The 72,089-nt window shown below is 34.5% G+C and overlaps 3 protein-coding genes, 2 non-coding genes and 2 pseudogenes across 8 annotated transcripts; 2 read left to right on the top strand and 5 right to left on the bottom strand.

Annotated features, from left to right (window-relative positions):
• Nucleotides 1-3,907: 3,907 nt before the first annotated feature.
• LOC113768061 lies at nt 3,908-13,320 on the bottom strand (annotated as a pseudogene).
• Nucleotides 13,321-16,870: 3,550 nt separating this feature from the next.
• On the bottom strand, nt 16,871-29,316 carry LOC113768070 (annotated as a pseudogene).
• A 3,101-nt stretch (nt 29,317-32,417) lies between these two features.
• LOC113759189 (MDIS1-interacting receptor like kinase 2-like) lies at nt 32,418-34,774 on the bottom strand. 2 transcript variants are annotated; one of them, XM_027301787.1, is made up of 3 exons: nt 33,285-34,774; nt 32,890-33,192; nt 32,418-32,749 (listed from the first exon to the last, which is right to left on the bottom strand). In XM_027301787.1, the coding sequence occupies exons 1-3, from the start codon at nt 34,768-34,770 to the stop codon at nt 32,742-32,744; spliced, it is 1,797 nt and encodes a 598-aa protein (XP_027157588.1). In that variant the 5' UTR covers nt 34,771-34,774; the 3' UTR covers nt 32,418-32,741. The 2 variants fall into 2 exon arrangements, with proteins under 2 accessions (XP_027157588.1, XP_027157580.1); XM_027301779.1 differs by having other exon boundaries at nt 32,881-33,192.
• A 61-nt stretch (nt 34,775-34,835) lies between these two features.
• Nucleotides 34,836-40,636, bottom strand: LOC113768080 (probable leucine-rich repeat receptor-like protein kinase At1g35710). The gene is made up of 7 exons (XM_027312318.1): nt 40,508-40,636; nt 39,400-39,427; nt 39,223-39,303; nt 38,945-39,141; nt 36,098-36,206; nt 34,937-35,870; nt 34,836-34,851 (listed from the first exon to the last, which is right to left on the bottom strand). The coding sequence occupies exons 1-7, from the start codon at nt 40,634-40,636 to the stop codon at nt 34,836-34,838; spliced, it is 1,494 nt and encodes a 497-aa protein (XP_027168119.1).
• On the top strand, nt 37,797-37,902 carry LOC113753058. Its single transcript, XR_003464961.1, has one exon. It is a non-coding gene; the product is annotated as a U6 spliceosomal RNA (small nuclear RNA).
• A 6,959-nt stretch (nt 40,637-47,595) lies between the features above and the next one.
• Nucleotides 47,596-47,703, top strand: LOC113753064. The gene has a single exon (XR_003464962.1). It is a non-coding gene; the product is annotated as a U6 spliceosomal RNA (small nuclear RNA).
• Nucleotides 47,704-48,318: 615 nt separating this feature from the next.
• Nucleotides 48,319-51,636, bottom strand: LOC113778302 (MDIS1-interacting receptor like kinase 2-like). Of its 3 annotated transcripts, none has more exons than XM_027323673.1 (3): nt 50,412-51,636; nt 48,821-50,333; nt 48,319-48,744 (listed from the first exon to the last, which is right to left on the bottom strand). In XM_027323673.1, the coding sequence occupies exons 1-3, from the start codon at nt 51,618-51,620 to the stop codon at nt 48,428-48,430; spliced, it is 3,039 nt and encodes a 1,012-aa protein (XP_027179474.1). In that variant the 5' UTR covers nt 51,621-51,636; the 3' UTR covers nt 48,319-48,427. The 3 variants fall into 3 exon arrangements, with proteins under 3 accessions (XP_027179474.1, XP_027179481.1, XP_027179465.1); XM_027323680.1 differs by having other exon boundaries at nt 48,821-49,972; nt 50,174-51,636; XM_027323664.1 differs by having other exon boundaries at nt 48,821-51,636.
• Between the last annotated feature and the right edge of the window lie 20,453 nt (nt 51,637-72,089).

Raw genomic sequence — 72,089 nt, forward strand, 5'->3', positions numbered from 1 at the left:
TCAATTCATATTATTTAGCCATAAGTTTCATTTACTCCTTAGATAAAGAAGTTTAGCTACTCATGAATGATATAAAAATCAAACTCACAAGTTTATTAATGCAAAACATCATAAAGTACAAGTACAATAAAGATAAAAGAAAGCTTAGCCAATTGATGATGAAACCCTCCAATTTCTGCTATGTTCTTGTACAAGATGATTACAAGTGAAAACTCCAAAAATGCCTTTCAAAGAACTAGAGAGAAACTAGTTACAAGAACGAAAACTAGCTACGTAAGGTCCTTTTTGCTTTTTCCCTGTGTTTCTCCATAAAATGTGGTAGAAAGACACCTTTTTCTCCTTCATGATTCCAACAACTCAGATTTTGTAAAGAAAGTCAAAAGAAATGTTGTTTTGACTTGTCAATAATCATTTTGTCTTCCCTTTTGTTGCAGAAGCATGTGCCACCGAATTCATTCACTCAAGATAGCTAGAAAGTTGTATGAAAAATGAGAAAAAAAGGCTGTGCCACTTGCAGAAGAGAGAAGCAGATCCGAGCCTCGGATCCGAGGGGTGCAGAACGATCCGAGTTCGGATCTTATCGATCCGAGGACTTTCTCTGATGGATCCGAGCTCGGATCATTTGTCTTCGGATACACTGCTCCAGAAGTACAGACGAGGGTTCGGATCACCCTTTATTCACACGGATCCGAGCTCGGATCCGTGCTTATCATTTTTCAGTTTTCACTTTTTTTTCTTATTCTTCATTTTTGCTCCTAGTTTCTTTTGTACTTTATCCTCTGGACGATCCTTACATTTCCTTCATCTCGTGCATGAATTTCATACATCAATATCTTTCACAATTTCACAAAATTAACGTATTAATTCACTCATTTATCAAGTTTTGAACACTTAAATAATATTTAAGCAATTATCACCAAAAGAGTTCAAATATGGCTTTAATCTTCTCAAAACATACCAAAAGTTCATGCCAAACTTGTACAAAATGTACGTTAAATATTCACTTATCATCTGCTCTTCTGTAATGCCCAAGGGCTTCATGCTGTTGCAAACAACATCAAATTCTTACAAGTGCTTATACGGCTCTTCACCTGGTAAACCATGGAAAGATGGCAAGAGATGAATTAGACCAGATTTTAACTCAAATGGAGCGTTATCATTTAAACTTAGGAAAGTAATGCATAAAGGCTGCTGATTTAAATCAGGAGCAGCCAACTCCCTTAGTGTTCGTGCATTAGCCATAGTGACTTCTTCTCGATCCGAGTCACTCGAAGTATCACTAAGTGAATCTGTTGGTTCAACTTTTGGTTCAGGTATCTGAGATGCAGCACCAGAGTGATCCTCTATGAGTTGTCTGATATCTTTCCTTGTTTTACGCGCAGTCTTCTCTACCTTGGGGTCGAAAATTAATTCACCTGTACGAGAAGAACGAGACATACACTCGAAAGCAATAGAAAATTAGAGCAAAAATGAATTTAAAAAGAAACAAATAACTGACGCCAGTCCCCGACAACGGCGCCAAAAATTGATAGGTTGTCTATGCCTGTACAATAATAAAAATAAATCTAATTGTCAATTGAAGTAACCAAAACCCAATTTCAAGTACTGGAGCAGGGACTCTAAGTGTGCAATGGATCACTTGATTCATCCTGTTCCCGAAGAGTTTGCTTGATCTAATATACCCGAATTGGATGACTTTTTCACAAATAATGATTAATTTGTAAACAAAGCAAGTAGGGTCGTATCATCAGGGATTGGTGATATTTATCTCTTTTGAAATTCAAAATAACACGGGGAATATTTTTGTATAAAGTATGATAATTAAAGCAACTCAACTAAAAATAAAATAGCCAACTAAAAATTAAATGACAATTCACTAAAATCAGGGTAATAATAATTAAAGGTCTAGCCAAGAGATAACTTCAGCAATGGTTCACCTAATTGATCATCGATACAAAGGCAATTCCAATTATTTACTAATAAATAGGTTATAACTGTCAAACAGGCGGTGACAGTCAACCCCTCCTTACTGTGTCGATGATTAAGGTACGCTCGTGAATCACTACTCTAATTGAGAAATAATTCAAAGTACGCCCGGAAGATTTAATTCCCCAATTGCCTTACGTATTAGAATAGCCCTATTCTAACCAAATAATGCACTACTAGGGTTATTTTAGATTAGCCCGCGTATTCCCCTGACACAAACCCAATCATGCCAGTTGTCACTATTTTAAGGCAATTAAACAATTACGGATTTAATGCCCCAATTGACAATAGATTACCAAATTAACTAATTATCCGAATCCTAAACAATCGATTAATTGAACAACCATAAGCATTGTAATCAAAGAATATGCGAATACCAATAAATAAAAGAAAAAGATAAAATTAAATCGATTTCACAATTTTTAGACGAACCAAAGCATCCGTTATTCCTTGACTAGAAAAAGGGGTTTAGCTCATTGTTGATGAGAAAAACCCATACAAAACTGAAGCAATAGTCGCGGCCATTGTTTGTGTTTGGGAAAGCCCAATTCGTTCGAACAAATGAAAGGAAAACGAAAGTTACAGAGAATGCTTGAATCTCCTAATTGCTCCTGACATCCGAGAAGAAAAGCTACTAAGAACCAAAAGAAAAGTCAAAACTAAAAACTAAAGGTAGTCCTTTCTTTCTGCCCAATTTCTCCTATCTAAATAATGCTTCCCTCTTCTATGCGGCTACCCCCCAAGGAAAAGAAGACTCAGCCGTCCTCCCCCCTTGGTCCTCGGTTCAGCAGTTGCCAAAAAAGGGAAAAGTTTTTCCTTTTCCAAAAATGCCCCTGGAATAAAGGCTGCTACCCGAACTGTCGAATTGGCACTTGTTTTGGGTATTTTTGCTCTACTCCCCGTAATAAATGCAAATTTTCAAAAGTGAGTAGAATCTAACAATTAATCCATATCAGGTCAGGTCATAGGGGAAATTAATTATAAAATAAATGATAAAATTGTAACTTATCATTATCCATTGTAATTTCACAAATGAAACCCATAAAAATAATTAAACAAAATTTATTTAAATACAATTCAACATGATGAAACAAATATAACTAAAATAGTCAAGTTTTCATTTTTTATACAAATACAATTACTAAGCCATTATTTTTTTTAAAAAAGTGTTATTCTATTAAGTGTAATTAGAAATTAATATAAATGTATTAGTAAATTTAATATAAATAATTAATAATTTCTATTAGGTGACATGCATAATTATTAGTATAATTGATAATATTAATTATATTATATATACTAATATCCATTATATAATATATATAACTAATAAGATCATTATTATAAGTTTGTAATTAATCAAATTAAATATGATATATACATAATTATATACATACATTTATTTATTTATTTAACGGGTGGCGCCCACCCCATTAACTCACGGTCACCCACCCCAATTGCCATCCCTAATCTAGAGTATTTATTTGTCAACAATTAATCATATCCTTTCTCACCCATTATTTGCAACTCAACTTTTAGGTTTATATTTTTGACAAATCTCAACCTTCAGGCAATTTGGTAAGTTACAATTATAAAGGGTGCAATTAACATTATCTTTTCCTTTATGCACTTTAATCAAAACAAAATCAGATTTTTTAATTTTCTTTTATGCTGGAGATCTCTCATTTATACTCCTTGCCCCCATACCATCCAATCCATTCATCCTCCCAAAAATCAAGTTATTAATGTATAATTTTGAAAGAAAAAAAAATAAGGAGAGACAATATTAGCTAATTAAAGACATAATGCCATAATACAAAAGGGTATAAAAGAGTTTAATTATTGGATGATCGTTTTCCTGCACGAAATAATCCACATTCAAGACTCATTTTCCTGTCACGTAATCTTCATCTTAACAGAGTCAAATTTTCAAAGCATCTAAAGGGCTTCTGATCCCATGTTGAATGCGCTCTTCAAAGTGTCGAGCATAATCTATGACATTCTTGTACAACCTCGGATTTTTATCATCAATGAGTCCCTCCGCTGGTTTGATTTCGATCGAAGGTTCAGGACCTAAGAAAAAAGCAAGAGATATTCTCTCCCTTTTGTTGTTTGTTGGAACTCTGTGTACTGGACTTCTAAATATCCCATTACTCATTGTCTGCAAATCAAATAGAACAGAAGTTAGAACTAAAATTCTCCTAGAAAATGGATAAAACTGACTACGTTGATTGGAGATGACCAAATTTCAAAATTTACCTCTTTTGCTATGTTTAAGAGGTCTTTCGAAATACATGGGTAGAACAAAATATAACTGCAAAGTTTAACAATGATGTCGTTGACGTTTTAGTTACTCCGGGGATGTATATGTTATCAGGACATCGTAAGGAAGCCAGATGGAAAATTTTTTTCTTTATTTGTTTGTTTTAAGGTGAGACTCCAAGCAATTTTTTTTTCAATGTTTTTCGTTCAAGAAGAGACTCCAAGCAATTCTTTTGTTTATTTTTTTGATTCAAGAAGAGATTCTAAACCTCACAAGGAAATAGGGGAAAAGTAGAAAACTTAGGAGTTCCGAAGACCTCAAGGACAAGGATAATAATCCTACCTGTTAAAATAGATCTTTGGAACAAGTTTGATGCAATTTACCCCTTAAAAGGCGATGATTGCGACTTCATATGGAACTGTTGTGCTTCTTGAATTTACTAAGTTATGCAGCTAAAGACACAATTCAAGTTTTCTTTTATTTTTTCTTGCTTTTGGGGTAATTTTTTTTTTTTTTCTGTTAGTCTGTTTAATTAGAAAGTGCATGTATGGTAAAAAAAAAAGAACAAAAAGATCTAGTCACCTCAACTTGATCACCAATATTGAAGACAATGGCATCCGGAGTAAGTGGAGTTCTATGCCACTGATTATTTTTCAAGACTTGAAGGCCTTCCACTTCTTTATCTTGCAAGATAAAGGTAGTCATAGACGCATCTGAATGGGGCTTGGCGGCATAAAGAAAATCCGACATCAATGGACATGGAGGATAGAATTAAAACTGGACAGAGCTCTCGGATTTTCTCCAAATTGATTCAGAAAACAATTCTCCTCCAAGTTTAGTGACTTTGCCATAGCTTTGAGAATGATTTCATTCATCACCCTCAGTTTTTCTGTGTATTCAAGCAAAACCCTCCTACAAATCGAGTTAAAAGTTCTTGTAACATCAAGAATTTGACCAACACAACGGATTTTGTTTAATGAACCTCATAAAACTAGATGCATATTTCGAGAAATCATATTTTATTTTAAATATTAAGAATTGAATTACCTTTTAAATAGAGAGAATTGAATTTTCCCTGGAGAAATGTGTACATACATACATATGGAATACAAAGGGTCTAAAATTATGGGAAACAATTGTTTCTGTCAAAAAATATGCAAAAATTACCTGAAATTTTCAGGACTTTGTGGCCATTTTTCAAAGTTCCTCTTACTCTCAGGGAGCAGATGAAGATAGAGATGTTCATTCCATCCAATGGTTTGATGGTTTTTGTGAGTGTTACACAGATAACCCTCATAGTCATTGACAACTCTGGGATACTTCTGTTTCTCTTCCAATGGAAGGTTAAAGAATGTTCTTGTGACTTCCAGCACTTCATCTAGGAATGAATTACTCATTCCATGATTAATTGCCTACAGTTAAAATTAAGAATAATAAAAGAGAATTAATTTACTTGTAATGTGACCAAAGTATTTTCCAGCCAGCTAATTGAGAGTACCAATTGCATGAGAAGGTGTAAATAATCAAATAATAAGCATAGCTTCTAAACCATTGTAGAAACTAAAACTAGAAATGGTAGTTTGTAGTTTTTATCTACAGGACCTACAAGACATTACAAATTCTCTGTAAGCTTTAATCTCCACCTTCTTTTTTTAAAATGGTAGAATTACCACCTTGAATAATTGCCCTAACAATTGTTCTGACTCCAATCCTGTGGAGTTACCATACCTAGGTTTAATTTTATTTTTTTAAAAAAACCCCAACAAAAACAAAATGAAAACTAGGAATACAACATAAGAAAAAATGATGTGCTTAGCACTAATCTAGAGGGTTAAACTGGTGCTGGAACAAACCTGAAAGTAACCAGATGAACTCAGAGCTGAGCGCAGCTTCCTTAGTTCCACCCCCAGTTCAGGTGAAAGAGAAGAATTAAGAAGGCCAAAATTGATGGTTGGAATCTCCAAAGTGGAAGGGTGGCATGATTGATGCTTTCAACGCCTTTGATGGGAAGTTTTTGTTGGAAGCTATTGGAATTGATGGCCAATTCATCAGGTTTTAGTGCATCAGCCATGGTTTCTTTGCCAGACACAAGTTTCTTGATTGACTCGGAATAAATAGAAAGTCACATCTTAATGAATTTCGGTGATGAGTTGTTTTAAAGATTCTTTGGTTCGGTAGCTTCACCGATTCTCACCTAATCAGGAATATAGAAACAAAATAATTTCAGCGTGAAATATTTTTTTGTGAACTTGATAGATATTAATATAAACAAAAAGGTAGATCTGCTTCAATAAAACAAAGCTCCCAGTTAAAATACCAGTTTACTTTCTGTAAAGAGGACAAAGCTAATTCTTTTTTCTAATATACCTCAATTTATTTCCTGCACTTATGACAGACCTCAATTGTCAGCTGCAATTCACTCGGAACAAGAAAACAGCTACAATTCCAGAAAAATTTTTGGGCTGCATGCCCTCAATTGAAATTTTGGCTCTTATATATATATATATATATATATATATATATATATATATATATATATATATGGGGTTTAATCATACTTAGTGATTTTGAATTTCCAATACTAGAAAATAAAATGCTATGGATACTCTAATTTTGAAAGTTACACATAACCTTTTGCCAGTAACTTTTTCCATGTCCATCCCTGGTTATCCATTTATTCCTATATTTTAGGTAAATTCAGTGACCAGATGAATTAAAGATTCTTTAATTTGATAGCTTCACCTAATCTAGATTATAAAAACCAAATAATTAGAGCTGGCAGAATCGTTAATCCAGTATGTATGCCCATACGTACCCTGTCGGTGACCGTCTTCGAAGCGGACAGAACTCGGAAGTTGCTATTTCTTTTTTCTAAGATACTTCAATTGTTCAATTAATTTTGACAAAAAAAAAGTTCAACTAATTTGCTATAGTTGTGACAGACCTTTGTATCACCTGCAATAGAGTCCAAACAAGAAAAGAACATCAAATGAAAGAAATTTTCGGTCCACATATGATCGAAATTTTGCCACATTTACTAGTGCTTCAAATATATCTAGTCTCAAGGAAAATATACTTGGTTGTTATAAGTTTATTGTATTTTGAGATAGAATTTATTTTAAAAAAATGGTGATTTATTACTATACATTTAAGCAATAAAGACGAGTAGAAATCTGCAAAAATAAAAAAATGTGAATCATTTTTAAGCGTTTAATCTGAAAGCAAAATAAGTGCACTATTATTTGTGACACAAAGCCCAATATCTGAGAACTTGGATTGTGACTTTAGCCAAAAGAATGAAAAATAACTGCTATAGGTTAAGAAAAAGCATATAGAGTAAATATACCTAAATTCTAGACATCAAAGTTATCAAAGAAACTAACATTTCATACTCTCTCCGTCCCACTTTGATAGTCCTATTTTCCTTTTTCGTCTATCCCAAATTGTAGTCCAGTTTTCAATTGAAAATGTAGTTGTATTTTAATTTTCCTAAAATACTCTTATTCAATGTAAGTTATTGTTACTATAAACCTAATCCATTTAATGAGAGTTGATTCTTTTTTTACCATCAATTCAAGTTCCCATAAAGTTATACTCTAATTAATGTGAGGGTATTTTAGGAAAATAGTACCTAAATTGATTGTTCCAATAAAATTAACTACTTTTTCTTAAACTGTGTGAAAAAACAATCAGAACTATCAAAGTGGAACGGAGGGAGTACATTACAATGGCATAGCAATATTGTTAACATTTCAGTTATAAGTCTCTCTCTCCCCCCCCCCCCTTTTCTTTTATTTAAACAACTTTTTTATAAATAAAAAATCTTGAATTCAAGATCTTCTACTTATACTCTCTCCTTCTTATTATCTAACCCAACTCTCCCCTTTATTTAAGCGTTTTAGGTGCAAGTCAAATAGCGTCATATACTGCAAATCATTCTTTCATTTGTTCAAGCATTTTGCTAAACCATCACGGGCTATGCCTAAAATTATCACTACTGTCATTACTGAATCTGAAATTCTTATTGTGTCGATCCACTTAGAGGAAACGCCCACTAGATTTTGAGTTTGTGCCTTCATTCTAGCCTTTCACTACCAATTACAAAGTGGTCTCCTATTTTGGGCATTTTTTTTTAAAAAAAAGAAGTCTGTTTAAAATACTATTTACAATAATACTCTAAAATACAAATAAGTTTTGGTCCACTGGATCTCACACACCCTCACATGGATGAAGTGAATACTTACCATGTGAGGCAAATTCTTCCTTGACTATCAAGTGACGTAGAATTTTTGGTCATCCTCTTTATATCACAGTAGGAACCGCGCCACTACCTTATAAATTGGACACTTTCTTAGGCTGTGTTTGATAAAAATAAAATTTGAAAATTGAAATATGAGATCTAAATTTATTAAATTAATTTAATTATCAAGTACTAAATTTAATATATGTGAGTGTATATCACATTCAATGATAAGTTAATAGTTTATCACTTATTTTTGGGAGACAAGTTTTACCTAGAAAATTTAGTGTCACTTAATTAATTCATATGTTCAATTTTTTATTATCAAATATGTTTGAAAATTGATAGGTTGCAATTTTATCATTTATTTTATTATTAATTTTCCCTATTATCTGACCTTATGTGGATTAATTGCTAGATTCTACTCACTTTTCGTAATTTATATTTATTTCAGGGAGTAGAACAAAAAGATCACAATAAAGGCCAATTTGATAGTTATCAGGAAAGAGTCCAAATAGCAGGCAATCAAGGGCATTCGTGGAACAAGGAAATGCAAGACCTTTTTGGTAATTTTGATCGAAGACAGCAACTAGAAAAAGGGCAAAGAAAGCAAACCTCGGGGGTCTGCTTGCTCTGGTGCGGCGTCCGCCGCACAGAGCACTGAGCTACTTAGATAGGATTTAGAATTAGAATTGCAGAGGTGCACTAGGATAGATTTGCTTTTCTTTTGACCGTTTGGTCTCCTTCGTCTTGTAGTAGAGAGCTTTTGACTTTTCCTTTGAGTCTCTTGTGGCTGCCTCCTACGTGAGTCAGGAGCATGGAAGACTAAATCATCAACTTTACTTTGCTTTATCCCTTCAATTGAATTGAAGTTTCCTAAATTTCTAGACTATGGCCGCGAGTGATGCTTTGATTCTGCATGGGTTTTCCTCATCAGCAATGAGCTAAACCCCTTTGTCTAGTCAAGGGGACAACTGAAGATTTGGTTCAACAATTACTGTGAGATCGAATTTATTTTAATTGTTTCCTCCATTTATTGGTATTCATATGTTTCCTGCTTTTAACTGTTATAGCTCTTGTGTATGATTGATTAGTGCGCAATAATTAATTATTCATATGGGCTATTTTGCTAAATAGGGGTAATTGAATCCGTAATTGTTCGTTATCTCTACCTCAGTAGCAACTGGCGTAATTGGGTTTATGTCAGGGGAGCATATGATCTAGTTTAAACAAACCCTCGTAGCGTGTTTGTTGGTTAGGATTGGGCCTTTCTAATTATTAATGCAATCTAGAGATTAAATTCCACGGTCGTACCTGGGGTTATTTTTGGGTTAGAGAAATAGCTAACGGTCGTACCTTAGCTATCGAGAAATTAAGGAAGGGTTGGTTGTTTATCGCGTGCATGGCAACTATAACTAATCTATTACTAAATGTTGGAATTATCTGTGAATCAATGATCAGTGCCTGAACCATTTCTGAAGTATACCCTTGGCTAGAGGTATCTTAATTATTTCTTTTACTTAATTATTTTCTGCAGTTAATTAATTTAGTTACTCTCATTTTCCAAAACCCCCCATACTTTGGACTCTAGAAGAAACGAATTATCCCCAGTCCCTGTGGATTCGACCCTACTCACCGCTATATACAGAATCTGTATTTTATTTGAGCAGGTATTTATTATTGCACAGGTTCGGCACCTGTCAATTTTTGGCGCCGTTGCCGGGGACTGGCGCTAGTTATTTGTTTCTTTTTCAATTCATCTTGTTTACATTTTTTTTTATTTAGTTTATGGCTTCTTACACTCCGTATTTTGGTGATATACTGGATTTTATTTCCGGGGAAGGCAATGAGGCTAGTTTTTTTGTGAGGTCTGCATATGCAGAGGCACTAAACTCTGTTAGAGAAAGAATGGCTGCTGCAACCTGTGAAATTTGTTATGCCAGGGATCATTCAACCGGTATGTGCCCCGAATATCAAGACTACCTGAGTGACTATCTCAAAAAAAAATTTGGAGATTCTTCACCTCGATCTCAAACGTGGTATGACCCTTATTCAAACCGGTATGATCAAGGATGGTGGGATAACTCTAACGTTAATTATGAAGAGGGGCCAATGAGTTTTCAGCTGCAAGAGTCTCAACAATCGTCATTCATGTCAGACTTGCCCTCACAGACCATCAATGACTCTAAGAAAGGTGAGAGTGCAATTATCCTGACAAGTGATATGGAACTGCAAGAGTCTCAAGAAGGAGGATCCAAAGATACAGTTGAAAAGGAAGTTGAAGCGGAAGACATGAGACTCCAACATCAAATTATTCAAGTGAATGAATCCAGTGAACAATTTCCAAATGCGGTGACATCTTCTCCACTCCTTAATCAATATTTTCCTAATTCCTCTTCTTCAATTCCTGTTACTGAAATTGATTTTATTATACCAGAAAATTTGAAATTTCATGACAGGAATAAGTTAAGAGTGGCAATGGAAAAATATCTTGAACCGATGAATGCGTGTGGTGGAGGAGAGAGTGGAGAATGCAGATCATTGTTGACTTGTTTAGCGCCATTTACTAGTCCATGGAAGCCCGTAGCTCGTGTGTTGAAAAATTACTCCATCTATGAGGGTTACCAGGATCACATTGAAGATGAAGCATTGAAGCGAGCCACAAGATTTTATCCCCCATGAGCAAAATATGATAATGTCTAGCCAAAGACATTAAAGAAAGGCGCTCATTGGGAGGCAACCCAATTGTTTCTTTTAATTGTTTGTTTTGATTTCGTGTGATAGTTTAAATATGTTTTCCTTGAATTTGACTGATTTTGGGTGTTAATTTTCGTTTTTGCTGATTTATAGGTGCCCTTCAGTCATGACGCGCCCGCGTGATGACGTGCAGGAAGCTCACGATCAGGAATTTCTGAAACTTCTGGGAGCTCTCTTGCTCTCATGACGCGCCCGCGTGGTGACGTGCAGGAAGCTCACGATCAGAATTTTCTGAAACTTCTGGGAGCTCTCTTGCCCTCATGACGTGCCCGCGTCACGTTCGCAGGAAAGGTAAGGATTCAAAAAAAAAAAAAAATTCTTATCGCCAATAGCTTTAGTTTCCAATAATAAAAAAAAAAATTTTTAAAAAATTAATTTCGGAAAAAAAAAAAAAATAAAAATAGAAATTTTTTAAAATTTTTAAAATTTAAAAAAAAAAAAACTAAAAAAAAAGGTTTTCCTTTTTTCACCGTAGTTTAAATTTCCAAAAGAAAAAAAAAATCCTTTCTTTTTCCTTCTTCTTCTTTCTTCTCTTTTCTTTCTTTCTTCTCCCCTGTTTCTTTCTTCCTCTCTGTTGTCGGTCGAGCACGGCCTCATGCCCGCTGCCATCTCCTCCATCCGCGACCACAACCACCATCGCGCGCCGCCTGGAGCCAGCGCCGCGCGGCATCAGCCGCGTCACAGGCTCACCGCCTGCCGCCACTCTCCCATCTTTTCTCCCCCAGCTTCACCGCGCGTCACATCCAGCTCGGCCCACTCCTGTTTCGTCCGCTGCCCAGGCCGCCCGCGGCTCCATCTCCCTCGCGCGCAGCTCCTGAGCTCACGCACCACCACCAGCCCTTCAGTCCACCTCCTCCACGAGCCGACGCCCGCCGCTGACCAGTCCACGCCGCCACCAACCTCTTTATCGCAGCTGCTGTCCACCTCGCGCGCGCGCAACTGCAGCCGACAGAGGGACCCCATCGCGAGGCAGTGCGACCCCATCAACTCCAAAGCTCACGGCCACCACCATCGAAGCTCCTCAGCTCGTCCGCTGCCCCTGCTTTCCCCTGCTTGCCCCAGCGCGCCGCTGATAAAGCCCGAGCTGACAGCCCGCAGCCGCAGCTCCTCCTGTGCTGCACGCCACCTCTACCCCAGCGCGTTACCACCTGTCAATTTTTGGCAGGTGGAGGTATTACGATTCCTGCCTCACTTTGTCTTCTTCTGAACCATAAATTGCGCAATTTTGTACATTTGCTTGGGTTTTTTTTGCTTGAAGAAAACGGCAGGCAGTGATTTTGGTCATTTTCTGGGGTTAATTTTGGGTAGAGTTGAGTTAAACTGCTGCGATATTTGGGGGTACTTTGGGAGGTAGTTGACCATTGCTTCTGGCTTTAATTTCCGCTCATTTTTGGCGCTGTTTGGGTGTTCGAATCTATTTTGTTCACTGGATTGGTTATTTGCTTTAATTTCTCCCTATGCACTCACCAGTGGTACTGGTGATGGTAGTTGTTTAACATCTGATAATCCTGTGTTCTGGATTGCCTAATTAAGCGAGTTGTGCCTATTGGGCGTTTTTGGTTGAGTCGTTCCAGTCCACCCTGTGTTTGAGTTTCTTTATAGCTAATAGCAGGGGTGATTTAGGCATATTCTGGGGGTGCTTTTTGGACAGAATTGGGTTTAATTGCTACCATAAGTGGGGGTATTTTTTGTTATTTATTGGATTATTGGCCGCTTGATTATTTTTCCCTGTGACTCACCAGTGGTACTGGTTGATTAATTTTCCAGTTTAAGTTCTTACGGTTGAGTTGCTGCCATTGAATTTAATTCTTTCCTGTCTGTGCACCAGTGGTACTGGTTGCAGTGTTGCTTTCTATTTCTTAATCCTCTGTACTAGCCTGCCTATTTGATTCTTAGGTTTTGGTGCCTGAACTGTTCTCGAATTCTAACCATTGGTTGTTGCCATTGCCTGTTGCTTGGCCCAATTGCTAAGTTTTGATCGTTTGAGTTGTGCAATTTCTTGTCCAATTGGAGGCATTTGGACAGATTTTGGGTGGGCAAGTTTTGCCGCTCTTTGTTGATCTTTGGGAGGCATTTCTGACCGTATTCTACGTATTCAAATTGGTTGAATTCACTGCTTTGTTAAGGTTATTTTTGGTATCACTTGGGTTCTACTTTGCTCCTTTCTGTCTTGCGGGTCCCTTTGAAGTGCATTTGGTTGGGATATTTCTGCATTTGTTTGTTGAATTGGAAGGCTTACTGTGCCACTTTCCATTTGGCTTTATTGCTGTTTCGTGGCGGTCTAATTGACTTGCTGGGTAGTATTTTACTATTGATTTCAATTGCTAAATCTTTAGAGCATTTGTTGCCGAAATTTTAGGATGCCTGCATTTGAGTAAATTAGGACCACTACTGATTATTGATTGCAATCGCTGCTTTGTATGGGACATTTGTATAGACCTTGGGTGCCTCACATGTACATTTTGTTGATTGGGTTTGCCATTTAAGTTGCTTCATTATCTGTGGGGTGCACCAATGGTACTGGTTGGGGTATTTTGACTAGATTTGGTAATTCCATCTGATTGGCTGTCTAATTGACAGCCAAGAACTTGTGACTGAATTGTTATTGTCAAATACCTAAACTCTCAATGTTGAAATTTCTGATTCTGAGTTAAGGCATTAACTGACCAACTGGAGCTATTTGTTGAGATTTTGGGAGGACAGAGTTTTGCATTTGCTGGTTGAATTGAGTATGATGTCTCGGAACTTGGGCGCGTACTTCCACCACATTGGTTTCCTCCACCGTCCCCGCCTACCTCTTGGCCACTCAAAGAGGGAAGTTTCGTTGTCCTCTTCATTGCTTTAATTCCTCCATTGAGGACAATGTACGATTTAGGTGTGGGGGGAGCAGTTATGGTGCTAGTATCTTTCGTTCATTTTCATTTTCTTCTTTTTAGTGATTGGCTCGTAAGTGCATGCCAAAATTTGATGTTGGATTGTTGCCTCTATTTCTGCTATTGCCAAATTTTAATAATAAAAGGGTATCAAGTTAATATGGTTGAGTCCAAAAATATCTCTTTGGTGAATATCGATGATTGTTTTACTCTTATAATTTTTGGTTAACTTTCCTAGGCATAGGGAATGATTATTGGCATTTTCATGTGAATTGGTCCGGTTATTAACTTTAGTTCTCCATGTTTGAAAATGAGGCTAGCTGATGCAAGTTTTCTTTTGGTTCTTGTGTTATATTGAGTTTTTGTGATTTTTAGCTATGAATAAACTTGACTGTACTCCGCTATTAGTTACTACTGAGTAACCGGGGATCTGCACCTAAAAGTGTTGATTCTCGCGTCAAAAGGTAGTAGTTCCTATGAGTACGTGGTCACGTGGCGATAGAAGCTGAGTAACCGGGCTCCTTCATCTGGCCAATGTTGGAGTTTGCGTCAAAAGGCTCAAATGGCTAGCGACTAAGTCTTTTGTTACAAAAAAATTAAAAAAAAAAGAGGAGAGAAAAGTAAAAAAAAAAATGTGAAAAAAAGTGAAGGTTGTGTTAGTGTGTAATAAAAGTCAGCTTGCCGAATTATGGATTTAATGTTGAGATTTTGGTTAATAGTTGGACCATTTGCTGATAAATGTTATGCGTCATTCCTTTTTCTTAGATTAGTTAACCTGAAATTAGAGGAGTTTGTGGTTTAGAAGCTAACCGGAGTGATGTTTCTTGGATCTTGACCATTGATGCTTGATTATTATTTTTCTTGGTATCTTGGCAATTTTAGAAGAGCAATAGCCGCTATCAAATATTTGTGTTTGTTTGCTGTACTCATGCTTGAGGACAAGCATGGTTTAGGTGTGGGGGAAATTGATAGGTTGCAATTTTATCATTTATTTTATTATTAATTTTCCCTATTATCTGACCTTATGTGGATTAATTGCTAGATTCTACTCACTTTTCGTAATTTATATTTATTTCAGGGAGTAGAACAAAAAGATCACAATAAAGGCCAATTTGATAGTTATCAGGAAAGAGTCCAAATAGCAGGCAATCAAGGGCATTCGTGGAACAAGGAAATGCAAGACCTTTTTGGTAATTTTGATCGAAGACAGCAACTAGAAAAAGGGCAAAGAAAGCAAACCTCGGGGGTCTGCTTGCTCTGGTGCGGCGTCCGCCGCACAGAGCACTGAGCTACTTAGATAGGATTTAGAATTAGAATTGCAGAGGTGCACTAGGATAGATTTGCTTTTCTTTTGACCGTTTGGTCTCCTTCGTCTTGTAGTAGAGAGCTTTTGACTTTTCCTTTGAGTCTCTTGTGGCTGCCTCCTACGTGAGTCAGGAGCATGGAAGACTAAATCATCAACTTTACTTTGCTTTATCCCTTCAATTGAATTGAAGTTTCCTAAATTTCTAGACTATGGCCGCGAGTGATGCTTTGATTCTGCATGGGTTTTCCTCATCAGCAATGAGCTAAACCCCTTTGTCTAGTCAAGGGGACAACTGAAGATTTGGTTCAACAATTACTGTGAGATCGAATTTATTTTAATTGTTTCCTCCATTTATTGGTATTCATATGTTTCCTGCTTTTAACTGTTATAGCTCTTGTGTATGATTGATTAGTGCGCAATAATTAATTATTCATATGGGCTATTTTGCTAAATAGGGGTAATTGAATCCGTAATTGTTCGTTATCTCTACCTCAGTAGCAACTGGCGTAATTGGGTTTATGTCAGGGGAGCATATGATCTAGTTTAAACAAACCCTCGTAGCGTGTTTGTTGGTTAGGATTGGGCCTTTCTAATTATTAATGCAATCTAGAGATTAAATTCCACGGTCGTACCTGGGGTTATTTTTGGGTTAGAGAAATAGCTAACGGTCGTACCTTAGCTATCGAGAAATTAAGGAAGGGTTGGTTGTTTATCGCGTGCATGGCAACTATAACTAATCTATTACTAAATGTTGGAATTATCTGTGAATCAATGATCAGTGCCTGAACCATTTCTGAAGTATACCCTTGGCTAGAGGTATCTTAATTATTTCTTTTACTTAATTATTTTCTGCAGTTAATTAATTTAGTTACTCTCATTTTCCAAAACCCCCCATACTTTGGACTCTAGAAGAAACGAATTATCCCCAGTCCCTGTGGATTCGACCCTACTCACCGCTATATACAGAATCTGTATTTTATTTGAGCAGGTATTTATTATTGCACAGGTTCGGCACCTGTCAAACATGTTAAGATCTGAATCCATTAATCTTAAGTGTTGAATTATAAAACAAGACCTTAGTTATCAATCGATGTACTTTGGGCCTTCTCCTTACATTACCATAAGCATCCTATCTTAGAATGTTTCTTACTATCAATTAATGTGAGATCTTCGCAGTAATCATGTTTTCAAAGTAATTCGCAGATGATTGACATACAAAGATGTTATATGCATGGAACTGCTGAATTTTCTTAGATGAATTTAATTTGTAAATAATAATCAATCTCATAACGACGACAAGTAAAATAGTATAGGCAATTACATTTTTCAACTATTATATCTGATGAATATTGAATGCATATTGAACCGAAGATAAAAGGGGAATCTAAAACTACCTGACAACTAAAATAAATTCTTCTCGTTGTCTGTGTCAAAGTTTCATTGCATCAAGGCATTCTTCCCTGCTGAACATACTCAACATAGTTTCGCGAATAATCTGTGACATTTTTGTACATCCTCCGGTTTTTGTTGCTGATTAGACCTTCAACCGGTTTGATTTCCCTTGTTGGTTCAAGAGCAAAGAACAAAGCCAGAGTCTTTCTCTCTCTTGTTCTGTTTGTTGCTACTCTATGTATGGGGCTCTTATATATCCCGTTAGTCATTATCTGCACAATAGTACAAGCCAACTTAGCAAACAAGAATGTAGATTTTTAAGGAAAGCAATGTACAGTAATATTTATACCATAAGCATATGACGAGTATCATTTTGTATTCTTTTTTTTTTTTTTTACGGAAACGATAGGAAATATATTGATTTCAAAAACAAGCTATATAAACTTGAGCAAAGGCCCATCACGAGCTTTACAATTGTGTCGTTTGACACAGAGGACTTAGATATTCCTCATCTTGCACTAATGTAGTAGCATACTTGCTAATTCTTCTCCCTAATCTATTACATTGGTTTTCAACCAAGCTGAATGAGCAGTTCATAAACAAAGCTTTGAGCATGTGAATGTCTTCCAATTGAGCAAAAAGTCTGATGTCTTGTGTCTTGTGAGTTCGCAGCATTCATAACAACTGAGCGGATGAAACTAGTAGATTAACATCTGGCCAAGGCTTTTCTCTGATTTTGCACAATGCTAATTTGAGCGCAGCAGTATAATCCAGTAAAATGTCACTTGCACTTCTGTCTTGCATGGCCCATGCAACGTGCACATTGTTGTCTTTTGTTGCCACTATGCCAATGCCAACAGTTTTGCTTTCCTTCAGCTGGCTCACCTCCACTTCAATTGTCATCTTGTTGCTGTGTATAATGTCACACGGTCCCTCTTCATCACTAGCTGATGTTTCCTGGCTGCTCACCCACTTCTCTCTACTTTTCACTTCAATGTACTCTATCCATTCTAGATGAGCTTTCTGTACAATGTCAAAAGGAGTCCTGCACTTGTTGTTAAAGACCTTCTCATTTCTGGCTTTCCACAGTTGCCAGAGGATGTTCACAGTAAGAGCTTGGTGCTGGTGACCTTCATTTCTGCTTGTTGCTTCCATTAGTCCACTCCACCATTTGTTGAAATTGCCTCTACTGTCAGCAATGCCATCCCACTGCACTGGTGCGAACCTTCATACTTCCTTTGCTGCATTGCAAAAGAAAAACAAGTGTTCTATGGTTTCCTCTCCTGCGCCACAGACTTGGCAAATTGGTTCCCCCATTCTGGTTCTATAGTATATGAGCTCGTTCACTGGTAGAGCTTGGTTCAGACATTTCCAAAGAAAGGTCTTGTGTTTACCCTTAATGTCCATTCTCCACATTTTGCTCCAATCTTTCTCCTTCTGTCCATTAAAGCTGGTTTCCCCTTGCCCTCTAGCTACTCCCCTTCCAATATTAGTAGTTTTCTCCTCCCCTACCAACATCTTGTAGGCTGACTTCACAGTGTAGTTTCCATTGGTGCTTGCTATCCAGTAATTGCTATCTGCCCTTCTTGCCATGCTTATTGGGATTTTGAGGATTTATTCAGCATCTTTGCCATTGAAAATACTGAAAATCAGTAGTCTATTCCACCTGAAGTTTGTTATCAGTTCTTTCACTTTGTTTAGGCAGCAGCTTTGGGGTTTAGGAGTAGTAGGTGTCCCTCCTTTGTTATTTGGGATCCAACAATCCTTCCAAATGTTGGTACTGCTACCATCCCCAATTTTCCGCCAAATTCCTTTCCCCACTTCATCTCTAACACTGGCCATACTCTTCCAAACCCATGAAGCAGTTGGGCTCACCTTACACTGGAATAATGATCTATCTGGAAAGTACTTTGCCTTCATAATTTTACTTAGCAATAAATTTGGGCATGTTACCAGCCTCTAGAGTTGCTTGCCAAGGAGAGCTTTATTAAAATTTTGCAGGTCCCTAAATCCCATTCCCCCTCTGCCTTTGTCCTTCGTAAGTTTTGACCAGGAACACCAATGCATCTTCTTTTTTCCCTTGTCTTCTCCCCACCAGTACCTTGCCATCATAGCACTAATATCTTTACAGAGTTTTCCTGGAAGTTTGAAATAGGACATGGCATACGTAGGCAAAGCCATTGTGATGGCTTTTAGTAGCACTTCCTTTCCTGCATTGCTGAACATTTTGTTTTTCCAGCTTGCCATCCTTTGTTGGCAATTATTTCTGATAAAACCAAACAGCTGCTCCTTCGTCCGTGTAATGACCATAGGCAGTCCAAGATATTTACCTTGGTTTACCATTTGGACATTTCCTAACTTTCTACACACAGCAACTTTCTCCCCCTCCGTTGTGTTCTTACTGAAGAACACGGATGATTTGTCATAGTTTACCATCTGACCAGAGCCTCTTTCATATATGGCTAGGATGTTCATGAGTTCCTCAGCTTGATCTGGGCTTGCCTTGCAAAAACTAAAGTATCATCAGCAAAAAACAAATGTGATATTGATGGGCCTCTTCTACTGATACTAATACCTGACATCAGTTTGCTTGCCTCGGCTCTTCACAGTAGGTTTGATAGACCCTCAGAACAAATTAAGAACAAATAGGGGGATAGAGGATCCCTTTGTCTTATACCTCTCTTGGGAGTGACATAGCCTTTCTGATCACCATTAATCTTGAACGAATATGAGACAGTTGACAAGCATTTCCATATCCAGTTTATCCATCTCTCTGAGAATCCCATTTTCTGCATGATTGCACCTAAGAATTTCCACTCAATCCTATCATAGGCTTTTGCCATGTCAAGTTTTAATGCCATACACCCTACTGAACCTTGTCTTTTGTTTTTCAGATAATGGAGATATTCATGGGACACAATGACATTATCTAATATTTGTCTCCCTAGGACAAAAGCTGCCTGGTTCTTACTTATACAACAGTCCAGATTATGTTTAAGTCTGTTGGCAAGCACTTTGGAAATGATTTTATACAACACATTGCAAAGACTTATGGGTCTATACTGTTTAAGATTGATTGGCATCTCAACTTTGGGAATCAAAGAGACAACCGTGTGGTTAAGAGACTTTAGCATGAAACTTGAGTGGAAAAAACTCTGGATAGCTGGAACAACATTAGACCTGATAACCCTCCAGAATTTTTGGAAAAATAGAGGTGTCATCCCATCAGGCTCAGGGGCTTTGTTGGGATGCATAGAAAAAAAATGCAGACTTACTCTCAGCCTCAGTGACAGTTCTAGTCAGATTTGCATTCGTTTGATCAGAAATTGTGTTTGGTATTCCCCTCAAGATATCCTCAACGCCTTCAGTGTCTTGACTATTAAAGAGTTTTTAGTAGTAGCTAGCCACTTCCTCTCCTAGTTCCTTCTCATTTGACGTCCATGATCCATCATCTCTTTGTACATTAACCATCCTATTCATTTTCCTTCTACCTTTGACACTAGCATGGAAAAACTGTGAATTTTTGTCTCCCTCCTTCAACCAAGTAACTCTAGATTTTTTAGACCAGTACATTTCCTCATTAGAGTAAGCTCTCTTAAGTTGAGTCTTAAGGTCATCCATAGCTCCTTTGTGAAACTCAGTAAAATCTCTAAGCCTCTCCATGTCTGCCTTGATTCTGTTAATCTCTTTCCTAGAGTTATGCTGAAAACTATTTTTCCACTTCAGAAGAGCCACTCTACAATTAGAAATCTTTCTAGTGACTTGGTACATTCTTGATCCTTCCACTTCAAATTTCCAAGCTTCCTCAACCACCTGTGTAATCCCTTCTTGCTGTATCCATCTTTTGTCAAAAATGAATTTTTTCCTTCTTTTGTCCTTTTCAGGTTCAGTATCAACCATAATCATACTATGATCTGAGCTGTAATTGTCGACATGTTTGCACCTTGTTTTGTCAAACATCTGGAACCAGGTATGAGTACAAAGCATTCTATCCAACCTTTGTTTAATTTCTCCTTCGTTTTCCCAGTTATTACACCAAGTCCAAAGATTTTCATCAAAACCTACATCGATCAGCTCATTATCAGGAATGAATTGCTTAAAATCTCTAAAGGTCCACTCTTCTCTTCTTCTTCCTCCCCATTTCTCTTCATTGGACACTATATCATTAAAATCTCCTGCAACTATCCACCTTTGTCCCCATAGTCTTTTTCTTTCATTCAACACTTTCTACTGATTCTTCCTAGTTGCTGCATCACAACTTGCATATACACCAATCAGCCACAAGTCGGAATGTTGACTGTGGTCCACTATATGAGCCTCAATGGTGAACGTTGTCTTATGTATTTCTGTAAATTTCACTTCCTGCTTCCAAAATAAGGCCATCCCCCCAGACCTATTCATAGACTCTACAATCGCACTATGATCAAAATTCAGCCTTTTCCTAGCAGTCTCCATATACTTGTCCCTATTCTTAGTTTCACACAAGAAAACAACACTTGGGGAGAGGAGGTTGCAAGCCTCCCTCAGCTGGTGAATTGTCAAGGGGCTTCCTGTACCTTGGTAATTCCACACCAGCACTCTCATTGTCCACTTGGGGACCCATTAAGGCTGGTCCCCCTCTCACCTTCAGCAATCTCTAACCGTATTTCCAAGGACTGATCCCTCTTATTCCTTTTTAAATTCAAGCACTCCCCTTCAGCTTCTTCCATTTCAGTATCCTCTTGATACGTTTTCCTCTTTCCTCTAGTCTCTATTGTCCTGACAGTTCCATCCGTTTCACCGAAAAGAGTCCTCTTCCTGCTCGGAGGCTTAAGTTGTCTTGTAATTCTAGCGTTCATCTTCTGGATAGCCACCTGTTTCCTCTCCTGTATCTCATTTTCTTCCTGCAGCATGTCTTCTATCCCCATGTCCCCCTCATCCACAATTACAACATTTCCTGCCTCTCTTCTCCTCTCCGTCTCAATGCTACATTGGTCTCCTGACCACATATCCTGTCATTCAGTAATGCTATTTGTCTCCATGACTTGTACCTCAATAGGTGCTGAAACTTTTGGATTTCTGCTTGTCCCCTCTAAGCTATCCTTCTGGCTCATTATACTTGGAATTGCTTGAGCGTCCCTTTCCTATCCTTCTATCACCTTGGTTGGCACCTCTTTTCTCATAACCCTTTGTTCATAGCCTCCTTTCGTGCTATTCTCCAAACCCTGAGGGTCCTCACTTCCTCCTTTTCGCACCAGTTCCCCATCCTTAAAACCCCACAGCACCTTATCTTGTCTTCCTCTACTTATAGTCTGTTCAGCCTGTGGAACTCCTTTATTCCAGTTACCTGGTCCGTATTGGTTATTTGATAGTCCTCTTCCTATGCTAGAAGAAGTTTTACAATTTCTCTCACTGTGTCCAATTATACCACACCCATAACAGAAGTTCAGGCACCGTTCATACTTGAAACTAATCCATTTCCCTACTCCACTAAGCTTTACTACTGATCCTCTCACCAGTGGACGGGAAACATCTACGATCACCAACATCTTCAAGTGCCTCCCTTCCTTTCCTCCCGTTTGGGGTATTATAACCTCCGTCACTTTTGGAAAAATGGATCCGATTTTCCACCCAACCTCTTTCGAGATCCAATGTACAGGAAGATTCCACACCTGTATCCACAAAAGAGCCAACTTAAAAGCACCATTGTCCTCCTCTATCCCATTATACCACCTTCTGAGTATCAATATTTGGCTATCTACTATCCAAGGTCTTCCATTCAAAATCCTCTCTTTATCAGTAGCACTCGGAATCATAAACTGAAACAAGTTAGGTTCTAACTCCATAACAGTCAACCCACGAGGATAGCCCCAAACCAGGCTTACAAAATTTTTCACCCCCACAAAATTAATCAGCTTCTCCCTTATCACTCTTCCTACCAGACTCAGCTGGCACTCCTAAATACCCGTGTTAGCATCTCCCAGTTCCAGAGCTGTACCTCCCAACTCTTGCTTGGAGAGTGCAAACCTCTGCATTATAGAAGCTAGTTCCTCTGCCATCGACGCTTTACCTCCCAGGAAAATATCAAACACAACTTTTGAGTTCAAAAGGAAAGCTTAACCAAGAGCTGATTCCGCCAAGCAAGAGAAAAGTCTGACCTTTACTAACCAAAAAGGACTACTACTCCTAAGACTTACACAAGCAGAAAATAAGACCTACAGCCACCAGAGGAAAAAAAATGAAGAAGAAAGAAAAGAGGAAGAGACAAGAAACACGATCGGACAAAGTTCAGCAGAGAGATGTTAACCCTTTACCTGTTAGAGCATATGGAACGGTCGAGTGGAAAGACTCTGTTTTTTGTTGCACCCATGCAGGTATGAGCTCTATTTTCATTACCAGTATGTTCTTCATTTGTCGGCCATAAATGATGTTGGTAGTTAAATGGTTTCGGACAAAAAATGCAGATTTGTCGCCGGTCCCTACATAATCTGATTTTGTTGGTAGCAAGGCATTTGGGAATTCAATGTCCCGGGTTTGTGAGCTTTTGAAAACTTTTTGAAACTGTCTGACCTTTCAGACATAAACTCCCACACCCAGGAAGAAGAAAGCACAACTCCCAAGAGAGAGAAAGGAGACTCCCAAGAGAGAGAAGTTTTTCTTGAGTATCATTTTGTATTCCACTCACCTATAAACGTCACCTAGTTGATCATACCATTAAAACCCATTTAAGTGCTTGTGATTGGAATAATTTGAAGGCAAGTGAGTGTAATGATCACAATTCTTAGTAGAAATAGTCAAGAAAATGTAGCACTGAAGGTAAGAGCAATCAAGATTCCAACCAATATTCTAGAAAATGGCACCGTAGTCAATATTGTGGCATTTTGAGTAAAAAAATGTCATAATTCACTCGTGTAAATACGTTGGCATGGCCTTTTTGATCACCTTGCTATTAGATGCAAACATAGTGTTAGGATCCAAGCGCGGAATAAACAACTATTGAGATATCAAGTGCACAACAATTTAATGAGGAACAAACCACAAGCATGAAAAATAGACGATACACAATATTTAACGTGGTTCGACTCCACCATTGAGCCTACATCCACAGAGAGAAACCTGTTCTTTATTATGAGAGGAAAATCCTATACAAGAATACAACTTGAACCCAAACTCAACCCTTGTATACCATCTTTCATCTCCCAAGAACCCTCTCTCACACCCTATGTATACGACTACATGATGCCCTTGTGTATCTCTTGTGTTTCTCTTTGTGTGTTTTTCAATCCACCTATTTATAGAGAACATTACTGCTAAAAAATCAAATAACAATTGGAAACCAATATTATTTCCTAAACTCATATAGAAATAGCATATAATTCCTACTAAATATGGTTTTACTTGACTACTATTTCAAGTAACTAAATCCAATTAGGAAACTAGTTACTTCCCACACCAAATAAGAAACTTAACTAAAAGAAATTAAACCAATTTTCTAACAAATCTCCACCTTGGTGAAAATTTCTTTTAGCAACCATTTGCCTTCAACTACCAAATAATATGGTACCAAACTACACACCCGAATCAATACAGTCCTGACACCAAATTGATTCAATCGGCAAATGAACATGTGTAGTTGCCCCGAGTCTAATCTCCTATTGACTCGCAAGAATGTGCCTCAATTCACCGTCTCCCTTTGCAGGATTTCTTCTCACTACCACTTGCAATCCGGGGTCCTCTTCTGTGAGCTCTAACCCTAACCATTGAGACAATCAAGTGGTAAAGTCACCATACTTCTTCCCAACCTCAGGACTGTCTCGCCACGTGTGGTTTCCAAGACTCTACCTAAAACGAAAAACTCGTAACTGTCAGAGTCTTCTGGTGCATAGAAATTAGATCTCCTTGTTTCTTTGGGACACGTGCCACACCACCCAAAAAATATAACCAAAATCTAAAATCCACTGGGATGAAATATCAACCGTTGGAGGTGTGAGAAAGTCTCCACCGATTCACGTCCAAAATCAATATTGGACTCCACCTTTTTCTTGACCCTTGAATCACCTGCCTAGATTCACCGTCAAGCATCTCTATACTTTTTGACTTTTCATCCTTCATCATCAATGCTTTTGTTAAGCCATTGAAACAAGGATACCACCCAATAAATTGTTCAATTGGTGACAGCTACCAATCCACTTGATCTCAATAGTTAACTAGGATCCAACCACGAACTTTGCTTTATTGCCCAGTCTCGCAATCTGAAGCTCTGATACCACTTGTTAGGGATTCAAGCGCGGAATAAACAACTATTGAGATATCAAGTGCACAACAATTTAATGAGGAACATGCCACAAGCTTGAAAGATAGACGACACACAATATTTAACGTGGTTCGACTCCACCATTGAGCCTACATCCACGGAGAGAAACATGTTCTTTATTATGAGAGGAAAATCCTATACAAGAATACAACTTGAATCCAAACTCAACCCTTGATACCATCTCATCTCCTAAGAGCGCTCTCTCACACCCCATGTATAAGACTACATGATGCCCTTGTGTATCTCTTGTGTTTCTCTTTGTGTGTTTTCCAACCCACCTATATATAGAGAACATTACTTCCAAAAAACCAAATAACAATTGGAAACCAATATTATTTCCTAAACTCATATAGAAATAGCATCTAATTCCTACTAAATAGGGCTTTACTTGACTACTACTTCAAGTAACTAAATCCAATTAGGAAACTAGTTACTTCCCACACCAAATAAGAAACTTAACTAAAAGAAATTAAACCAATTTTCTAACACTTAGCCACAAATTGAGATTTTAGTTTTAGAATATCATAAGAACTGGAAGTTGTACTAGTTTTTACAATTTTTTTTTTGGGTAAATGAAAAGTTTTGAGTCCAAGACTTCTCACTTGCTATCCCTCATCTTACCACCTAACCTAACACTACCTCCAACTAGAGATTCTACAAGTATTTAGGATATCAATCTAAGAAACTAAAATAAAACAGGACAATATAAAAAATTCTCATAAATGATAAGGTTTTCTGTCAAATGTACTCCTCCCACCAATTGATAAGTATTGTAGTCCCCCCAAAAATTAAGTATAATACATTGAATACACGGCCTCCTGTTTTCTTTTTCTTTCTTTTTTTCCTTTTGGCTGTTTAGTTATTTGCTTCGATATAACTAGAGAAATCAATTGGACTTTTTAATTTAGATCTTGACAAGCCAAAATTAGCTCGCCAAAAGGATAGCATTTGAGCTTTCGTTCTTTGGATTTTGGACTCAATTTGTGGGCCCATGCTCGACTCATTATGCATACTTATGCATAATTTATGTTTGAGATTTATATATTACCATATGACTGGAGTAGATTATTAATTTTTTACACTATAGTATGCATAATTATAGACAATATACATTATTATGTATATAATACATCTATGTATACAATATATAGTATTATATTATGTATATAATACTATATGGTCGGGATTTAGGTCCCGTTTGGGGTTGCGGTACTTTTGGTGAAAAAGCACTTTTAGGTGCTAAAAGTGCTTTGAAACGGTTTAGTAAACATTATCCCATAAAATTATGAGTAAAATTTGTGGTGTTAAAAACACTTTTAGCAAAAGGTCAAATTTAGTACTTTTAGAGTAATTTTTGTGATTTAAAAAATAAAACATTAAATTTAATCATTTTATCCTATATTATGAACCAAATAAAGAGATAAATAATTTTAAAAATTTTCAAATTACACATTATCTAATACAATAACTACTTATTCAACTATGTTTCCAAACAATATATTTAAAAGCACTTAAACAATTAATAAGTATTTTTATTAAAAGTTTTACTAGGGAAGTACTTTTCAATAAATTACCACAATCCCAAACAGGCTTTTAATCCAGCTGAGTTTAACGAAACTCCGACTCAACTCAAAATTAAATTGAGTTTAAAATTTAAGCCTTAGTTCTATCCAGTCGAATAAAACATGAGGCTGGACCCTTAAAATTTTGTCAAACCCAACTCCATTGACAGACCTAGATATAATATGTAAATTTTTTTCATTGAAGCTAGAAATAATACCTTTGAAAATCAGAAAGAAAGTTACCTCAAATTGATCACCAACATTAAAGACAATGTTATTGGGAGTAAGCGGAACTCGATACCACTGATCATCTTTCAAGACTTGAAGGCCTTCCACTTCTTTGTCTTGCAAGAGATAAGTGGTTCCTGATGCATCTTCATGCGTTTGGCAGCAAGTATGCGATCAGGCCATGGACATGGAGGGTAGAAGTTAAACCTTGCAAGGACTATGGGACTTTCACCAAATTGATCAAGAAAACAGTTTTCTTCCAAGTCAAGTGACTTTTCCATGGCCTTAACAATGATTTCATTCATCACCCGCAATCTTTCTGTGAATTCAATTAAGATTTCCCTGTCAAGTCAAGAAAAAAGTATTACATTTTCTAGAAATCAACCTAAAAAGTATTACGTCTACCTTTTTTTTTTTTTTTGCAACTTGTATATTTTTGTCCCATCTTTTAAGAGACTAACAAGTAAAAAGTTAGCCCATTTTTTTCTTTCATTTAACACCTTGAAATCACTAACTGTAGCCAGATAAATCCAATTTCAGAAGCTGCTAACACAATTAAGCAGATAAAATATGTATGCATACCTGCTTATTTCCTAGTTAGCACTGGTGTACTGGAAAATAGGACACATTCTTATGTGTTCTCGACGCAATTAGTTTCAGTCCAATTACGTTAATTGTTCGAGCATATAGGTTGATGGTAGCCAAATTCGTAATTTTGTGGCTCATAAGTGTTAAAATCAAAGTATGACAGAAAGATGGGGTCGGCAAATTAGGACATCTACTCAATAATAATTCCCTGTGTATAAGAGCAATAGTATGTCAAGAGTTTTTTTTATTCCGTGCTCTAAGACAGGTAAACAATAAGAGCTAGGTCGGTATACAGTTATCTGCAAAGGTTTGAATTTTCTTCTCTAAAATTTCTTCATTTTTAGAGGTGAATGATAATGTTTGAAATTTATAGTGGACTCACTCTCTCTATTTTGTTTGCCTATTCTGCACGGATTAGTAAAAACCTTATGCCAAAGTTGGCGGAGTGCTGACTAATTAAATCAGTCTTTTTTTTTTTGGTGGGGGGGGGGAGGAAGGGAGGTTCAATAGATTAGTTCCTAGCAACAACAAAAACCAGTGATTTACACTGAAATCCATATGTAGTATAGACTACGCCAAGTAAAAATTGTAATTCTATGGTGAGATGTGGCAGGTTTACCTAAAATTTTGAGGAAGGCAAGGCCATTTTTCGAATTTTCTGATACTCTCCGGGAGCACATGAAGATACAGCCGATCATTCCAATCAAGGGTTTGACGATCTGAATAGATTACATCATTCCCATAGCCGTCAATCCCGTTTTCATCCCTGGAATATGTCCTTTTCTCATCCAATGGAAGTTTGAAAAATTTTCGAGTGACTTCAAGCACTTCATCCAGAAATGAAGCACTCATTCCATGGTTAATTGCCTGAAATTCCAAGCACTACTTTTGTAAATGAATTGGTAAATATAGAAGAACAAATTGGTTTGGGGATCGATAGTCCTAATAGATTTAGTGAATGTTGCGATTCTTTGGATAAATGATTCTACATAGTTTTCCTTAGTGTTGTTTTCTTTCTTCTACCATATAGTATCTTGATGAATAGGGTCATTACTAATAATTTCATGTTACCGCATGGCTCTCTTAATATTTCAAAATATCCACATAATTTCCTTATAATTTTATGTGAAGTGAAAAATGGACAGAAAGCCCCTCAATTATACAATTGACTCAGACATCTAAAAATGTGCGTGATGATATTATAATATCCAAATTTATTCCCTATGATTTCACATAATATCCATTTAATCCTGCTCTAGTTTTGCACATACTCCATAAAAAACCCTATGATGTTATGCAAAGTGAGTAGACCATATATCTAAATAAATGTAAAATAAGTATTTCAATTAATGACAGCCCTATTTGGCAGATGAATTTTTTGTTAAGTTTTTCTCATACAAATTTTTTAACAACTTTAACTACAATAATCTCAAAAAAAAACTATCCAAAACTTTTAAAATACACACCCTATAATACCCAAAAACACACGAAAAACGTTTGAGTAAGAAATGAGACATTAATTAACTATTAGAGTGGAGGGGAAGCACATGGTATGGACTAAGAATCAACTTGTCGAGGGCTGAAGTTTTGAATAAACCTGAAAATAACCACACGACCTTAGAGCAGTCCGCAATCTCCTCAGTTCGCCTGCAGCCTCAAATGAAGAAGAGCTCAGAAGACTGGTATCAATAGTTGGAATCTCCAATATTGGAAGGGTGGTAGAAATGTTGCTTTCAGAGTCTTTGACGATGTAACTTGTAGGAGGGCTATTGGCTTTAATAGCCAATTCTTCCACTGCCAGGGCTTGATGTTCATCCGTGGATTCCATGCCGTTAATCCTATGCAGTTAAGGCAAAGTTTCTTGAGCGGGTTTAAATAAACAAATCCCAGGAAAATGCTGTGATCTCAGATTTTGTGCTTAGCACATAAAACATCAGCATTATAGACCATAGACTTGTACAGTACTTTGTTGAAATAATGCTTATGTAATTTGGCTTCATGGCTAACGACTTTGACTCTTTTTTGTTGGACAATAACACCAACTTGTAGATATGACTTATAAGCATCCACTTGATTCCCATGCGTAATTGACTTATGAATCCAGTTTGCAACAATTTACAATTGTTAGCACACTGAAAAGGGTTTCGGGGCCACTAGCGTGGAAATATTGTAATTGTTAGCGGGGAAACATTGTAATTGTTGAAAATTTTGGCACTGAAAAGGGTTTCGGGGCCACTAGCGTGGAAATATATTGTAATTGTTGAAAATTTTGGTACTGAAAAGGATTTCGGGTAAAAAAAAAGGGCTGGGACACCCCTAAGTGGAAAAAAAAAAAAGGATTTCGGGGCCACTAGTGTCACGCGCCAGCCTTTAAACTAAAGTAACCTTATCTTCTTTCAGTGGTAGAAAAGATAATGTTTTTGAATGGTTTTAATTTTGGTCAATATCACGAGTAAGTAAGTGCATGTTTATAAAATGATAGATCACTTATAGGAGAAAATTGAATACTAATTTTTTAGGAATAATTTCAGATACCTCCTTTGAGGTTTCTGACAATTTCACTAAACTCTTCTGAGATTTGAAAAATTACACCTACCTCTCTTGATTTGATAGTTTTAGTTACAAAACCTTAAAATAATATTGATTTGGTCAAATTTTAAAATGAATACCCAAAAATACCCTTGTGTAATGAGTTTTAATTTATTTTTCTATACAATTATAAGATTATCTAGTATAATTATAAAGAAAATGTGCCAAAATTTTCATATCCATACATACTATTTGATAAACAACTATAATAATAAGAATTAATTTTCTATACATTAACAGTGTATACACTTTCAATGTATATAAGATTAACTCTAATAATAATTTTATCACTATGATAGGATACCTTAGATGGTATTTTATTATGAATTTAGATTTATAAGATAGAAAAGAAAATATTGAAATAATTCATTTAGAGTTTATGAATTTTTTGAATAGTGGGATTATCATAATTTAATAGTGGTTTTGGGCTATTTCTTTTTTATTTATTGTTAATTTTAATACCAAAAAATAGGAAAAAAAGGATCAGTAAAAACATTGCATTATATATAAGTTAACTCATAAAAAGATCACTAATTCGACATTTGGTTATAATAGAAACTAAAGGGAATAGTAATATTTCTTCAATTTTATTGGCAAAAAATAAAAAAAATAAATAAGAAGAAAAAATAATAAAAAAATAATTTTAAAAGACATTCTAAGTATAAGCATACCAAACAAGAGAATTTCATTAAAATATTTAAGGGTAGTATTATCATTTTATTTTAAATGATAAGGGAGGTATGTGTAATTTTTAAAAACTTAAAGAAGCTAAATGAAATTGATAACAACCTCAAGGGAGGTTTCTAAAATTATCCCAATTTTTATTACTGCTATTTAGTATCAGCAATAAGTCTGAAAAAGTGTTATTTATAAATTATCCGCCAACACACTCAAAATTAACAACATAAGTAAAGTAGCACTATAAACCTTCTCAGTTTGCTTGGGAATAGGAAGGTGCTCCGAAAGAAAAGGGACAGCGCAGCAATCGATTCTTCGTTGGAACATAAAACATATCTCTTTTTCCCATGGATATCAATACGTAAGAATCATTTGGGATGTTAAACGTGATGGGGTTGTATTACAAAAGAAAATCGAATAAGTGTAGTTAATTGCAAGTTACAAACAGCAAAGTAACAATTGTTACCTAATAAACGTATCTTGAGTTCAGTGGCTGAGCTTCCACTGATGGATTTGTTGAGACCAGTGGGATTTGACTAGGACGGGCTTTAATTATTTTTACTTTAAGATTAAAATTGCTTTGGCAAAAAAGATTCATCGTTAACCCAAAAGAAAAAAAGTATTGTTTCTAATCATTTATAGTCATTTATTGTGGTTTGTAGCCTTTCATTTTTAAACTGTTTTTCTCTCTGCTTTAGAGGATTAAGAGTGAGAATCTCCTACTACCTGTTTTTCTCTTTGGTGTCTTGAATTCAAGAATTTTCATGCCAGAGCAATTAGATCAGCAAGTCTCAAGAATCAAAGCATTATTGACAAATTTAAAATGAATGTGTCCTGTAATATTACTATATGTTACGATGGCTTGACTTTCCATCCCGGTCTTAAGTTCTTGCCATGAAATAATTGGTGGAAAGAATCTGGCATCTTGGTGAGCTAACCTAGCTAGATAATTGGATTTTTTTTTAGGCTAATAACTTAGCTAATTCAATTGTCCTTATAAGATTTCTACAATTTTTAACTAACACATCAACATCATTAAAACTAATGAAACTCGTGTGTACACATATATTATCGTTAGCTGATTACATTTTTTTTTATTATAAGATTATAATGTTGATGATATATTTACTCAATTGAGGTTTTGGATGCTTTATTTGTCAATGTTCTTCCATGGAGTTTCTTATATTTGAGGGGTATCAATATCTACGAAAGTTCCCAATTCTACTGATAGGAACCACATTGTGCAATTGGGTACTTTTCCAATCTTGTAAATAATTTATATGGGACATTGATATGTGAACAAGGGTAAACAAAGACGTACGTACCATTAGATGCCTCGTGAAGAGTGTCAAATAATTTGAATATTCTAAATTTCTTTTCCCAATTCACTAAGAGCTTTATTCTTTTTTTTTTCTTCTTCTTTTACCTTCCACCCCTTTGTCCACAGTCCTTCCCACTTTCAACTGTCAAACTCGAGATTCGAATCATGAATCTAATAGTAGGGAGAATTCCAAGAGTCCTCCTTTGAGAGCTTTATTCTTTTATCATCGAATATAACTACCATTTGGCTTTGCTATTAAAACTAGAAAGTTTTAGCCATACAATGAAAGAAATATATTAGAATTGAAAAAAAAAAAAAAAGAGTAGGAGATGATTCGATACGAATCTTTTCTAAAACATAATATACAAATTATGTGACCTTTGAACTTGGAGAAAATCTTTAGCGGACTACACCTTTGATTGATACTCGTACACGTGCATCACTGTAGCAAACTGCTTAATTCCTCCCCATAATGGCTCAAAACATTCTCAATTCCTGTCTTACAATTGTAAAGTACTGATCATGGAGGGGGGATAAAACACAATAGTCTCCAAATTGACTGAAAAACGTAAGCTGAATTTCATGGGAAATGCATGTGATCATATGTTACCAGGCCTTACAAATCTTCTGCATTGTTCATCATCTCAATCTCTTGCAGGTATTGCTTACTTGTCTAATGCAGAAAGAAGAAGTATTTGATTGTGAGTTCGAAGGAAGGGAAGATATATAAAGACCAAAAGAAAAGAGCATCGACCAAATTCTATAAATTGTCAATTATTTAATTCAATGGCCTTGTTTATTTACCAAGATCACCTGGAAATGGTGTAGCAACTGATAACGACCTGGAAATGAAGTGCATAGTTGGTCTGGATTGTGGATCAACATGTAAACATGACCTAGCAATTCTGATGATGGACGTCAGAATCTCTAGAATCTTTTGAGCAGGATACTGAAGTCTTTGGTCCAACAAGTCTTCCAGCTCTATATCTCCAGGTGCTGAAGACTGTAGACAAGGGATTAAATCACGAGGGTGTTTCCCTTTAAACACTTCCATGATCAGGACTCCGAAGCTATATACATCACACTTTTCAGTTACTTTCATTGTGTAGGCAAACTCTGCAAGGAATATCAATTTATGATGGCCTGTGATGACGGTTTTAGTTACTCGAAGTAATACCAAAAATGGGGAGGAATTAAACCTTGTTTACCTGGTGCAACATATCCATATGTGCCTGCAAGAGCACTCCAATTCGCTGAGTCTTTTTTGAGAAGCTTAGCAGTGCCAAAATCTGAAACATGAGCCTCATAGTCACAATCAAGCAAAATATTGTTGCTTGTGATGTCGCGATGAACTACTGGTGGTGAACAATCATGATGCATGTAAGACAGCGCATGAGCTACGCCTTTGATGATATTCACCCTCTTTTTCCAATCCAGTTTCTTAGCTTCTTCATCCATGTGAAATATTTTGGCCAAGCTTCCTCTTTCAAGGTACTCATAAACCAAAATGGAGTGTTGAGCAGTTGAGCAGAAACCATAAAGTTTCACAATATTTCGATGCTTGATTTCTGTCAAAGCATTTACTTCATTCAAGAAAGCTTTACGGTCTGCTGTCTCAGACAAGTGATGAAGTCTCTTTACAGCTACTATCTTTTTGGACTCAAGTTCTGCCCTGTATACACGTCCATAACCTCCTTCCCCAATGCAAAAAAATGAATTGAAGGCTTCCGTGGCTTCTAAGATTTCTCTGTACATTGCCTTGCCATCAAAAATGCATCTGGAAAACAGATCATCATCTTTCACATTTCCATCTTTAGCTCTTCTGCATCTTTTTCTACGTGCAGATGAAATGATAACTCCTGCGACTACATAACTAAGCAGCACTGCTCCCAAAACAGGAAGCACAATTAGGAGAATTAGTTTATGGCCTTTTTTCCTGACAGGTTTTTCAGACAAGCTTCCACAAGGTTGCAACCCTGTAATATTGCCACACAAATCTCTGTTCCCCTGCAACTGTTGTATGGTGACATTTTGAAAAGCTTTCCCATATGGAACAGGCCCCTCGAGGTTGTTGAAAGATACATCAATTTTCAATAGGCCAGGCAGTTGGGCAATGTTCTTGGGAATCAAACCTGAGAGGCTATTATGGGAGAGATTCAAAGCTTCTAGATTCTGCAAATTTCCAAATTCAGATGGTATTTCTCCTCTGAAGGAATTATGACTCAGATCCAACAAACAAACCTGAGTTAACCTGCCTATCTGGATAGGAATCTTTTGGCTTAAATTGTTGTAACTGAAATTCAATAGATACAATTCCTGAAAATATCCCAAATTTCCTGGTAAGGGACCATTCAAGGAGTTAATAGACAGGTCAAGGTAAAGCAGTTTTGTCAGCAATCCTAATACTTGGGGCACACCACCATGAAACAGGTTTTCATGTAAATCGAGCTTTAGCATAAAAATTAAATTTCCCAACTCGATTGGAATCTCACCAGATAAGTTATTTGATGAAAGATCAAGTACATGCAGCAGAGTCAAATTTCCAAATTCTGGTGGTATGGAACCTGTAATTTTGTTCTTGGCAATCAATAGAGTAGTCAGGTTTGTACACCTTCCCCAGCTGCTAGCAAGTTCACCATAGAAACTGTTGTTACTAAGATCCATGAAGTGCAATTGTGGATATATGCCGAACATTTCTGATAAGTTTCCTGTGAGCTGGTTCCCACTGAAACGAGCCCTGACTAAACTTGAGCAGTTTTTCAAGTTTCTTGGGATCTGACCAGTAAGCAAGTTGTTGTGTACAGCGAAGTACGTAAGTGTTCCATTTGGGCAGAGATTTTGTGGCAAATGACCAGAGAACTGATTATGGTCCATTGCCATGACAACCAACTTTGTCAATTTCCCAAGTTCTTGTGGGATGGAACCAGTAAGTCGATTGTGGTTCAGAAACAGAGTTTTCAATTTACTCAAATTCCCAAAAGAAGTGGGAATTGAACCAGTAAGTTGATTTTTCTGCAATTCCATGGTCATAATAGACTTCAAATTCCCCAATTCCCTAGGAATTGAACCAGAAAGTTTATTCCCAAAGAGATAAAGAATAGTCAAGTTAGTCAAATTACCTAACGCTTTTGGGATTGAACCTGTAAGGTTAGTTTTGGACAAACCCAAACTCTGAAGGGATGCCAACTTCCCTATCTCTGGGGGAATGGGACCTGATAAATTATTGATGCTCATTCTTAAATAAAGTAGCTTAGAGATATTTCCTATTTCAGGAGGAATGACACCTGAAAGTGAATTGTTATAGAGAGACAAATAACTCAGATTTTTCAAATTTCCCAAAGAAGCAGGAATTGAGCCATTTAACTGATTTTCCCTTAAGTGGAGGACCAGAAGATTGGTTAAATGGCCTATTTCAGGTGGGATTTCTTGTGAAAATTGATTAGCTGACAAATTCAGATAAATAAGCTTGGAAAGGTTACCTATCTGAGGGGGCATGGTTCCAAAAAGTTCATTGCAGCTTAGATCAAGATATTCAAGATTTGGGAGGGATGAGAATGGGAAGTTGTAGAGTGTACCCTTAACACTTGCATTTGTGAGGTTCAATCTGTTGGTACTTCCATTTATGCATGTAATGCCAAACCAAGTGCATTGCTGTGGAAGCCCCGAAGCATTCTTGGGATTCATCGGCTTAAGGTTCCATGAAGTTAGCAGGGAGGTGTTTTGGGTTTGAAAGCTGGTTTTCCAATTGAAAAGTGCAGCAGCTTCATCAGCTGAAGCACAAGCACCACCATTTTCTTGAAGAAGAGAAAATAACAAGTGCAAAAGTAGGACCAAAACGAAACTGAAAATATTCTTTTCAACTGCCAAAGAACTCATGATTTCTTTACCCTCAAGATGGCTTAGAAGAGCTTTTTGTTTTAAATAATCTGTACGTCTATGGCTAGAAATTAAAAGCCTTCTTCGCCTTGGTTTCTAAGTTGTATGGATTTGACAATACAAGAATTCAGTCAATTTGAGCTACCGTAATTTCCAATGAAGAAGTTACAGAGAAACCAGACAAGAACAGACTTCTGAGTCTTCCACTCAGCGGGTCGTCTGAAAGATACAAAAGTAGCAATTGACCTGACCATCTGCAAGGGGTAAATTACATTTTGCTTGATGATTAATCATGCTTACTATTATTACTACTTTACATTAAAAAGGAATCATATTTTTATCCCTATAGATTTTGATGGTAAAATTTGTTTGCCAAATATGTGGTCTTTAATCAATTAAATCATTAGAGGCTACGAATCCATTCACTCATTAGTCCCTACAACTATTTGATGAGAATCTAGCTAAGCTATTAGTACATGTCTTGTGCTGTTTCTAATTCACCAGAATTCCTCCAACAGTTTCCTTAGGAACTTAATACTATTTAAAGTTTCTGAGTCCCAATGAGCTCCTTCTTCTCCTCAATCTTCTCACTGGCTTCGTGATGAATCTACTTTCTGCAAATCCATATTCAACCTATAGACAATTAAGGCATATGCCTAGCTGATCACTGTCCCAGCCACCTGAAATTTATGTGCCTTTTCTTGTTTTAGGCGAACTGACCTTTTCATAGAACAGATACTCGAGAAAGTGCTTAAAATGAACAAGGTTCAAAACAGAAAGTATAATGTGCTATTTTGCAATATGATTTACATACTGGCAGCAATACTTTCTGTTCTACTTGGTGTTGCTTGTATTTTGAATTTATCTATATGTTTGTACATTTGTGTTTGTTTGTGAGAGACAAAGTTAGTAAAATACAGAACCATCATAATATTAGTTATTCTACATGCGTTTATCATAAAAATTTTTTAAAATATATGATTAAAAATTCGACACCAAAATATGAGTTGAGCGAAATAGTGCATATAAATGTGTATGTGAACGGTATGAACAACTTCTTCTTTTTTAAGTATGAACAACTTTGTAAGTTATGGAATAAAAGTTACTGGTGAATTTATTATGAATTTGAAAAGCTATTTGTTTGGATAGTGTATTATTTGAAATATTATTTGGAATAATTACTGTAGCACTTTTTGTGATATGTTGTATGTGAGATAAAAAGGTGATTGGGAATATAAAAATGTAGGTTGGGAAATGTGTTTGTGATGCAAGCGAAATATTATTTGGAATAATTTTGATATGTCAATTTTAACTATTATCCTTATGTATGAGGCATAAAAGTATGTTTACGTTTCATCCTCTCTTGGATTTTATATGTATAAATTTATAACATGACATATACACAAACTTTATCATTGTAGTTAAAAAGCATGAGTATTTCTTGAAATTTACAAAATACAGAATTTTTTTCATTGTAGTTACAAACATGACATATATATACATATATGATAGAGATCATGACCTGAAATTCCCCTTCTTTCTCCCTATTTTTTAAATTAGTAAAACCATTAAAATAAATAGAGACTTTTATTTAGCCAATTAATATTATTGTTCTCTTGAGATCAATTCTTCTCGTATTTTAGCTTAATAGTAGACTAGATCTGATGAATAAATTCGGATGAAGTTGAGTTTTACTTTTGTGGATGTAAAATAGGCAAAAAGCATATGTATCCAATAGTTAAATGTTTAATGCTTTGGGCCAGGTTTGATGACAATATTGACGCTTAAAATCCTTCCTATTGCTTCTCAGTTACCGCATTAGTTGCGAACGCCAAAATGGATCGGCCTACAGGCTTTAGTGACACCCAATGAAATTGGCACTATACAGAGAAGATTAGCAAGGCCCAGTGCAAGAATGACCTCACAAATCGAAAAGTTGTTCAAATTGTTTTGGGCTTTTCTATGCTGATTTGGGTCTAAATGTATTTCATCTACATTTAAACATGGCCGGTAGATAGTTCACAAACTCATTTTGTGCATTTTTTTTTGTTGTTGATTAGGGTCCATTTCTATTTGGGCTAAATATGCATGCATCTGATGCCTTGTTTAACTCATGGGGTCATTTTTTTTTTTAATTTGATTGACAATACTATTTTAGATAAATTTCCCAAAAAGAAAAAGAATAATAGACAAAAGAATAATTGTTTATTTCAAATACTGTTGCAAAAAAATGTTCTGAAGCATGACTTTGGGTAATTTTTAAATAGGGTCAATTTGGTTCTCAGATGCAAAACTTGCTTATGCAAACATTTTATTATACAGATTTGATTTTACAAAGGTAAATGTGATGTTGTACACTATCTTTTATGTTTGGTCATTCATGTGATGAATTGAAGTGATTATAAAAATTATATTATAGAGACTTGATTTTTCAAAGCCAAACGTGATGTTTTATACAGCTAGAATGATAAAGAAGAATACTCGAATAGCACCCATAAAAATATTAAAAAGTACAAGAGTTAGCTAGCAAATAAAATGCCCATCTGCTCTATTCACTGTCCTATCACAGGCAATGTAAGAAACATGATATATTGAGTAAAAAGGAGGCAAGATTCAAGGCCAAATGAAATAACATGACCGTCTTTTTTTAGTGTAAGCGGGAGAACTCGAACCCGAGACTTTTTGCTTATACTCCCTACTTCCGTACCACCCAATCCAACCTTCCCCGAAATAACAGGGACTGTAAGTTCCTTGATTCATTTGTTAAAACAAAAATAAAATAGAACTAAAAAAATCATTAATGTGTTGCCCGGTGGGGAGTATTTATTTATAAAATACCTACAATAGGTTTGGAGCTTCTTAAGAATACAATTTTATAGGTTTGGAACCTTTTTAAGAATTACAATTTTAACAAACTAGAAATTAGATGCATAGTTGGCCAAGATTCTGGATTCACATGTAAACATGCCTCTGCTATTTTGAGGACGAATACCAGAATCTTTTCAATTTCTTGTGAGGGATGCGAAAGTCTCTGGTCCAACAAGTCTTTCAATTCTCTGGCTCCAGCTGTTGAAGAAATCAGATGGCCAACTAATTCCCCAGGGTGCTTCCACTTGATTATTTTCAATGTCAGGAACCCAAAGCTATAAACATCACAGTTTTCAGTGACTCTCATTGTGTAGGCAAATTCTGCATGGAAAATCATGTTATCAGCGAAACCTGTACACTTAATACCTGAAAATAGAGAGAAATTATAATCCTGTTAATTACCTGGTGCAATATATCCCAATGTGCCAGCAAGAGGAGTCCAATTGGATGAGTCCTCCTGCAGAAATTTAGCAGTGCCAAAGTCTGAACCAAGCCACGTATTCTAAATCAAGCAAAACATGTTAGTGGTTGTTTATATTGACTAATGTGCCAGCAAGAGGAGTCCAATTGGATGAGTACCTCTGCAGAAATTTAGCAGTGCCAAAGTCTGAAACCAAGCCACGTATTCTAAATCAAGCAAAACATGTTAGTGGTTGTTTATATTGACTTTGGGTGAAAACCATCACCCATTAAAATCAATTTTATGGTGATTATTAAAAAATAAATTAATGATCGACGAATTCCTGGAAGCGCACAGGGTCGATCGTAATAATAATTTACTTGGAGTATTTTAGGGTCAAATCCACAGTGACGAGTTAATTTTCTACTTTAATTATTCCAACAAAATAACAAAATTTAAATTCAAACAATTGTATTTTCTAACTAAGCAATAAAAGAATAATCAATTCAAATAAAGTGTGGTGAGAAAACAATAGACATGAATTTAGGGTTTCAGATTTTAATTCAAAATTTGAGTCAATTATATAGTTAATTTCTTAACAAATCATGAATGCATCACGCAATTGTATTTTAGATTGTCTCTTGATACATCTAAAGTGTGTCTAATTAAATGTTACATCTGTCTCAAGATGGCAAGTATTCAATTAAACCTTTTAAGAATTTCGGTGATATAAGTGCATCATACAAATCTTAACCTACTCTCGTGATTAGGTTTAGTATGTTTATTTATCTAGTGCACAGCTGTATCTCCTTTCTCAATTCAATACAAACTCTAGAAACATATCTATGGTGGCCAAGAATAAACATGTAATTAAAACCAAGATAAATAAAATCATAACAAAATGTAAGAAATTAAACTAGAAAAATGAATCAAATTCTTTCATAAAAACCCTAACCCTAGAAATAATTTAGTTCAACATGATTTGAAAATTAAAACTACGAATTCAAAGAGTTACTACAAAGATAAGAAAAAGAGTAAGAAAACTTTTCAGTTGCTTGCTTCAATCTTCTCCTCTTGCACGCTCCTTGATTCCTCTCAATTTGATTTTGATCTCTCAAGAATAAACTATGGAAAGATGTTAAAACGAACATAGACTAATGTTTTTCACCCCTAAAAACGTTCTAGATAGTCCTATTTATAGTTTCTTAAAGTAGTATCCGAAACAGGGAATGATTGGGCTAATTAGAGCTAAAAAACGTCAATTTCACGCATTTTCTGGATGAACACCAGCCCAAACACTGGCCTAAACTCCGGCGGCGGAGTTCCTTCAAATGATTGGACTAGAACAACTCCGACATGAACATCAATGCAAGTTATTGAAGATTCGCAGGTGGATCTCACTTCGGATCCGCGCATGGATCTACTTCAAGGCCAAAAATCTCCATCATCGAGGCCGAATCAGCTCTTGTGCAAAACAAAAATGTTGTAGCCGTTTGAATTAATTTTCCAATACCTTATGAATCATGTCATTTGGAAGTTTTGATGCTAAGATATGCTCAAAATACTAAGAACTAGTCGGACGAACTTCGCAGCGCAACTATACTTCAATATTTTGAATATTTGACTATGAAAATGTGAGAACCAAACTTTGATATCTTGATAAGAATTGTAAATCATTCTCTCAGCTTCAAATTGAATCAAGAATCATCTAAATCTGATTTATGTAGCTTAAGTTATCACCAAAATATTGAAATGTGTCGTTCCTGCGAAACCTCTTCCTCTTGACTTTTTCCTCTTCCATTGCTTCTCCGGGGCACTTTTTTGGTTCATTTTCCCTTCAATTGAATTTTTCACCTATTAGAACAATATAAGAGTAAAATTTAATAGTTTCTACGCAAAATAAAGTTCAAATAATATGGTTAACTAGCAACTTATGCATATAAATTTATTACAAATTTCACTCTATCAATTAATAGTAAAATTGCGGGAGCGTACCTGAATTCATGTTGATTAACTGATATTTGAATCTCTAGAAATATTGTGGTAGCCTTCCAAGTTAACACGTAACTAATTCTTGAGAGAATTCTTTAGTTTTTCTCGGGTATCTTTTCTGATCATGGGATCAGGAAAGAGTTATTTTATAATACTAAAAATGCGACAATAAGAATACATGTGTCCCGAGAACCATAACCCTATTTATAGATAAATTGCTTATTACCTTTTGAATTTCTATTTCAACCTATCATAGAAATAGGAATTATCCTTAAATCTCCACACATTAAAGGCCCAAATCCTATTAGATATATTAAAATCCAAATTATAATTAATCACTTTAATTGAATTTACTCTTATTTAACAGTTTGTAATACATAATTATTCACATATAAATCCAACGTTGGATTAAAAATCCAAAAATCTTCCATTTGGATTATATGTGTAACTTTATAATTATATGTTGCAATTAAACATATGAGCCCAACTTTATTGTCATTAGCAAACTGTATTTACAACCAATTCGATCCATCAATTACACAAACATAGGATCAAAGCGGTATTTGTTACAATTTCATAATTCAACCCATCAATGGTCACATACATTGATGCAATTGAATGACATGAATCATGATGTGAATTTCTAAGATGAAAATTTCATGCAATGTGATTATAACATGCCTATTTTCAACTGATCCATTTTAAACTTTCATGAAATCAAATCGTACCAAAATCAGAGTGTAAATAAATTTAAATTTTATTTATGCACAAAATATCCTTAAAACATTAATAACAGAAAAATATCAATATAGTAAGAGCATTTAAAATAACAAATTCCTACTAAAACTGAACATCACTTGATAATATGACACCCATATGAGCAGTATGTTCATGAAACATTTTGAGTAGCAAGTCCTTAGTAAGCGGAACCACAACTATAGAGTTTGTCCTGATATACTCTATCGACAACTATCCATTTTGTGCTCTTTCTTTAACAGTTAAAAACTTGATAACTATATGTTTAGATTTTGTCAAGTTCCTATTGTTATTGAAATATAGGATTGCTGACTTATTGTCACAAAATAATTTGAATGGTCTTTTGATACTATCCACTACACGTAATTCTGTGACAAATTTTTGTAGTCAAATTTCATAATTGGATGTCTAATAACAAGTTATGAATTCTACAGTCATAATAAAAGAGGCTATAAGAGACTATTTAACACTCTTTCAGATATATGAGATTATAAACTTTATAGTAAATACAGCAAAACCCGTTTGATTGCCTTCTAATGATCTAATTCAAAATTATTGAAATATCTATCCAACATCCTAATAATGTATGTAATATCTGAATGCGTGTAGACCTAAACATACATTAGACTGCCTATTACTGAGGCATAAGAAATCTTTTATATTTTCTTTTTCTCAAAAATATTCTTAGGACATTGATTGAAACTAAATTTGTCTCTGTTAACCACAGGGATATCACCCGATTTACAATTTTGCATGTTATATCTTTTAAAAATCTTTTTAATATAATCTTTTTGTAATAGTTCCAAAATACCTCGAGAGTAATCCCAATGTATCTTTATACCTAACATAAAAGATGCATCATCACGATCTTTCATCTCAAAATTCTTAGTTAGAAATTTCTTAATTTTATGCAATAGGCCTATATCGTTGTTGGCAAATAAAATGTCATCAACAGATAATATCAAAAAAGTATTCTTGTTCCCACAAAACTTATGGTATATACAATCATCTACTAAATTCATTTTAAAATCAAATAAAATGATCATTTGATGAAATTTGAAATATCATTGTTGAGATGTTTGCTTGAACCCCTAGATGAATTTTTTAAATTTACAAATCATATTCTTTGGATCTTCCAATGCAAAATTTTTTTATTACACCATATAAATCGTTTCATCAATATCACCATTGAGAAATGCTATCTTTACATCTATTTGGTGTAATTCAAGATTGAAATACGCCACTAATGTCATTATAATTCTCAAACAGTTTTTTGAAAAGACCGGAGAGAAGATTTATTTATAGCCGATACCTTCTTGTTATGTAATATTTATAGCGGCAAGGTGAGTTTTGCATCTTTTCACATTACCTTTCAAATCTCTATTGATTTTAAATATTCATTTACAACCAATAGGTTTCATTCCTTTTTGGCAATGGGACAAGATTCTAGATATTATTGTCTTTCATGAATTTAATTTTTTCATTCATGGCATCTATATACTTTTGAGAATTTGAACTTTTCATGATTTGATGAAAGTTGATTGGATTATCTTTCATCAATCCAGTGTCATTCTCATATTTTTAGAGAAAAATAATATAATCATTTGACATTGTACATCTGCTTTTTTTAATGGATCTTCTTAATGGAATTGGTTCTTGAAGAGGTAGAATTTGTTCTTCTATAACAGTTTGTTCTTTGACATTGTCTTGATTTATTGTATCAAGATCAAGATCAGGAATAGAATTTTGAACAAGATCAATGACATCTGTGAAAATATTAACATATTTCTCTTCAAAGACAAGATTCCTAACTATATCTTCTCCCCCAAACTCGATATCTTCAAATAATCAAGTATTTTTTGTTTCAAAAATTGATTTAGTTATAGAATTATAAAATTTGTAACCCCTAAATCTTTCAAAGTATTCAATAAAATAACAACTAACCGTTCTTGCATCCTTTTTTTTTTCATTTGGCTTATAAAGACTTGCCTAAATTAGACATTTTCAAATATGCAAATGCTTCAAACTAAACTTTTTTCCTATCTAAAACTCATAAGGGGTTTTGGCAGTTACTTTAGTTGAAACTCTATTAACGATATATGTTGCAGTTTTAAGTGTTTCTTTCCAGAGTGACTCTAGTAAGGTAGAATGACATATCATACTCTTTACCATATCTTTAAACATTCTATTTCGTCTTTCAGTAACACCATTGATATTGGGTGAATCCCACATAATGTATTATGAGACAATATCGCATTCTTCTATATATTTAGCAAATGATCCTGAACGTTATTTACCTGAATTGTCATATTTATATAGTACTCACCACTAAGATCAGATCTGTCGCTTTTGATTCTTTTATTGAATTGATTCTTACCTTCAATTTTAAAAATTTTGAATACGTCCAGCGACTGCAAAAATGAGATATATCTAACTATATCTTGAAAAATTGTCTATGAACATTATAAATTATTGTTGATCATTCCAAATAGATGTAGGAAATGACCTACAAATATCTGTATGCATAAATTCTAAAACGTACAAGAGCTTATTGGTTTCAAATCTTTTTTTATTAGTTTGTTTCCCCTTTATACAGTTAAACAATCATCAAAATCTGTAAAGTTTAAGGAGTCGAGAATTTTATTTGACACAAATTTTTTCATTCTCTGTTTGGAGATATGATCCAATCTCTTGTGCCATGATGTAGCCGAATTCTCTTTAATTAAATTTTTTTATTCCTCTAGTATTCAAATGCAGAGATTCATTAAATGAGACAATTGTATCAATTAAATATAGATTGTCATAATGCAATAAAGAATCAGATCAACCAATTTTGAATCATGAAATAATTTAAATTTTTTATTTTCAAATGAACAAAAGTAACCAAATTTATCCAAAATAGAAATAGAAATCGAATTTCATTGAAAAGACTATACAATAAATGTTTCATTAAGATCCAAATAAAATTTGATCTTTAATAATAATATAAAAACTCCTATTATCTTAAGTTGAACTGTTTAACCATTGCCTATGTAGATATATTTTTCATTATCATTAAACTTTCGACAATTCAAGCAACCCTACATAGACATACTGCTGTGAGTTGTTGCACCAGAATCTAACTATTATGTGTGTCTAGGTATCGAAATTAAATTAATCTCAGAACATATCAAATTAAGAAACATACATTTCTTAGCACGTCAAGTATGATAGTTGGTGTAATGCTTCTTTTTATGCCCTTCAGGTCCACAGAATAAACAATCGTTCTTTTCTGAATCAACTAATTTTTTTGTTGTTTCTTTTGAAGTGTTGTACCTATAGTTTCTTTATCTTTTTTTTTTCTTTTATATCCCTTACTTTTATTATTAGTAGTTGAAATCAAATGAGCACTCTCTGTCTGATTTTGTTTCAATCTTTTTTTCTTCCTCTACACAGTGTGAGATGAGTTCATTTAGAGACTAGATCTCCTTTTGATAGTTGTAACTCACCTTAAATTAACTAAACTGTATAGGAAGAGATATCAAAATCAAATGTACTAGTAACTCTTCCGATAGTACTAACTTAAATGTATTTAATTTAGAAACAAAGTGAGACATTTCCATGATGTACTATTTGATATTACTTTTATCACTATATTTTATTGAAACTAGGCATGTCAAGAGTGTACTTATTTCAGCTTTTTTATTCTTGACAAACTTTTTTCAATGTCCTCAAGTCGTTTCTGACATTGTTTCTCTAAATATTTCTGGAACGGTCTTTTTAATGATTATCAAACACAAGCGAGTCGATCTCTCCCACCTTTTCTTATCTCTTTTTTTTATCAGAAGTACTCTGATCTGTAAGAGATGGATAAGAATCAATCCTTAACGCAAGGTCAAAATCTATTACTCCAAGAACTATCAAGAGATTTTCTTTTCAAAACTTGAAATTTGTGCCATTTAACATAGGAATATTATTGATATTGATAGTAATATTTATAAGATCATTCACAACTGAACAGAAAATATAAAATAATTAAAACAAACCACATAAATCAAAATAATAAAGGTAACTTCAAATGTTGGTAGTGGATCGAATTATCAAGGAGTTTTGACTGATGTTGGACTAGATGTGCCACTGGTTTGGCAGAGGGTCCGGTTGGTATTAGACCAAAGAGCCAAAGGTTCGCGAGGGTTCAGAATTCGCTTTGGATGTTGAAGAAAATGAGTCCATGATTGGAAGAAAAGGTGTTCTTGGTGGTAAGATGGGATTGTGTTGAATATTAAAGTGGATTCGAAGAAAACCTATAAACTTGGGTTTAATGTAAGGAGTTATTTATAAAGGGGGAGATTTGTTAGACTCATGAGTAAAGAGTTATGTTCCACATTAATTCGAGAGATGGAAAAGAGTGGTTAATATATAAATATGGGTCCAAAACCTAATAACTTAAACTTTTGGAATAGAGTTGGATTTCTAACTTACATATTGGGTTCGTTGATGGGATCTCTTGAGATGTTTCTTCCTAACACATTCAAATGAAGTTTGTTCTTTTTTTAAAAATTTTTTTTCTAGTAAGGGAAAGGTGAAATTTAAGAAATGAGAAGAGGGTAAGAGAAATTAGAATGATTCAAGTGAAGTTGAGTTCCCCTTTTGTGGATGAAAAATTAGGCAAAATGCATATGTATTCAATAGTTCAATGTTGTTTGCCTCATTGGTTGTGCACATGAAATTATATTTGCCTCTCCTACAGCCTTAAGCGTCCCTTTAGTAGGACTGTCAATAGGATCGAGTCAACTCGAGTTTGACCTGTTCGGCTCAAAAAAAACTCATTGAACCTAAACTTTAATTGGGGTCAGACAAAACTTGAATTTAAATATTAGATCTAAACTAAATGTGATCTGAGTTTAGAATATACAAGGCTCAAACTTGATTAAAACGCTGCCCATATATGACTATAATTATATATATATAAATATATAAAAATATCTATAATTTATAATTATACACATTAAGATATAAAATGTTGATAATTTATATATTAATTTATATTAATTCATAATTATAAAATATATTATAAATTAGGTATTTAATTATGAGTTTGGGCCTATCCCAATTTGGCCCCGAAACTCATATAATAGTGTGAATTAAGTTTGAACCTTTTAATATGAATCCAAAACCCAATAACCCAAAATCCAAAAGTCCGTATAATTTGTGAATTGAGTTTGAAATTGTTAAAACTCAACTTAAAAAGCCCAATTGACATCCCAGCCTTTAGTGGACATTTGATAAAATTGGAACTAGGACTGTAAACGAGCCGAATCGAGTCAAGTTTTGGCCTAATCGAATTGAGTTTTGACTTAATTTTATCAAATTCGAACTCAAGCTCGACCTCGACCTCTACAAGCTGACAATTTTGAAGCTCGAACTCAAAAAATTAAAAATAATTATTATATTTTTTAAAAAATAAATAATTATTATATTTTTAAAAAATAAATAAAAATAATATATTTTTCTTAATAAATCATAAATATACTCGAGCTCCCAGCTCGCGAGTTAATATTTTAATCAAGTTCAGTTTGACTTTTGACTCGACTAGCTCGAACTCGATATTGATCGAGTTCGAATCGAACTTGAATCGAGGCCTGCTCGCAAGCGGCTCGATTCGTTTGCACTCCTAATTGGAACCATTCAAAGACGCTTAGCATGGCCCTTGTGCAAGGATCTCACGCACAAATTGAGAAGTGGTCCGAATTTTTTTGGGTTCATGTATGCTTTGGGTCTAAATCTAAAGACGACTTATACAATGAGGTTAGAATTTGGGCTTTTCTGTGCTGATTGCCGAGTCTATTTGGGATAAATCTACGAAGCACTGATACCGGGTTGATCATGACTTAGTTTAACTCACTGGGGCGATTTGTTTTATTTAATTAACAATAGTATCTTGGATAAAATTACAAAAAGAACAAGAGTAATAGACAAAGAATAATTATTTGACTAGAATAATGTTGCAATAACATGTTCTGAATCTTGGCTTAGGTAATTTTTAGTTGGGCACAATTTGGCTCTCAGATATAAAACGTTATATTGTAGAGATTTGATTTTAGAAAGGTAAACATGATGTTGAATATCTTTTATGTTTGGCAATTCATGTGATGAATTGAAGTGATTAGGGAAAAAAGTGCTTATGTAAAACGTATATTATAGAGACTTGATTTTTCAATGGTAAACGTGATGTTTTATACTGCTAGAATGATTAGGAAAAATACTTGAATAGCACCCAAAAATGTACAAGAGTCTACTGTGCTAGCAATTAAAGTGCTCATCTGCTTTGCTCACCGTCCCATCACCGACAAAGTAATAAACATGAGATATTGAGTGAAAGGGAGGCAAGATTTAAGGCAAAATGAAATTACACCTTAATTTATTTGTTACCAAAAAAAAAAAAAGAAAATCCTTACTGGGGCTATTTGTTACCTAATACTAACCTACTTGTTGGCGACATGGTGCACCAACAGATAACAAACTAGAAATCATATGCATAGTAGGCCTAGATTCTGGATTCACATGTAAACACGCCTTTGCTAGTTTGATGGTGGATATCAGAATCTTTTCAGTTTCTTCCGTGGGAGGCGGAAGTCTCTGATCCAACAAGTCCTTGAGTTCTATGTTTCCAGGTGTTGAAGACATTAGATAGGCAACTATGTCACCAGGGTGCGTCCCTTTGATTGTTTCCAATGTCAAGATTCCAAAGCTATAGACATCACATTTTTCAGTGACTCTCATTGTATAGGCAAGCTCTGCAAGGAAAATCATGTTATCATGTTATCACTTGAATACCTGAAAACAGAGAGAAATTATAACACTACGAATTACCTGGTGCAACATATCCAAGTGTGCCACCAAGAGTAGTCCAATTGGATGAGTCCTTCCTGAGAAATTTAGCAGTGCCGAAGTCTGAAAGACGAGCCTCATATTCTGAATCAAGCAAAACATTGTTACTTGATATGTCCCGATGAACTATTGAAGGCGTGCAATCATGATGCATGTAAGATAGGGCATGAGCCACGCCTTTGATGATGTTCACCCTCTTTTCCCAGTCTAGTTCCTTGGCTTCTTCATCCACGCTAAAAATTTTGGCCAAGCTACCTCGCTCAAGGTACTCATAGACCAACAAGGAGTGTTTGGAAGTTGAGCAGAAACCATAGAGTTTCACAATGTTTCTATGCTTGATGTTTGTCAAGGCTCTTATCTCGTTCAAGAAACTGTCGAAGTAGACCTTCTCGGGCAACAGATGAAGTCTCTTTACAGCTACTAAGTTAGAAGGTGGAAGAACTGTTTTGTACACACTTCCAAAACCTCCCTCCCCTATGCAGAATATTTCACTAAACTCTTCTGTTGCTTTTATAATTTCTCGGTACATTGCTTTGCCATCATAGGTGGTTATGGAAAACAAATCAGCATCCTCGACATTCTCTGTGGTCTTTCTTTTTCTTTGTCGACAAACTTTAAGAGCTCCAAAGAATGCACAAAGAAGTAAGAGTGATCCTAGAAGAGGGAGCACAATTACAAGAACAAGATTGAACCCCTTACCGTTTACATGCTTTCTACTCAATTGAGGACTTTCACATACTTGTAAACCAGTAATATTCCCACACAAACCTTTGTTTCCCCTCAGTTCTTCTATGGTAATATTTTTAAAGGCTTTGCCGTAAGGAATTGGACCCTCAAAGTTATTGAAAGATATGTTAATATGCAAAGAACCAGGCAGCTCTGCCAAAGCCTTTGGAAGGAAACCAGAGAGGTAATTATGGGAAAGATTCAATATCTCTAGACTCTGTAAACTTCTGAATTCAGATGGTATTTCTCCTGTGATGTAATTATGACTCAGATCCAAGATAGAAAGTCGAGTTAACTCACCCATCTGAGGTGGAATCTGTTGACTCAAGTTGTTGTTGCTCAAATTCAGGTAAAATAATTGCTGGAAACCTCCAAAATTTTCTGGGATAGATCCACGCAAGAAATTTGCTGACAGGTCAAGATAAAGCAGATTTTTTAGCTGACCTACTTCTTCAGGTATATTGCCAAAAAGTTGGTTATTTTGTAGATACAGATTGAGCATAGAAGCCAGCATCATAACTTGCTTTGGAATTTCCCCAGTAAAGTCATTGGAAGACAAATCAAGTACATGAAGTTGAGATGCATTTCCCAGCTCTGAAGGGATCTGACCTGTGATGTGATTGTCGGCAAGCAAAAGAGCTGCCAAGTTTGGGCATCTACCCCAGTTGCCAGAAAGTCCGCCATAGAATTCATTGTTGCTAAGATCCATGAAATTCAAGTTCGGGTAGATACCAAACATCTCTGACAGATTCCCAGTCAGCCGGTTTCCCTGAAATCGAGCTCTAAATAAACTTGAGCAATTTTTCAAGCTTATAGGGATTGGGCCTATCAGCTTGTTGTTGCTTACCGTGAAGTTCTGAAGTGTTCCATTTTGGCAAAGATGTTCCGGCAGATGACCAGAGAATTGATTTGTATCCATCTCCATCACAGCCAACTTTGCCAACTTCCCTAGCTCCTCTGGAATGGAACCAGAAAGCTGGTTTTCACGGAGAAACAGAAATTCCAGGTTGCTCAGATCACCAAATGATTTAGGAATAGAACCGTTCAGTTCATTCCTGTCTAGTTCCAAATCTGTAAGTAGCTCTAGGTTGCTCAACTCTTCAGGAATTGAGCCTGAGAGTTGGTTATCATAGAGATGGAGGACAGTCAAATTCGTCAGATTACCCAGTGATGTTGGAATTGTGCCAATGAGATTATTTCCGAACAAGCTCAAATTTTGAAGTGATTTCAACTGCCCTAACTCAACTGGAATGGAACCGGACAGATTGTTTTGGAAAAGGAACAAGGTCTCCAACTTACTGAGGTTACCTAGATCAGGTGGAATTGAACCTGTTAGAAGGTTAGAGCTCAAAAAAGCAGTGACAAGATTGGATAAGTTTCCTATTTCTGGAGGAATGGAACCAGATAATAGGTTTCCATACAAAGACAAGTATGTCAAGTTAACCAAATTTGCCAAGGAAGATGGAATTGTGCCATTGATATGATTGGTATTCAAATCAACCTCAGTAAGATAGACTAAATGGCTCAATTCCTCAGGAATTGGACCAGACAATTGATTTTCGTTCAGATGGAGGACTTGAAGATTTTGTAACAAGCCAATTTCAGGTGGGATTTCTTGTGACAGCTGATTGATCGAGAAATCGAGATAAATGAGCTTGGAAAGATTACCAATCTGGGCCGGTATGCTGCCAAAAAGTTCATTCATGGAAAGATCAACGTATTCAAGGTTTGGCAAGGATGAAAATGGGAAGTCATAGAGTGTCGTGCTGACATTGGAATTTGTGAGGTTCAGTCTGTTGACACTTCCATCAATATTGCATGAGACACTAGCCCAAGTGCAAGGGCTGGAAGAATTCTTGGCTTTGGTAGGCTTAATATTCCATGAAATCAAGAGGGAACTATTCTGGTTGGCAAAACTGGCTTTCCATTTTAAGAGGGCAGCAGCCTCTTCCGCAAAAGCTGATGCACAAACTTTGGGAGGAAATGATGGGGCTAGTGTATGTAGCACTAAAATAAACATAAAAACGAAAACCTCTGTAATGAAATTTGGAAGCATGATTTCTTTTCGTCTAGCTCAGCTGAGGCTGGACAGATTGGTTAATTTGTTTACTTGTATGAACTACAAAATGAGACATTGACGGATCCTCCCTTTATAGACAAGGCTTCAGAGGTTTTATTTTTTATTTTGGGCAAATTACACTTTACCCCCTGTGATTTAGTTTGTTTTGCATAACCCCCTATGATTTCAAAAGCTATACATAATCCCCTCATGATTTGGATTAAAGTGTCAAAGTGATGGAAATGATCATTCGCAATGGAGTCATCTAAAATGTCGAAAATATCTTTATGTATAGTTGAAAATTATTACCAAAGGGGGTTATGTATATATTTTGAAAATTATAAGGGGATTAAATGGTAAAATATTAAACTATAAGGGGATTATGTGGTAAAACATAAAAACCATACGGGATTAGTGTGTCGTGTATTTATAAAGGTAATTTCGGTATTTTTAAAAGTTCCGTTATGAATGACTATTTCCGTCACTTTGACATTTTAAGCCAAACTATGAGGGAGTTCTGTATAACTTTTGAAACCATATAGGAATTATATAAGAAAACACTCTATACCACAGGGAGGTAAATGTATTTACCCTTTTATTTTTTTATTTTTTTCCACTCTTTTTTCTTTTTTTTCCCTTTTATATGCATACAAATCAAAACTTAATGTATACTCTTGACCTGGGGGAGGGATGGATTGGGTGGTATGAGGGAAAAGAGTGTAAGCGAGAGGTCTCAGGTTCGAATCCCCAACTTACACTTAAAAAAAAAAAGTATACTCTTGACCTGAAAGATAGTTTGCCAATTTTAATACAGATAAAAGCAGTCAATTTCTCCTTCCCTTTGTGAATTCTTTTTTCTAAACACATTTAATGAATTCACACTTCAATCATCGAATGAAGACTTTCAAAGTCAATCACCGTGGCATTTATATTACAAGTTTACAACAAACCACAGATTTTGACAGTCAACGGTCACTGCCTCTAAAGTCCGCAGACTGCAGTTGAAGTAACAGGCAATTTCTTTTAATCCACTAATTAGGGCCTCGGACAAGGATAGGGTGGTAACGAAGAAATTTCTGTTTTGTCACATCGTACCATTGTCAAAAAGAATGAACCAAATACAACTTTCATGGGCTTTGAGAGAGAGAGAGCAGTTGACAATCATCTTCAACAACTGGCTGAAGGAGTCAAACTTGCTCTAATTAAGGCAGCAGAACAAGGATGGAGACTAATGAACATAGGAGTTCCTAACAAGAATTTGCTACAGCAAATCCTTATTGGTTAATTTGTTTATTTGTATGAACTGCAAAATGAGACATTGACGGATCCACCCTTTATAGACAAGACTTCAAAGGTTGTATTTTTTATTTCTTCATATGCATACAAATCGAAACTTAATGTATACTTTTGACCTGATAGATAGTTTGCCAATTTTGATACAGACAAAAGCAGTCAATTTATCCTTCCCTTAGTGAATTCTTTTTTCTAAACACGTTTATTGAATTCAGACTTCAAGCATCGAATGAAGGCTAAAAGCAGGCATTTACATTACAAACAAACCACAGATTTTGACAGTCAACGGTCACTGCCGCTAAAGTCAAGTTGAAAAAGACCGCAGACTGCAGTTGAAGTAACAGGCTATTTCTTTTAATCCACGAATTAAGGTAGTAACGAATTATTACTTGTCTCATGACTACTTTGTTCATGTGTAACACAAGATACGGCCCATGTGTTCCTGTGATCACAAGAAACGACCAAGAAACCCTTCCAAAATTCCTTAGGCATTTATTAGGCAGAATGGTCAAAATGGACCATTTCAGGTCCTCTAATGATTTGATTGATCGAAGACCACATATTTGAGAAAATTCTTACACATTTATTCATGCAATTCCTTTAGCTGATGTGAGAACAAAAGTCCTGCTTGGAGGCGTTAGAGTGAATTCGGATGGGTTGGAGTTTGTTGTAATTTCGAAAGTGTAATTTCAAAAGTTTCTTGTAATCCGGTCAGTCCCCTCTAAGCGTTAAATTTGATTCACTGGAGTTGGCCGTGAGCTCGATCACCATTACCGTAGATTCTTGGAGTGAATTCGGATGGGTTGGAGTTCGGCTTGTCAATTATTACTGTGTAATATAATAGCCATATTGACCAAATTTTCAAAGTCCTGCGTTAGTTTTGTTCCAAACGTGACAATGTGATAGTGCAACGTTCGATTATTGACTTTTGGAATTTGTTAAACGTTTCCAAAACGGGAAGAAAAGGAAAAGAAATTGCAGGCTTAGATTAAGGAAAAATAAGTACTCTTTATTTTTTGGGGGGGGGGGGGGGGGGGGGGGTACGGGGTACCGGAAGGAGAAATGGATTGCCTTTACTTGTATTAAAAATGGCAAACAACCTATCAGGCCAAGAGGATATAAGGGTTCAATAATTGGCAAAGTAATGATCTTTATGTGTACGTTTAAGGAAAGAAGAATGGGGAAGAAAAAGAAACTAGAAAGAAAATTCAGATACCAGCTATTTAAGTTTTCCTAGGCAAGTACTGTCACTAGAATAATCTCATTACATATACAAGGTTCTCAAAGGATGGATTCTCCACACAAACTTGGATAATGTCTTATAAAATTAAAGGAGCATAATGTGTATTTTAAGGTTTACACTATTTTTTGACATACCTGACAATTACTATACCATCGAATGCAACATTTAGATGATTTTCTTTACTGATCAAATGCCAGAATAATGAAGGGCAATAAGTGGGTGAAAATAAATGGATGGAATTGATTGTTACAAAAAAAATAAAATACTCAAAATCTATTCAAATTCAAAAAAATTAAATATGGCCACATGAAAAAAAAGTTGAAAGTAGTCAATTCAACAACCTACTAAAATGGGAATTGAACAGTGAATTATTATTATTATTATTATTATTATTATTATATGTGTATATAGATACATATATATATACATACACTCACACGCGCGAAATGCAATTGATGAAGAGAAAGAAAAAGAAAAATTGAAAAGATAGAAAAAGGTATAAAAGAAAATAGGAATTAAGAATATTAAGTATTAACAATAACATAGGGTATGCCCATGCCCGTCGTACTGTTTCCCATACTTATTGTTTTAGATCCTCCGTATTACCACAATAGCTTTGTGTATTATATCACAATTTTTACTCCTATTTAGATTGCTATTTTCTAAATTTTTTTTTAGAAATATTGTAACAATTTAATGTATGTGATGTAAAATAATGATTAAAAAATATGATTGCAGAAAAATTAAATTTTTTTTTGGAAAAAATCAATCCAAACATTTTGTTCCAAGGCCTGACACCTTCACGTTCAGCCGCATTGTAAGTGCATCCACCCCACTTCATCTCTCAACCACAAACCAATCCAGATTTCACAGCTTTGGAGTTTGGAAAATTAGGTGTAAGATTTGAGAATTCATATTTAAGGATTTAGGGATCTGGTAATGTGGTGGGTGGTAAAAGAGAAATTTTTTGACTCGCTATCTCCTTTCATCTAAAAGAGAAACTTTTTTTTTTATCCCTGGGTTTGCTTGTATTCAAATTAGCAACAAGTGTATAAAGTGAATAAGGATACGACAGTAATTTTTTGCTTGTATTCAAATTAGATTTTTAGAATAAATAGCGTTCTTGTTTACAATTGAAAAAAAAAAAATTTTTAATAAATGCATGGGTGTTCACAAAAAGAGTTGAAAATTGGTTTTGACAAAAAGATGATCAAGTTGCCCTTATGTGCTACAAAAGTGACATTTGTACTAATTAAATGGTATTTTTTATGTAACTAATTGTTTTTCTTGTAGAGACTAAATATTGGAAAAGAAGAAGATGAATGGAGACAAAGGCGAATTTAGAAGCGGGGTACAAATAGTAATAAATGACAGAGATGTGTATGACAGTAAAATTTTCCCCGCCTCAGTAATTATGTTAAAGTTTGAAAGGTATGTTTGTCTGTATGAAAAAGTGTGCCAGAATCCAAAAGCCAAAAGTAGCTCAAGAGATGCTTCTGATTTTAAGCTTTTTTAGACTAAAAAAAAATCAAAATTTTTAAAATCAGTGGATAGCACAAAAATAGCTTTTCCAAAATCAGAAGTTCAATCAAGTTTTCAAAATCAATTGAAAACATACCCATTCTCTCGTATACATGGAATAATCATCGGGTGTTCAAAATTTAGCTGAGAGCATAAATATTAACTTTTAGAAGATCAGAAGTTAGAACCAAGTTTCAAAAATTAGTTGACAATAGGCCCATCCTCTTCTATACACTGAATAATCATGCGAGGCTCACATATCTGATCTGTTTGTGCCCGTAGGTTAGGAGCCATCATTGATCGAGATTGGGTTGGTCGAGTCAAACAGTCTTCCATAGATTTTGGGTTAAGACATATTTCATGTGTCCTATTTTTTAAAATATAAAATTAGCTAGGGAAAGGAAATAAATACAAAGAATAGTAAATAAGATTAAATAAAGAAAGTATATAAATATAACAGAGTGTAATAATTGTTAGTATATATATATATATATATATATAATAGATTAAATGAATGCTAACGACTATTTATGGGGCACCCATTAAAAAAATCCTTAGATTTATATAGATTACATGATAAGCGATTTGAATCCATCAACTTAGCAAAGGCATCAATTTATATGGATATTACCGGTTACGTTATGCATGAGTCATGGGATGGTTGTTTTGATATTTAGCAACCATGAAGAAATGAACCACAAAACAAACAGCAGAAACTGAATATACAGCTTTCCATAAGCAAAACGAGGACATATAAAAACAGATTATTTGATACTTGTGATGCCCATTCGTATTTAGGCTTACAAACAACTATAAAAAGAAGCAACATCCCAGCCCAAATAGTGAAGTATTCAATCATCTAAGGCCGCCTGGGGAGGACTCTAAGCCGCCTCGCTTAGGGGTGCTCCCCTGCCCAGAAGGTGGTGATCTTTGCTTCTGGAAGATTGGCAACTTTCCCCCGAAATCCGTCTGCATGAGACCAGAGTACAACATACATAAAACGATAAACCAAGATATCAGAGCTTATTTTAGGCATTGGACTGCGAAACTTACTTCTCGTCCCAGAAACTGTTCTTGATGCTGCAGATAAGATGGATGAAGTTGAAAGTAAGACGAGAAAGAAAAGTGTGGTGAGAGCGTTGGAGGCCATGAATTCTACAGAAACCGGTGAATTTCGGAAGCTACCACCTATCGAAAGTTTGGTGCAATTGCTCAACTATATATATATATATATAGGAAGATTTAGGAAATGGTAAAAGAAAGGTTTGAAATTCATAAGAGGTGTATAAACTGGGCAAATTTGTGAAAGAGAAATGAGTCTATTCACTTAATGCAAAAATGTAGTATGCCACTCGGAATTAACCACAAAGCCTTGAAAAGCTTATTGAAAAGACAAAAAAAAAAAAAAAACTGATACAATCACAAAAAAATCTTAGTGATAACCCGTTAAACAAACAAGCCTGGAATAATCTAGATTCGAACTTTTCGAACATGTTCGCGAACGATTCATTTATGTTAAACGAACCGAATACGAACTCGAATTTGAACATGAACTTTGCTTAACGAAGTGAACACGAACACAGGTTTGGAGTTCGAAAGTTAACGAATGAACGCGAATCGAGTTCGAATCGCTTAACGAATAGAGTTCAAACATGAGATACTGGATTCGATTCGATTCGTTTACAGCTCTACAAGAAATCCCACCTGAAATTTGCGACTTGAGAAATTTGATTCATTTAGCTCTTGTGCATAATCAGCTTTCAAGTCCAATTCCTCCAGAAATAGGAACAACGTATGGTATTGTTAACGTTTATCTACAGTATAACAATTTAACAGGCCTAATTCCAGCCACTTTTGATAACCTCGATAGGCAAGTCAAATTATATCTATTCCAAAATCACCTATTTGGTCCCGATCCTCATGCGATCGGAAACTTAATCTCACTTTAATTTCTTGTCTTGTCTAAAAATTATCTTGCTGGTTCAATCCCTAAGTCACTAGGCAATTTAACCAATTTGATGCATCTATATCTCTTTGACAACCAACATTCTGGTTCAATTCCAAAGAATTTAGGTGATCTAAAATTCCTTTTAGACATGGAATTAGGTAAGAACCAACTTAATATGGTTCCAATCCTATTTTAAGTGGCAACTCGAGTAACTTGGAAAAACAGCATCTCCTAAAAAGCTATATTCTGTACCGACCATCCCACAGGAACTTGGAAAGCTAAAACAATTGGTAGTTTTGGAATTGGATTAAAATCAATTATCTAGTCCATTGCGAGGACTACCTTGTCAAAATGGCACACTTCAAAACATTTCTGTATCTAAGAACATGCTTGATAGGTTGCAATTTTGTCATTTATTTTATTATTAATTTCCCCTATTACCTGACTTGATGTGAATTAATTATTAGATTCTACTCATTTTTCGTAATTTATATTTATTTCAGGGAGTAGAACAAAAATATCACAATCAAGGCCAATTTGACAGTTATCAAGAAAGAGTTCAAGTAGCAGGCATCTAGGGACATTTTTGGAATATCAAACCACAACCCTTCTTGGTAATTGGCCCGCAGACAGCATTAAAAGGGGGAGGCCGAAGTCTTCTTTGGCTCTCGAATTTTCCTCCTCTCGGAGGAGAGCCGCCGCACAATGGCGAGGCATTAGAGTAGAATGCTTCAGAGAGGAAAGGATGGCTGGCTTTGCTTAGTCTTTCGTCTGTAGCTTAGGAGCTTTATTGTTGACTTTTCCTGGAGCTTTGCTTTTTACTTTTCTTACGCATGGCAGGATAGCTTAGCTTACTCCTTCAAACGAATTGAACTTGGGCATTTGCGCAATTGATGGCTGCGTCTCCCTCTGCAATTCTGTTTGGGCTTTGTTCTGCAAACATGAACTAAATCCCTTTGTCTAGTCAAGGGACAACGGATGCTTTGGGTCGCCTAAACTTGTGAGATCGATTTAATTTTATTTTTTCTTTTTATTCATTGGTATTCGCATATTCCCTGGTTGCAGTGCTTATGGTTGTTTAATTAATTGATTGTCTTGGATCCAGATAATTAGTTGATTGGGTAATCTATTGTCAATTAGGGCATTAAATCCGTAATTGTTTAATTGCTCTAAAATAGTGACAACTGGCATGATTAGGTTTGTGTCAGGGGAATACGCGGGCTAATCTAAAATAACCCTGGTAGTGCGTTATTTGGTTAGAATAGGGCTCCTCTAATACGTAAGGCAATTGGGGAATTAAATTCTACGGGCGTACCTAGGATTATTTCTCAATTAGAGCAGTGATTAACGGGCGTACCTTGATCACCGACACAGTAAGGAGGGGTTGACTGCCATCGCTTGTTTGGTAGTTATAACCTATTTATTGATGAATAATTGGAATTGCCTTTGCTTATCGATGATCAATTAGATGAACCATTGCTGAAGTTATTCCTTGGCTAGATCCTTAATTATCACTCATTTGATTTTAGTAATTTGTTATTTAATTTTTAGTAGTTTCTTAGATTTTATTCGCATTTATTTGATTGTCACTCTCTGCATAAAAACACCCCCTTGTTACTGTGAATTTGAAAAGAAACAATTACTCCCAGTCCCTGTGGATTCGACCCTGCTCACCACTATCTACAGAAATCACTTTTAGTTTGAGCAGGTTTTATTATTGCACAGGCTGACGACCTGTCAATGCTTACAAGTCTAAAAACATTTGTGTATCATGATTGTTCGCCAGCAATTGTACGTTTAAGATTTTGGCACTCCTTAGTTTTAGTCTTTAATCCTCTGTCATTGTCCCCTTAAAAAGACTTGTCCTCCAAGTAATGTCCTTTTAGCGTCCACTAATTGATTACTACTTTTTAAAAAATTTAAAAAGTCTAAGTAAACTCCTCGATTAGATGATATATGTATCAGCGCTCTTAAATGAAAAAAGACTTTTTGATTGTATCCCAAAAGACTTTCTTTAGTCAAGATGATAAATATATTCGAGCTCTTAAATAAATTCTTTTCGTTAACAGCTGTTTTCAAAATGTACTAATTAATGAGTAGAGAATTACTTGGAGGAAAAGACTTGGACAGCCAACCTCATCTTGACTGAAAAGTCTTTTGGACCTTTGCCATTAAGGCCCAACATTAAATATTTTTTTAAAATCAACCACGACTATGGGACTTTTATTAACAACTGCCCACCACTAAATTTGTTTGAAAACATCAGCTGTTGCCATCCAAAATTTCTTCAAGTTGATCCTATATATTGGACCTTCGCACACAAGGACCCAATGTTACAATTGCATGAAGCCGACCGCTACTGGATTGATCTTGACGATTGGCCCGACCTTTACGAAAGGACCCAACATCATATTTGTTTGAAAATATATATTGTCTGTGAAAGTCTGTTAGGCCTTTGACAGTAAACGTTAGCATCAAATTAAATTTGCAGAAAAACATGACTACCATCTTCTAAAAAATTATTTAATCATATTTATTAAACTCGCCCGATAAGGAAGTCGACAGACAGACGACATGGTTGGTTCACTACTAAGTAGGTGATTGAACCAGTGTCTCAGTAAAAGAATATTTATAAATACTTGGTAAATGTTACTACTTTCGTTCCACTTTGATAGTATTGATTTTTTGTTCTCACACAATTTAAGAAAAATTAGTTAATTTTGCTAGAAAAACAAATCTAGCATAATGTATTTCTAAAATACCCTTATATTAATATTAGGAGTATCACGAATCACTATACTTTTATATTAATTATAACAAAATTTAATTAAATTTGTTAGAAAAATAAATCTAGCCTATTATTTTTCTAAAATACCCTTATATTAAGATTAGAAGTATCACTAATAACTATACTTTTTCATTATTTATAACAACAACAATGATGATGGTATATTGCACCATTCAAGACATAGAAAATTCTACAAAATGGTATAGTGGTTTGTACCAATCGGTTGGTAAGGGGTACGGATCACGTAAATGTAAGACACGATCACAATTACTGACGTCAAAGCGGTTTGGATCAGGCACATGAGTGGTAAATTTTACCGGGAGACATAAGGCTTAATAAAGATTGAGAGGAACGAGGTGCTGTTGTGACAGGGTTATGGACCCAGATTGAATGGACATAAAGATGATTGAGAGAACTGAAAGTGCAGAGCTATTGTTGTGGTGGGCAGAGTCGGGGAAGTTAAAAAGCAACTTGTTAATGGTTGAAGCAATTAACGAGGAGAATTAAACCAAGGGTTAATCAAATTTAATCCCCTTAAGGTATACCTCATTTTTCAGTTTACCCCCTAACCTTTAATTTTGCTCACTTAACCTCCTATAGGATAAAATTGTCCTTGCATTATTTGACTTTTCATTTATCTTGTTTTCCTTTCTTTTATTTCTTTTTCTCTTTCTTCTTTATTTAATTCTTCGAAGGTCCCGTTTGGATTGCATTTTCCGTCATTTTTCATGAAAAAATTACTTAGCGATTTGATGTATGTGAGGAAAAAAGGTAATAGGGAAATGTGTTCACGGAAAATGACGAAATTTTTTTACGGAAAACAGCAATCCAAGCAAGGCATTTCCCACAAAAATTTTCACCTTACTGATTGAAATTAAAAAAGAGAAATTACAGAGATTTATCTTCTCCTTAAATGATTAAAAAAATATTCAAATCAATTTCCTAAAATACAATTTTTTTAACCTTTCTAGTCTTTTATTTTTTGATTTTCCTCTTTCCTTCCTAGTTTCTCATTTTATTCCCAAAAAAATATCTTAAAATGAAATTGTGACCTGATTAATAATCATCAATTGAAATTTGTGACACCTGGTATCATACAATAAATCAAAATTAGTTTTTGATGCCATTTTAATCTTCACCTAAAAATATGCAATTACAAATTCAAAACAAAAATTTTCGTTGAAATTGAATTTTCTATTGGGAATGATAAAAGAAAGAAGAAAGAGAAAAAGAAATAAAAGAAAGGAAAACAATTTCATCTTATGATATTTTCTTGAGAATAAAATGAGAAACTATAAAGGAAAGAGGAAAATTCAAAATTAAAAGAATTGAAATGCTAAAAAAATTGTATTTTAGGAAAGTGATTTGAATTTTTTTTTAATCATTTAAGGAGAAGATAGATCTCTGCAATTCCTTTTTTTTTAATTTCAATCATTAAGGTGAATATTTTGTGGGAAAGAGAAAGAATTAAATAAAGAATAAAGAGGAAAAGAAATAAAAGAAAAGAAAACAAGGTAAATAAAAAGTCAAAATAATGCAAGGGTAATTTTGTCCTGTAGGGGATTAAGTGAGCAAAATTAAAGGTTATGGGGTAAATTGATAAATAGGATATACCTTAAGGGGATTAAATGTGAGTAGCCCTTAAACCAATCATGGGTAGGAGGAAAATGATCGTAAATTAGTATGTGCAATTAATTAAACCAATCATATGAATTAATAACTGTAAATGAGTAAACGAATGGTTAATTAATTAGTTGAGATGGAATATTTGTAGCAGAAGTAATATGTTGTTGCATGATTGTTTTTTATATTTTGTGGGTAGAACATAAAGAAATATTTTAAAAATGCATTTGTAATGGTATTAGACCAAATTAATGAGAATGAATTGATGACATAATAACCGCAGTGCGTATAGGTGAATTTAATTAGACCATATTTGTCACTTTTAAATTTTCAGCATTATCATCGCAATCACTTACGAGCAAAACTTATATACACTGACAGCGTATACACTATCACTATTGAATCTATGACATATATGCAAAAGTTGAATTTTAAATTTAAATTTTGCATATTTGTAATTCATCCAACTTTGATAGTGTATACACTGTTAGTGTAGGAAAGATTAATCCATCACTTAATTATACTTTTATCATCTGATTAACATGTTGGCTATGTATTGTGAACCAATACCACAACTAACTTTCACCAATAACCAACCACAAACATTATAATTACCAAATTCATTAAAATAATATTAAATTTTTTTTTAAAAGATCAAAGTTTTTTGTTTATTAAAATTTTATGCCATTTTGTTCCATATAAAAAATGATTGTTTAAATTGTACATAGATTGAGTGCACCATTTATCACTAGTAATACTAATGGTATTTGTACTAATGTATACATGCTTGAAATCAAATATTCGTATTAATTAAACTATGTAGTGATACAGTTAAGAAATATTTTTAATAGGTATAAATACAAAAATATAACTGCTTATTGTCTATTCTAAAAGTAGGACATCAAACAATTTTCACATTAAAAGTATTCCATATATTTTCATGGATAATATAATACAAGATGACATGCCCGAATTTACTAATGAATGAATAATTTTCTTTCAAATAACATAAAAACTTTTTACAACTGGTACTCCTGAACTTGAACATATTTTTAGGCAAAAAGAGATTAAAATTTATGATTAAGTGACAAATCACCTCCATTTTATTAGAAAATGACATCACGATAATATTAAAACTAAATCATCACTAACCAACCATTATGAAGAAAATAAGTTTAAAACTTGTAATTTAAATCAATACATAACATATATCCAAAATTTGGAAGAAATACAATTCCTGTTTATAATACTCTGCATGTGTGTAAGACTGATCATTAATGCTTGGATCAAAACAAATTTGGTCCCCAGTGTTTCAAATCTTAAGCATATTTAGTAAATTGACGAAAAAATGATGATTAAAGATCAAAGTCAAGTTGCCACTACTGAATAGTTTTGACTTTGCATTTTTTATAGCAATGTTTCGAATTTGGATCATCATGGTATCTTAGATTTTAAATAGTGATATTAACGGTTTCAAAGGAAAAGAAATGCAAATTAGATTGAAATTATGTTGAAAATGTGCAAAGGTTCACGAAACTTCTTTCTTTTATTGTTTTATTTTGTGTATTCATCCCACTTGTTTCTCGTAGACTTTTACTCTTGCATAACTGGTCCCAAATGTAGCATTATATATGTATGTATGGTTTTGCATTATGGAGAATTAATTGATAATGAATTTTTTTTTTGTTACTTGTATTGATATTTAAACGCTCAATTAGATATCCATTCAAACTATAAAGAATATGAACTATAAGTAAATCAGGTTTGTTTTCTTTTTTCAATTTTAATAGATTATCAATTGAATTTAAGATGAAATTAATATTTTGTATAATTCTTTGAATCATTCAATAAGATTCTTAAGGTAACGGGGGGAGGGTTGTGGTAAAATATTAAGGTAAACAAATAGCAAAGTAACTATTTTAAAACTTTCCATTGAAACTTTGGATTTAATAGACAGAAAACTGAGAAAAGTATATAAATTGTGCCCCTACTACTAGAGCAATTTAGCACGAGTTCAAAGTATTTTAAATGTCTCTTGGTTATATGTAGTTTACCTACTATAGTTTTTTTTTTATGAAATATATTTTGATTGTTTTACTTTTTTGGTTCTATAGATAAATAATTCAAATTAGATAACACAGTGTCGTTAGCCACTATGTACTCTATATAGAATAATATAGGCACAACATTATCATTTAACCTAAAAAGTATATCTTCGTTAAATAAGTTAAAATTGGATAATAATACATATTTGATATACAGAACAAAAATTAGGAGGTTATAATATAGGAAAAATTGAAATAGAATTTTATTGCTAAAACGATTTTGACTGTTAATCAATGTTAAGTTCCATCAATTGTTCTAAATGTGCTTAAAATTATAAATTTTGGAGACTAAAATTTTTTTTATTGAAATATTATCATTTTAATATATAACTAAACATTCACATTCATAACCTGCCTGTCATGTGATGCAATTCTCAGCACAAATCTTTATCAGCTTACCGGTAATCTTTTAGTTATACTCTCTTATTTTGTGCTTCATTTTCAAGGTGAAGTCAGCCTTGTCAGTTGTCCTTTGGTTCCTATTGACTTGATGCGAGGCAGAATACCTTGTACCATTGTGTCAGTCTAATACCAAAGAAATGGTAGAAACCGCTATACCATTTTGAAGAGGCTTCGTTCAAGACATATATCAAAGGTGAAAAAGTTGAATGTATTAAATTAGATAACTTATAATTTACTAATAACGAAACATACTAAATAAGAGTGTTTTAAAGAAGTTAAAACTTAACTATATTCTTGAATTAGAAGGTGGACTATAATTGGAAGGTGGCACCTGTTAAGATGTATTTCAGTGTTATATTTTTCAAAATATAAGATTAATTAGGAAAAGTAAATAAATATAAGAGAGAATATGCAAGATTACATAAGAAAAATATATAAATAAAAGAAAGAAATTAATTATAAATGTATTAAATTAGATGAATATTAAATGTATTAAAGAATACTTGAGTGCAACCGTTAGAAAACGCTATGAATATTTACCTAGTTGAGATTCGGAATACTTCCTCCAATCGGAATCCGGGCCTGGTGCCCAGCTCAACTCGAGACGCTACGACCTAGAACAAAATCATTTCCAACACGTAATTCTAAAGTTGCAAATTAGTACTTGTGTTTGAAAAGTCAGTCAACCCTTCATCAATTAACGCGTCAAAAATGAAAGAAATAAAACTCTTAAAACGTAGAATATGACAATGATAGGTAACACCCATGTTTCCGGCGGAAATGACAGAAGAACTTGTTGGGGGCAAAAGCGGTCGCAAAGTACAGCTTGATTTAGGCTCGCCACTGGGTACAGCCTGCAACCATGAAGGGGACAATTTCTGCTGGTGGCATTAAGGGCTATTGGTGCAGCGGCCACCGCCGTCAGCGACAACGAGATATGACACCGTAACAGGCGAAGAATGATTATTGATCAAGATATGGGTCGCACTAACCATTTTAAAGTACGACGAAAACAACAAAGCAAATGAGTTACAACCGAAGCACCAAATGATGCTACTACAAAAGAAATTTAATCCATTATTTCTGTGGTTGCTTTAAATTTTTTGTTCGTGAAACGAAAATAATTTTTAAAATCCATTATTCAAAAAAAATTAAAAATTTGTTTAGATGATAAATGATTATTGGATGAGTAAAGAAATGTTTTAACTTTTCTTTTTTGTGGAGGGAAAAAATTACTATGCATTCAAAAAAACTTTTGGAAAAAGATTGCAAAGATTAAGTGGCATACAAGAATGAGCACAAATTTGACATAAAAAAACAGGTATGGCAAAGTCTATATCTCTAACAACTGGCTGGTTGATTGGCTAAATACTGACTGGGCAAGTAAAAATCTTTGAAAAAGATAGCAAATCTATCCACATCAAGAAGAGCTTTTAACAACTAAACTGTTCGCGATTACGTTCATGTTCAAATTTTTATTTCAAAAAAAAGTTTGATTGTATACTAACCGAATCGAGTTTGAATACAATATTAAGTTTGTTTAATAATCGAGCTGAACGTGAACCTATTTGCTAACTATTCGAATTTGTTCGTGAACACGTGTATAATTATTAAGAGTAAATAAATACATATAATACTGCGTGTGTATATATTTAAAAGAAAAATAATCTAAGCGTTGAAAAATGAATTTTTATTAAAAGATGAGTGAAAAATGAGTTTTTGCGATTTTTAGAAAATAAATAAAGAAAAAAGGGTCTAAAATGGGATTTAAAAAGTGCGATGGTTTTGGCTCAAAATAATAGTCTAAAAAGGGTTTTTAAGAAAAAAAAAATAAGAATCGCCACTTAATATTGAGTTAAGGTATACTGAATCACCCAAAATATATTTTTCAAATAAAAAAATAAATAAAACCCTTTTTGGACACTTACTTCTTGTCCCGGTAACTGTTCACGATGCTGCAGATAAGATTGGATGAAGTTGAAAGTAAGACGAGAAAGAAAAGTGTGGTGAGAGCGTTGGCGGCCATGAATTCTACAGGAACCGGTAAATTTCGGAAGCTACCGCCTATTCGAAAGGTTGGTGCAATTGCTCAACTATATATAAGAAGATTTAGGAAAGTAAACACTTTGAAATTCATAAGTGTATAATTTGGGTAAATTTGTGAAAGAAAAATGAGTAACTACTCACTTAATGCAAAATGTATTATGGCATTCGGAATTACCACAAAGCCTTGAAAAGCTTACAGAAAAGACAAAAAAAAAAGTTAAATAATATGAAAAGCCTAGTAAACCCGGTTCTGTCTTTCATCTTCTCCACTAAGATTCCAACATTGCTACAATTTTCTTCTTCTTGACTAAAGTTACTTCACTGCTACTAAAACTTTGCATCCAAGCTTTTGATGCTATGCCTCATATTTTGGCCAGTATTTTGTCCAAATTTTATAAATAAAAAAAATCCTTTTATTAAAGCTCAAAATAAGCGCTGTTGCAACTTATTTACCAATTTTGTTACTGGCAGAGTTTCAATTTTTGTTTCCTTTTTTGTTTCGGGCACATTGGGCTATAAATAGGTCTTGTCAGGACTTTATTTTTCAAACTACTCTCATTATTAATCAAATATCTTTGATTTTTTTTTTTTTACCAAATTTTCTTGTGAGTGCAAAAGTAACATGAAATTTCTTTTAATCCACAAATTTAGGGCAGGTAGTGATCAACGAATTGCTTCAAGCGCACAGTATTGATCGTAATAATAAATTATCTAAAGTATTCCATGTTCAAGCCCACAGGAACGAATTAATTTTTTACTTTAATTATTCTAACAAAAATAACAAAATTTAACCTCAAAGGGTATTTTAATCACTACTTGAGAAATTAAATAAACACTCAAATCAAATAAGATATAGGTGAGAAAACAATTGGCAAAAGACTAGGATTTCAGATTTTAATCCAGAGTTTGAGTTGAATATCTAGTTAATTTCTTAACACGCCAGGAATGTATCACATGCAAGTACCTTTGATTATCTCTAAATACATCTAAGTTGTGATTAATTAAATCCTTTAAAATCTTAGGTGATATATTTAGGTCATACAAATCCTAACCTACTCTAGTGATTAGGATAAGTATGCTTATTTATCAAGTGCATGATTGTATATCCCTTCTTAGTTCAATACAAACCCTAAGAGCATGTCTATGGTAGCCAAATATAAACATATAATTAAATCAAGATAAATAAATCAAGACAAAAGTTAAAAATTTAATTAACATAAATAATCAAAACTCCTTCACAAAATCCTATCCCTAGATATAATTTAGTTCATCACAATCATAATTTAAACCACGAATTCAAGACACAACAACACAAAACATATTAAACCTGAGAAACCCTTCCAATCTGTTTAGCACATTGTTGAATTCAAATTTAATGTGAGAACAAAATATATTAAACTAGTGTAACACATTCTTTCTAAATTCTTGTGCAATCAAGTCAGACCCCTCTAACAAAAATTAAATTAAATAGGACATGAATCTGTTATTGGGAACATCACTAATGACTAATCAATAAGCATTTTAGGAGCCAAAGCATAGCCATGTTGTTAAAAGAGTTATCAACGTCTTTATATGATACAAATTCTTCAATATATAAAACAAAGTATGTATCGAAATGGTACTTAGGATGTTAAATCACATTAGATGCCCACTACAATGATTAAATATTGGCTTACGTTTAGATAGATCCGATGTTCAAAAATTCATTAATCCAAATTGTTCAAATCATTTTACCAAACAATGTAACACAATGTGAACCATTAGGTTTTTGAACACTAGTTCTACCCAAGTTTTGAACTTAAATATTACTACAAAATATCCGCTCAAATTAACGTGTCAAATAATTTTAGGCAGTTGTGTATATAAGAGCCATTTTGACCGACTTTTCAAAGTCCTCCGTTAGTTGTGTTCCAAATATGAGAATGTGATAATGCAACGTTCAATTATTGACTTTGGGAATTTGTTAAACGTTTCCAAAACGGGAAGAAAAAGGAAAAGAAATTGCAGGCTTAGATTATAGTACGCTATTTAAGTTTTCCTAGGCAAGTACTGTCACTAGACTAATCTCATTTCCTATACAAGGTTCTCAAAGGATGGATTCTCCACACAAACTTGGATAATGTCTTATAAAATTAAAGGAGCATAATGCGTATTTTAAGGTTTACACTATTTTTGACATACCTAGCAATTATTATATAGCATTGAAAAAAATGATAATCACCAACTGTTCAATCGTTTACTTCATGAAATGCCAAAAGCGCCATGTAGATTTCACGAGAACAGGCCTCACAAGTGCCATTTTGCACAATTTGGTAAATTTTGGTACGTAAAGTAAGAATTAAATAAATGGATTGAAAGTTGAGATAGTTAAGAAAGTGAAAAAGAAAAGGGGAATAAGTGGGTGAAAATAAATGAACGGAATTGATTGTTACAAAAAAAAAATACTCCAAATCTATTCAAATTAAAAAAAAAACTAAATATGGCCACATGAAAAAAAATATTGAGCTTCCACTCGGTAGAAAATGAAAGTAGTCAATTCAATAATCTGCTAAAATGAGAATTGAACAGTGAATTATTATTATTATTATATTTATATATTTATATGTGTGTGTATATACATACATATACATATACATATACATACACACGAAATGCAATTGATGAAGAGAAAAAAAAGAAAAATTGAAAAGATAGAAAAACGTATAAAAGAAAAAAGGAATTAAGAATATTAAGTATTAACAATAACATAGGGTACGCACATGCCCGTCATATTGTTTCCCATACTTATTTTTTCAAATCCTCTGTATTACTACAATAGCTTTGTATATTATATCACAATTTTTACTCCCGTTTGGATTGCTATTTTCTGAACATTTTTTGGAAATATTGTAACAATTTAATGTATGTGAAGTAAAATAATGATTAAAAAATGTGATCATGGAAAAATTACAAGTATTTTTGGAAAAACATCAATCCAAACATTTTGTTCCAAGGCCCGACGCCCTCAGGTTCAGCCACATTGTAGGTACATCCACCCCACTTCATCTCTCAAAACCAATCCAGATTTCACAGCTTTGGAGTTTGGAAAATTAGGTGTAAGATTTGAGAATTCATATTTAAAGATTTACGGATATGGTAATGTGGTGGGTGGTAAAAGAGAAATTTTTTGACTCGCTATCTCCTTTCATCCAAAAGAGAAACTTTTTTTTTTCCCTGGGTTTGCTTGTATTCAAATTAGCAACGAGTGTATAAAGTGAATAAGGATACGACAGTAATTTTTTGCTTGTATTCAAATTAGATTTTTTAGAATAAATAGCGTTCTTGTTTACAATTGAAAAATAAAATATTTTAATAAATGCATGGGTGTTCACAAAAAGAGTTGAAAATTGGTTTTGACAAAAAGATGATCAAACTGCCCTTATGTGCTACAAAAGTGACATTTGTACTAATTAAATGTGTAATTAATTGTTTTCCTTGTAAAGACTAAATATTGGAAAAGAAGAAGATGCATGGAGGCAAAGGCGAATTTAGAAGTGGGGTACAAATAGTAATAAATGACAGAGATGTGTATGGCAGTAATATTTTTCCCGGCCTCAGTAATTATGTTAAAAAGTTTGAAAGGTATGTTTGTCTGTATGAAAGAGTATGCTAGAATCGAAAAGCCAAAAGTAGTCAAGGAGATGCTTCTGATTTTAAGCTTTTTTAGACAAAAAAAAAATTTAAAATGAGTTGATAGCACAAAAATAGCTTTTCCAAAATCAGAAGTTAAATCAAGTTTTCAAAATCAATTGAAAACGTACCCATTCTCTCCTATATACGGAATAATCATCGGGTGTTCAAAATTTAGCTAACAGCATAAAAATTAACTTTTCGAAGATCAGAATTTAGAACCAAGTTTCAAAAATGAGTTGAGAATAAGCCCATCCTATTCTATATACGGATTAATCATGTTAGGCTCACATATCTGATCTGTTTGTGACCGTAGATTAGGAGTCATCATTGATCGAGATTTGGTTGGTTGAGTCAAACAGTCTTCCATAGATTTTGGGTTTTTTTTTTTAATAATTACATTTAGGGTTTGTCAACTATAGCACTTGTGAGACATATTTCATGTGTCCTATTAATTAGGGAAAGGAAATAAACACAAAGAATAGTATGTAAGATAAAATAAAAAAAGTATACAAATATAACAGAGAATAATAATTATTAGTATATATATATATAGTAGATTAGGTGAATGGTAATGACTGTTAATGAAACACTCGTTAGAAAAATCCTTAGATTTATATAGATGACATGATAAGCGATTCGAATCCATCAACTTAGCAAAGGCATCAATTTATATGGATATAACCGATTACGTTATGCATGAGTCATGGGATGGTTGTTTTGATATTTACCAACCATGAACAAACCAAGCACTGTCCAAATGAACCACAAAACAAACAACAGGAAACTGAATATACAGCTTTCCATATGCAAAACGAGAACACATAAAAACAGATTATTTTGATACTGGAGATGCCCATTCGTATGTAGGCTTACAAACAACTATAAAAAGAAGCAACATCCCAGCCCAAATTGTGAAGTATCGTCCGACTGGGAGAAATCAATCATCGGCCGACTGTTGGTACGAGTCCTTGATGAGTAGTTGGTGAATGATAGACACCTGGGCTTATCTTTACCTCTGGAAGATTGGCACCTTTACCCCGAAATCCATCTGCATGAGACCAGAGTACAACACACATAAAACGATAAACCAAGTTATCATAGGTTATTCAAGGTATTGGACCACGAGACTTACTTGTTGTCCCAGAAACTGTTCTTGATGCTGCAGGTAAGATGGATGAAGTTGAAAGTAAGACGAGAAAGAAAAGTGTGGTGAGAGCGTTGGCGGCCATGAATTCTACAGAAACCGGGGAATTTCGGAAGCTACCACCTAGCGAAAGGTTGGTGCAATTGCTCAACTATATATAGGAAGATTTAGGAAATGGTGAAAGAAAGGTTTGAAATTCATTAGTATGCCATTCGGAATTACCGCAAAACCTTGAAAAGCTTACTGAAAAGACAAAAAAAAAAAAAGAAGAAAAATAATATGAACTGCTGCAACTAAAACTTTGCCGCCAAGCTTTTAATGGTATGCCTCATATTTTGGCCAAATTTTATAAATAAAAAAAATCCTTTTATTAAAGCCCAAAATAAGCGCTGCTGCAACTTATTTACCAATTTTGTTATTGGCAAAAGTTCAATTTTTGTTTCCTTTTTAGTTTCGGGCATATTGGGCTATAAATAGGTTTTGTTAGGACTTTATTTTTCAAACTACTCTCATTATTAATCAAATATCTTTGATTTTTTTTTTTTACCAAATTTTCTTGTGAGTGCAAAAGTAACTTAAGACTTTCTTTGTGCTCTTTAAACTACACATTCAAAGTAATTCCGTAGTTAATTTTGGACCACACAGTCCCGTATATTCTCTTCACCTGACATTGAAACGAAA

Source organism: Coffea eugenioides, chromosome 1, assembly GCF_003713205.1.
Source record: "Coffea eugenioides isolate CCC68of chromosome 1, Ceug_1.0, whole genome shotgun sequence".
NCBI lineage: Eukaryota > Viridiplantae > Streptophyta > Magnoliopsida > Gentianales > Rubiaceae > Coffea > Coffea eugenioides.

Coding starts and splice junctions, on each gene's coding strand:
- LOC113768080 (XM_027312318.1), bottom strand. CDS start 40,636: ATGCGCGGATCCGAAGTGAGATCCACCTGCGAATCTTCAATAACTTGC. Junction 39,142..39,222: donor ATTGGGATATATTGCACCAG/GTAATTAACAGG, acceptor TTTTCCATGCAG/AATTTGCCTACACAATGAGA. Junction 35,871..36,097: donor CTTCTTCATTGGAAATTACG/GTAGCTCAAATT, acceptor CTCTTCTTCAAG/AAAATGGTGGTGCTTGTGCT.
- LOC113778302 (XM_027323664.1), bottom strand. CDS start 51,620: ATGCTTCCAAATTTCATTACAGAGGTTTTCGTTTTTATGTTTATTTTA. Junction 48,745..48,820: donor ACTTGGATATGTTGCACCAG/GTAATTCGTAGT, acceptor TTTTCCTTGCAG/AGCTTGCCTATACAATGAGA.
- LOC113759189 (XM_027301779.1), bottom strand. CDS start 34,770: ATGTTCGGCATATATCCACAATTGCACTTCATGGATCTTAGTAACAAC. Junction 33,193..33,284: donor ATATGGATATGTTGCACCAG/GTAAACAAGGTT, acceptor TATTCCTTGCAG/AGTTTGCCTACACAATGAAA.